The sequence below is a fragment of the Pygocentrus nattereri genome, chromosome 1 (assembly GCF_015220715.1).
Source record: "Pygocentrus nattereri isolate fPygNat1 chromosome 1, fPygNat1.pri, whole genome shotgun sequence".
Classification (NCBI taxonomy): domain Eukaryota; kingdom Metazoa; phylum Chordata; class Actinopteri; order Characiformes; family Serrasalmidae; genus Pygocentrus; species Pygocentrus nattereri.
The window spans coordinates 27,123,378-27,195,466 of NC_051211.1; the positions used below are offsets into that span (position 1 = coordinate 27,123,378).

The window sequence follows — 72,089 nt, forward strand, 5'->3', positions numbered from 1 at the left end:
TAATTACTGTAATTCCGCATAATGGCACTGATATTGTACTGTTGCAAACAACCAGTATTAGATTTCTTCATGTACATTGTGTCACAGCTGAGTGGTCATCTATCCAAAATGCCCAGTTAACTTGTGTGCAATTACAGGCTCTAGTTATGTATAAAACAAACCATGATCAGTTTCTAATGTTTAACCAGATACTAATTTTAGTGCATATTTTATGGGTTGACAAGCACAACAAGGTGAAAATCTGTGCATCAACAGATTGGCTACAATTTCTAACTGTACACCAGCAAGGTGTATCTATGAACAATGGGAAGAGATTAAGGAAGTTAAACAACTTATTTTCCACCATAACACAAAGTAAACGCAACGTTCACAACTGTATTTCACCAGACAAACTGTTCTGCTAGTCCCTTCATTTCTACTAATCCCCACTAAACAAAGCATATTCTCAAGCAAAAGACTTGAACTGTGGTTTCATTTGGCACTCCGTAGCACAAATACACAAGAATAAGTGTGAACATATATATATAAAGTATTTTGGGTAAAAGTATCAGGTAAACAAACAAGCAAAGTTTATTTATATAGCGCCTTTTACAACAGGTGTTTCACAAAGCAGCTTTACAGAACAATCAGTGTTACAGATAGAAAAAGAAAAGAGAAAATCCAGGTCCGAGCCCCCATGAGCAAGCCAGTGGCGACAGTGGCAAGGAAAAACTCCCTAAGGGCACCATTAATTAGTTTTCTATAGCAGATTAGATAAAAATGTAAACTTTCCAAATTTTTATGTGTCTCTTAGACCTCTTATTCATTGTACATTAAATACAATGGCAATTCTGTCTGGGAAATGAAGGTCTGGGGCAGTAAATGGTTAAAAAAAAAGCTCAAAGAAAGCTAAATATTCAGTTATCCACACACTGTGTGTTTGATGCCATTTCAGTTTCACAATACTAACAATAATTACAGACATGACGGTCACAGATCTGTCTTATATAGATTTATCTAGAAAGCCTTTTTCTCAGCATCTTCTCAAGGAAAAGACTTACGGTGTCATTTGCAAAGACACAACAATCCAGAAAGCTTTCTTCAATCACAATCACCTGACAAAAAGAAATGTAATAATACTTTCATAGCACATCTCAAACATGCTACACATTTTTGAGAAAAAGCATAGAATTACTTCAACGCACAATTTCCATATTCTCAGAATATTGCTTGAATGTACAACAAGCACTGGCTCATTAGATGAAAGTCATTTCCTGTTAGTTGCAAAATATGAATACCTTTTAAAACAGGGGTGCACTACTGCAGTCCTGCAGGGCCAGTGTCCAGCAAAGCTTGGATTGTATCCCTAGTCAAACACTTAATTCAATGAGTCTGCCCTCTGAAGCAGTAACTTGTGTTTTTGGCATTAGTAATTATTAGGTTTTGTTTAAGTTTAAGTTTGTACATCTTTAATTTTGTAGGTTATACTTTGTATCAGTCTCACTTGTTTTATTTTAGCTTAGTTGTCTTCTCTGGACATAAGCTGTATTTGTGCTAAGTGAACGCAGGCTTTATAGCATTGGTTGTGTTTGTGGGAATTTAGCTTTCTGACTGGTTGCTATTGTTTTGTGTCAGGGTGAAAGTGAAACTTGAAACATTTAAAAAGTCATTTCTAATGAAAAATGCTTTTACTTTTTTACTTTAAGTACATTTATGAGCATGAACTTTTACTTAAGTAAAGTCAAAAGTTTTCTTAATTTTTTTTCCACTCGCTTACTTTTACTAAAGTAAGGGTTCTTCTGCTACCTCTGAAAATTAAGCTGAAAATGCTTTATTGAAACACCTCATGGGTCTGTACAAAACCAAAAAGGGGCAATTGCACCGTCTTAGCTGTGGTTTAGAGTTTTACCCAAATTTTAAATTTTAAATTAAATTGCTGTGATTTAAACTAATCATGTGATGTCATTTATAAATCAAACATCTGATTCTTTTGAAGATTTATTTTTATTTAGCAGGTGAGTACTCTGAAAGTATTTACCAAAAATTGCAAAATGTAACTGTATTCTGAATATTGCAACATGTAACTTGGACTGAATACAGACTTTCTGTTTTCCGAATACATTTTAGCAACGCTTGTGTTCTGTACATCCCAACCCTGACTGTAGCTAAAACATTTAGAACTGGCGTTAGAGACACTTTTCTGGGTTACTGTCTCTGATACTCTCCATTATAAACTGTTGTGTAACATGAACATGCCTTTTATTGTAACTGTGAAATAAAACAAAATAAAAAAATATCAGGGAAACTGTATAGTCATTTTGGATGCTTGCTGGCTTGCCTGTTAGTAAAATGTGTTTTTATTTTTTGCTACATTTTTTAGACTTTTACTTAAATAAGGGATTAGTGTAGTTCTGCCATGTCGAATAAAAGTAAGCTAAAAATACTTCATTGAAACACCTCATGGGTCTTTACAAAACTTTACTTTAACTCAGGTTTTATCTGATGTTTCTCTTAAACCTACTAAAGACACTGTTTTACTGAGGTTTAAGGGAAGATCATTGTAATTAAATCGTATTTTCATTTCTGATATTTTAATATTCCATACCATCCATAGGTCCTTATATCTTCCATCATTTGTTGACTTCAGGGCATATTTCAATGTTAATTATGCTCATACTGGGTTATAGAAAACTAGAGCAAACACATGTCATCTCAGCAAACATTTATTCTTGAGGCATCAGGTACAAGTGCAGAAGGTCACGCAATAAACACCTATAAACCCCATGCCAAGAAATCGGCACTCAGTAGCAGTGATACTAGAGTCCTACTATCCAAAACCTGCTGTAGAACATAGATGTCTGTGTTGCAGCACCATCTACAGGTTGGGCATTGTTCTCTATAAAGCTGGTTGAAATCTGCTTAAATTTATATTCACTTAAGCTCAAACTACTATCATAATAATCCACAGATCCTTTATGCCGTAAAAATCAGCCATCACATCACCGGACCGCCTCTGGTAAAACTAATCCAGCTTGATTAGGGTTTTGTCTCCTATTATAACGTGACATGTCGACACAAAGAAATCTTGACACATCCAAAGCCAACGGGAGTGTGGATCTCAGGCAACCTTCACACCTGGCACTAATATTGGTCCTGGGTGGTCTGATCATAAGTAGACAGGTGTGAATGGGATGCAGCAATGATGGACCAATCATTAATCAGTTAATGACAATTAATCATTTGCATCTTCCCAGCAGAGTTTCTAAGTTTTGTTAGCAGTTCCTGCTCTCAACATGTCCAGATTTACCTTTTATGTCTCAATAATACCACGATATATCAAGTTCGCATTGTATAATGCATATCATTATGCAATATCAGTTAGCATTATGCAGTGTCAATTACTATGCAGTGTCAGTTAGCACTATGCAGTGCCAGTTATTATGCCATGTCAATTAATATTGCATGTTAGTGCGCTGACAGCATTATGTATTGTCAATTAGCATAATGCAATTTATATTACTATGCAGTCTCAATTAAAATTATGCAGTGTCAGTCAGCATTTCACTTGGTCACTTCACATTCTGCACTGGCAATTAGCATTATGCATCAATGTCATGTTTTATCAAGTTCTAACAGACAGCCACAGTGTAAGCTCTAAATATAACTTTCAAATTTTCAAAACATTTTCTTTCCACGTCACAGTCTTCATGAACACAGTGAGATTAGTTCATCCGTTATGCTTTACACAGAGCACTAACATCCTTCCTGTTACCAGAAAGTGGGAGGGGCTCGCTGAGTAGCGAGTATAGCTCTAAAATGGAACACACACTCACAAACACCTGCTGTACGATGGGCATCTGGAACCGAGCTGTTATCTGCCTGATCCTCCTGCTGACCACACCTGCTGTGATCAGACCGGTCATTACAGACCAGACGATACCAGACATTACAGATCAAAATTTCATTAATGACTGCGTAGGAGAACACAACCAAGGCAGGTCCAACGTTAACCCACCAGCCAGCAACATGCGATACATGGTAAGACTCAGTGACGGGGTGTTTGTTCTCTGAAAGCCTAACAATACACACGTCCATTCTTGTTAAATGTGTTTTTTTATCATTTTAGGCAAGATTATTTATAAACCATCTTTCATACATTGCTGTCATTTCAAGTGCTTTATAAATGAGAAAATGCAGAGTCATTTAAAAAGTAAAGGAGAATAGAATTTAAAAACTGGACTAAATCAATACATTTTAAAATAGAAAATCATGAACACAAAAATAAAAAATTAAACTAGAATAACTAAAAATTAAATTAGGATAAAGTGGCTGTCCAGGGTGTATCCTGCCTCCGCCTGATGACCGCTGGGATAGGTGTATGTGTGTGTAACAAAGTGTCATTACAGAGGAAAAGGCCTAAAAGCGCTAACAGTGTTTTAAACTGAGCTGAAAGCTGCTCCAGTTAGGAGACCATTTCAATAATCAATTCTGCTATAAATAAAGACGTGGATTAGTTTCTCCAGGTCTGGTTCAGTCAGAAATTCTCTGGTCTTCTTGATGTTTTTAAGGTGATAAAATGCTGATTCAGTAACTGCTTTGTCATGGCTGCTAAAACTAATATGAGTCCATTAATACACCAAAGTTACATTCAAGTAGATTTTAGGGCTCTTGAATATAGAAAGGCAGCAAATGTGTGCATAATTCCAAATAAAATAATAAAGGAATAAGCCAGTTTAGGCTATGCCTTACTGCAATTTTATCACAGGGAAGGGAGTTTAAGGCACTAAGAACACCCTCCCTGTGATAAAATCACAGTAACGCATAGCCTCAAGTGGCTTATATTCTGCCAAAAATCCAGTTCCGTTAGAATATAGTGTCCTTGCCAAGCAACCATGGATCATTAGAAGAGGTATGTTCAGTCACCCATCACTGTACATGGTGGTTATTTCATGTTTTTTTAAAACTTTTTGTCATATAACAATAAACATATAATAACACAGCACTATTTAATGCAAAACTTGGACTTTATAAGTACTTTTTGGTTAGCAAATTACTACATTGCCCTACGTGCATTATGTAAGAATTTAAATACTGCCTCCTCCATCCCAACAGTAAAAAATATAGCTAAAAATGTGTTATTTGGGAATCAGCCACATCCATACTTGACAAATGATGCACTATTTTGCTGTAGAGGCTAATCAAATTTCTGTTCTGTCCTAAAAAGTGTAGCAGTTAAGCACTAGCATCCATAAAATGAAAAAAAAAAAAAACTAACATCAGCTTGATTTAATCTCTGTCCACTATACTATGGGACTGACATGCTATCAGTAAATCAGGGCTATACCACTTAAGGCGGATCCAAAAGGTAAACCTCTAAAGTACTACAGATAAAATCTTGGATCTAACAATAAAAGTTTATCTTTACATTCTTGTGTTTTACATTAGCTCACAGTAACTGGCCCAAAACATGCATTCAGCTTGTAGCGGTTTAGCTAAAGTGTAACGATTTATGCTAAAAATAGTTAAATGTTTTAGTCAGATTCGCCAGACTGCTTGTGAAGTTTCTAGTCAGAATATATATATATAAATATATATATATATATATATATATATATATATATATATATATATATATATATATATATATACATTTCTTTTTATGACTAATTTTCCCAAAGATTTCCCCCACTAAATCTAACCAAAATCCATCCAATTTAGGAGCACTAGGAGCCCAGACTGCTTTTTGAGCGAGGCACAATACAAAAAGAAGTCTATGTGCCTTAAAGACACAGTAACAGTAACAAAAACAACCTGTTTCATTTTAAGGGACAAAAAGAGGTTGGAAAAGTCATAAGAAGATCGTTTGAAGTTGTTAAACCTTTTTGCCAGATTTTGTGCAATTGTGTGTGTGACTTTTTTGGTGTGTATTTTTGCAGTCATGGGATGAAGGGCTGGCAGTCACTGCGAGAGCCTGGGCAAGAAACTGCCTCTTTGTGCACAATATTTACCTGAGAGACAGTAGCAAGGTCCACCCAGTCTTCAAATCTGTTGGGGAGAATCTTTGGGCTGGGACGTGGTTTAGAGTGAAGGATGCAATCCATGCCTGGGTTAATGAATTACAACATTACACCTATGAAACGATGAGCTGCAGCAAAGTCTGTGGCCACTACACACAGGTAACTCCTCTGAAAACAGCAGTTTTGTCTTTAATTGATTATACAGTACAAGTGGTGCTGGTTTATTGCCCAACTTTAGCCTTCCCCAAGCTGCAGCCACAAATGTCTTCTTTCACTGTTTGCAGAACAGGCAGAGAATCAATGTATTTGTGCTACATAAACAAAAATTCAAGCTACCCATGATGCATTGTGGTTGGAATACGATCAGACTACAGTCAGATTACTCAGACCGCACTGTGAGGTGTACAAGTGTAAACAGAAAGAGTTTTGCTATCTGTATACAATTACATCAGTGGAAATGTATTGGATCTCATCTGTTTAAACCGGGGACGTATTTGAACAAAATATGGCATATACAGGATTAGCCAGTTAGCAATGCCAAAACAGCAGATGCCAGTGATTTATATCCCTAAAAACACTGGACTGCACAACAACTAAAAAGTACATCTGATGTGTGTAACCTAGGTTTTCAAATGAGAGTCAAGCTATTAAAAAAATCTACATGAGGTTCGAATATTTTTGCATGAAATTGTTCGTTTTCTTGTTTTACTTCACAAGCAGTTGATCAGCTAAGATATGTTTGATGTGTGAAGTTCATTTTAGTGCTAATGTAGCTTACAACTGATCCAAGCTTATACTCCACCAATTAGCATTATGTAAATCTCAAATAGACTAGCGTCTGTGGTGTCTGACAGGGTGTGGTGTACTGTTACTCATAAACATGGCCAAAAGTATGATGTCTCATAGATAAGAGCAGGACAAGTAAACAGCATATTTTTTTTCATGGCTGTTTCTTCCAGACTGTGCTTATACCTGTGGACTGTGTTTGCAGGTTGTTTGGGGGAACTCCTATAAAGTCGGCTGTGCTGTCCAGTTCTGTCCGAAAGGAATCAAAGAAACAACGTTCTCCCACAAGCCAGGATACATTTTTGTGTGTAACTATGCTACAGCGTAAGTAAGCAATGTATGCCTACAGACGTGTTGTCTTTGGTAGTGGAACTTTAGTGATTATCACTACGGGAGCTAGTTAGTTTACACCAAGACTAACAGTTATGATTAACCACCAAGCTAAAAGTTATGATTAGCCAAAGTTATGATTAGCCACCAAGGTAAAAGTTATGATTAGCCACCAGGCTAAAAGTTATGATTAACCACCAGGCTAAAAGTTATGCTGTATTCAGGTCCTCTTTAGAAGGGACATACCGAATGATTAACTAATTACTGTGTTAAGGTGTTAGTTGAAAGATACACTTACAGCGTGAAAAAGAAAGCACAGAGGTCAGGAGAATACATATGTGGCTTTTTCTTTGCTGTATTAAGAAAGAAAGCATAGATGGTTTCAGATTTGCTGCCAGGTTTCACTAAAAATGAAAGTATTTAAACTGAAAAACAGCATTTTAAAGGTTTGAAGTTTAAAGAAATAATTTGGATGAAAAAAATCTAATTAACACGATTTCCCAGACGCAGTCAGTCATCCATAACATGCTAGTCACGTGCTTCTCTAATTTACTATGGGAGATGCTAGGCTAACCTTGCTAATAAACGCTGGACTTGTTATATGGCACATGTTATAGCATCATTCCACACATAACCTCGCCACAGATGCTCTGTAAGCTAACTTGGCAGGGAAGTTAAGCTACTGAACTTGGAAAATCAAACCACTGTCCAATTACAATTTTGATGACCTTGTTGTCAACTGTATGTTTGAACTTGAGTGCACACATGAAGAAATGTGCCAGCTGGATGCTGGACCCACCAGCGACTTGCAAGACATATCTGTGACAGGAGTTGCGTTTACCTGTGGAAAGTGCCAAGTGATTCCAAATGAGGTGGAGTGAGGAGTGCGGGCAGTGGGAACTACTGATGCTAACACATTACATCAGCATTAAAGACGGTTAAATAAAGACATTTATTTTTTTCTTCTAACAAACTGTGTAAAGCAACGTTTATCAAGCATATTAGCTGCACACAGCATTAGCTAAGTAAGCACAAAACAGACAACAGAGAAAAAGTAATCAAAGCTTACCTCAGTATTTAGAATACCCAGTTTGTGATCCTTCTTTAAGCTGTCAGGTGAAAATTGATCACTGCATGCACAGAGTTTTACTGAGAGTTTTTAATTTAGAGAGTTTCTTATTCTAAGCTTTATTTCCATCTTAAATATTACATTATGTTAGCTGTTACATTATGGACATTCTGGCATCAGAACAGGCACCAGTATGTAACAATAATTCATGTCCCATGAGGCAGTGCTGTTAGCACTCAAGCAGTATTTTTCTGCATCAGAGAGAGGAAATCCCCATCAACAGTGATGCATATGTGGTTGTAGTCATTTAAAACAGGAAGCACAACTACATTAAACATGATTCTTCAGGTCAACCTTAATAACTTCTTCATGATAACCAGTAAGTTACCTAGTTTATTTAACCCAAATAAACACTTTTACAGAATGATTCTTTCAATCAAAGAACTTGTTTGAGTTGAATAAAACTAGTTCAATTGTTTGTTATTATGTGAAGTGATGTTTTTAGGTTGAACTCAAGAACCATTTTTTTTACAATACATTATATTATTAATGTCAATGTACACAGTTCCACAATAAGAAAGACAATGGACAAAAATCCAATCCATGGGCGAGACAATTAAATAGGATAGGCTAATGTGTGATGATTTAGGCATGCAGTTTTCACCATGCTAACTGGTGGAGTATAAGCCTTCAGTACTTCCTAACCTTGTAGTTCCAGTGCTAAAACTAAAGAAGCCAGTAAAGAAGAAACTTCAGATAATATACAGTTTAGCAGATGAACTACATTTGGGGTAAGGGGTTAAACTTGGGGAAATATATATATATATATATATACTGCAAAACTATCACTTTAACCTAACACCATCGTTCAGAATGTAAAAAGCTTATACTGTGAATCATGGTTGGTTAGCAGATTGGCCTAAAAGTTTTCTCTTCTGCAGCGGAAACTACAGAGGTCAGAAGCCATACATCACAGGAAGCCCTTGCAGCAATTGTAGTGGAGAAAAGTGTGAAAATAAACTCTGCCGTAAGTGTGAAAGAAATATAAAAGAAATGTAAACTCAAAGCAGCACGGATTTAGACTGTCTGAAATCTGTGTAATATGTTTCTGCAGGGAACTCAACTCGTGATGCACTGAAACGTGAGTGTTACTGTTTATAGATCATCTCCTACAATAATCTTGCGAGATGAAGGTCACTTTTCAGAAAAACACACTGATCGTCCACATAAAATCTGTTAATATGCTAAAACTTTTTCAAAGTACTGTGTATATATATATATATATATATATATATATATAAATATCTAATGTGTGTGTGTGTGTGTGTGTGTGTGTAGGTTATAACTGGACTCCAAGCTGGGACCCAGCTCTGTCAGAGTGTGGATCTTTTTGTAAGGCTGTTCTGATCACCCGGCCTGTTTCTCTGCTCATCATCTTTATCTCTGTTTACTGTATTCAGCATTACTACCCAAACCTCTTTGCCTACACTTCCTAAAAAAGGGAATATGACAACTTGGTGAATTTAGGACATGTGTCTGGAATAGCATTCATGTTAACCAATCACTGCTATTTGATACCCTTACTATGTACCTTCTACTTGTCCTTCTCCTGAGTAACTCAGAAACTCCCTCCAGAATAAATTCCAGTTTATTTTGTTAATTTCAGTTTCATTTGTTTATTTGTTGAAGACACATTTTCCACATTTTAGCTGCATTCCACTAAGTTGCGTAACAAGGCACCCCCTTAATCCGAGACACAGACAGTCTCAGGGAGAGCCTCGCAGAACCTGATGTAATAGCACCAAAGTTTGATCTCGTACCAGTCATTAAGACATAATAAATAAAAACATAAACAGTGCATAATTAACGTGCACAAATAGGTGTCTTTCTATTATCAATGATTTCTGTTCTTATGCAGAGTAAGCAGATAACTCAAATAACATTTAAACCAGTTACGCTTACTGAGAATTCACTTCACTAAACAGATTTTAATTAACTGTTCGGTTTGGTTAATGCATTAGGTTTAAGAATGGAATCATGAGTAAAGTGAACTTTATCATCGTCTTGGTGAGACTCGGTCAGAGCCAGTTAAGCCTGCCAATTTTCTCTTCATCCTGTTATTTATTATACCAAAATATTACTACAAAATGCAAGGGCACATCATATTTATACAGATATACAATATAAATAAATATAATATAAAGCTCCATATTAAGATGTTGCACACACCACTGAAGTCATGAGAGAAAAGACTCACAGAGTAAAAATAGTTGTCTCTGGTTGAGATCTACCACATAGATAAATCCAAAGCTAATGTTGTTGTTTATTGTAGCCAGTGGAAATGGGTAGAAAATGTCATTTGCTCATTCAGGGTGCAGAGTGTCTTCTTCATGTGTTCTCAGGAACATTTTTTGAAAACAAATAGCTTCAAAATTAAAATACGTTCGCAAAGATTCCCATGCGTTTTTCTTACAGATGGGCTGGGCCTATATGCAAGTGCATACTCTGCGTGCACGGACTCCACGCCACTGATTTCACCATTTTATCCCAACAAGCATTCTATGTGAAAACATAGCAAGTTAACTATGTAGCATGTTCCTTTGCCAGGTAGCTAACTAGCAGTACATTCACTAGCTCAGACTACACAGCTTCAAGACTTTAAGTAAATCATGGATTTTTTTTATGAACTGAAATGCAGAGCTCCACAAAACTGCTCCAGACAACAGCAGGCCAGATTCTTAAAATGCAGTGGTAAAAGCTCAACACCACACAAAATGTGTGGCATGGTAAATAAGATGTATGCATTAAGTCAGCACTGTCAGTGTCTTTTAACATTGCAGTATTTTCACCATTGTCCTAAAATTACTAAAAGGAGGCAATACATAATTAAGACATATGCCAACTGAATGACCTACGCCAAGACTTGTAAACAGTGCGAATGCACATACTGTTCTGTGTCATGAACACAAGAGTTTTGAAAGATGAGTTTACTGTCAGCAGATGTGTTGAAACTGGTTTAAAAGCTGTATTGCAGTAGCTGGGATACAACAGGATGCACAATGCAAACCCGTACAAGCACTTCTGCTTTTTAAAAAGGTTTCCGTTTGTTCTTTGGTTCCCTCAAGGCTTTTTATAGAAAATGACATAGCTGCAGTTCTTAGAAACAAAAACGTTACACAGCCAACACTGCATACAGTGCATGTTACTTGCAACTGTAATGTAACAAAGTAAGCGATGTCTAAAATACATTTTTTGTTGTTAATTTCTTCACTGTGATTGTTCTTGTTTTACTGCTCTTGTCCTTTTTCAATGTCTTTGCACTTTTTCATTGCCTTTGTTCTGTTTCACTGCTGTTGTCTTTTTACTGCTCTTGTCATGTTTTCTATGGTGACATACTCCAGACTTTTGAAATTCAAATTATTCAAATTATACTTAATCAAATGCAAATTTGAAAAATGTATTAAATTCCATAAAGTTTCACTTCCAATATAAGTGTGCACTATTAAAGACATAATTCAAGTGCAAATGCAAGATATGTATTTGTGTTTTTATTTTTAATGACTGCAGAAAGTCAATGTGAAAAAACAAAGTGCTTTTGACATTAAATTTTCATAGTTTTAAAAAACAAAATAATTGCCTACTTGTTTTTGCATTTTCTCATCATGGAGCTTCAGCTCTGCAAAAATAAAAATGCAACTGCAATCTTGTTTGTAATGGCATTTTAACTGTCAGTGAGACTTCTTCTCAATCAAATGCTGCGGGCAGGACGTTGGGAGAGACTTTTTAATGGGAAGCATGTTGAGAGAAAGTGAGGAGTCTAAACTGTAATGGTTCTGGTACAACTAGAGGCTTATATAATACAGTACAGAGTTGGCAGCACTAATCACTGAGTGACTTTTCGATGCTAACCAGGCCGAGGATAATTCTGTCTGAAGGTATTTTTGTGTGGAAGTGATTGTTGACTGATTAGGAGAGCTGGTGGCTGCCAATAAGACATTGAAAATGAAATGTCAAAAGCACTTTGCTTTTCCACATTAACTTTTTCTATCCATTATACACAGAAATGCAAAAACAAATGCATTGAATTTGAATTTTGCACACGCATTGGAAATAAAATTGTAAATACTAAGGGTCGACTGATTATTATATTAAGAAGAGTCTGTTTCAAAGGTAAAATGTCACAGTTTAACAACACAGTTGGCGAAAAGAGAAGTCAAGTCATTTTGCAGGAGTTTGAACATGTTCAGAATTTGTGAAGGGGAACTTCAAAGGGCCAACTATGCAGACAAGCCACCAGAAAGCACTAAACTATTTGTAAAGTCATAAGAGATTGTTTTATATTTAATAAATAAGTTATATAGACTTTCTTATCATTTTCATCTCTCTGTTTTCTCCTTAGTACAGGCAGCTGCAGATCACTACTTCCAAAAATCCTGCTGCTCTGCTGAGACTATACAGGCAGTTTCCATCAAATCATGCCGCACAGAAAACATCTGATACACTGAACATGTTCAATATTGCTTATTATTGCATAAAATATGTTTATTGGTTGAGCAACAACAAGAAATACACATATTAATATTGATATTCCCTCATTTTGGTTACTTTTTACAAACTAGTGATCATTTTTACTGCATGAATGCTCAGATGCTTACTGTAATTTTTGTACTGTAATACATTTACAGTTCTATGAATTTGGTAGTTGGAGGTTTTATCCAGTTTTTAATCAATATCTGGTCGATATACTGAAAAGGATGCAGACAATCCTCATGTGTGCCCTTTCAACACTGTCATTAACTCATACTACATATCTGTTTTATATAGAATTAGGTCAATAAAATGTATTTGTTTTTGGGGTTTTTTTCTCAAATTTTTTTTTTTGCCATTGTCTGTGGTCATAAAGTGTTCTTTTGTTGCTGATGCTTTTTGTGATCTATTCTTAACTCTCCTTTCATAACCTAAAACATAAACCAAGATTTGCAATCAGCAGCACTAGAGGCACTTCTGAGGCTTTTTTTGAGACAAATGTTGAATTTTTAAATCTCAAACCATCATTTTCACTAAACTTTCTCCTCATTTGTCACTAGATAGTTTAGGCTTTCTGCTTCTTCTCCTAGCCTCCCTGGCTAACCTGATCCTAAGCTTGGACGGTGAACTGGATCCACTCATGCTGCCTGATCTGCTGCAAACTAGGCCTCCTGGATGGTTTGCGCTGTAGGAACCATTCAATCAGAGTGAGGAGATGGATGGCAGAGAGATGCCTAACCACTAAATTTAAGGACTACCAGTGAAAGGGTTGAATGTAACTACAAGATGTAAATTATACTATTTTAAACTTATACAGTTATGTTCATCCATCATTGCCATAGCGTAAACTCTTCCACTTTTACCTTGCATATTCCCTTTTAACTATAGATTATGTTTTCAATTTCTCTTCCTCTGTACTTAGTCACTAGATATGCCTCATTTACCTGGACTCTCTCATTTATCTTGCCCTGGGATAGGCCATTGATGAAGTCCAGACTTCCTTGAACAATGCCTAGTTCATCAGCAAAGGGAAAGCATCCATAAACCATCCTGAAGAGCAGGACACCAAGCAACCAAACGGTTGCAGGATTGGTATGATACTTATTATGTACATGATATGAACAAAATCAGGAGGGCAGTAACACTTTGGGTAACACTTTACAATACTGTTTCTTAGTTAATAAGTAACTAATCAGGAACTAAGCAGGAATGAATGAGTAGCTCTGCTTAAGTAACTACCGAGAACTACCAGTTAACTACTCAGTAGATAATAGTGAACTAATGATTAGGGTAGTTCACTATTAACTAAACAATTACTACTGAGTCTCATAGAGAATTTCTTAGTAACTATGGTTTCTTAGAACAACTACTCAGAAATTACCAATAATTCTACTTTAATTGCTTAATAACCGAGTCTGACAAGGTTCCTGCTAAACTATTAAATGATGTAATGTATTCCAACACTTCCAACTCAACAGTAGTGAAATACACTACACAGTGTACAGTCTCTACAATATAACTCTTATGCACTTCCTTTCTATTCACAGAAAATGTATGCTCAGAGAAGGCTCACGCCATGCTGTACTGACTGGTGCCCCTCAAGTGTTTCCTTTCATAACAAACACTAAAAAGCTGATCTTCATATTTGGCATTGTGAACCAATTTGCACATCAGCTACAAGTGGGACAACTACTAAAATACTACAATATTCTATAGACCAGCCTGCTTACCTCTTATGTTTAGAAAAGAAAACACCATGACAAATTGAAAAGGTTAGGACATTTCTGTTTGGGATTACTTTGTTTTTGGTGACGGTGAGAGGACGCAGCGTGGTCTGTCCACCACTATTTTTATTACTACTTTTATTAAGTGTCTATTTTAGTCGTTTAGTATTTTTTTTAAGCGTTTATCTTTAGTCAGTTTTATCTTTGTTCAAAGTGCTTGTACTTTTCTCCGGAGCGGCTTTTTGATCCGAGTTGGACAACTTTGTTTACCATGATGATCAACTATACTGCTGTCCAGCTGTTAAAACTCAATACTCACTCCACTCCATCATGTATATCGACGATCAAACAACTTGGACTTCTTCGCCGACCTCGTTATATTCACAGAAGCTGTGGGAGGAAGTTTAAACTTCTTCAGTCAAGTTCCGTCTCTGTGGTCAACTCTGTGTGCCGTCGCCCGTCCTACACGTCATCAGAACACTACTGCTCTGCGAACTAGTAGCGTTGGAGTTTCCATGGCTACGGCTGTTATTGAGCAAACTGGAAAACGCGGAGTGGATTTCAGCGTCCTCCGACCACTACAGAGGCCATTTCTCCATCTACCATTAAAGTGGAACTGTTCAACGTACAATCACTTACAAATAAATCGTGTCTGATTCAGGATCGCATCTCTGATAGAGGCTTAGACTTGATGTGTCTTACAGAAACATGGCATCGACCAGAGGTGTTCTCTGTTTTAAACGAGGCTTGTCCTTCTGGCTATTCATATCTACAGAAAGCCCGTAGCACAGGTCGCGGTGGTGGCCTGACTGTCATCTACCGCAGTGATTTGAAGCTGTCGCCGCTGCCCCTGCCTCATCTGTCCTCCTGTGAAGTGTAATTCTTCGTCACCTGTGACGTTTTCTCTCATCTATCGACCGCCTAAACTGAATTCATCTTTCATACCTGAGATGTCAAACCTTCTTTCTATTTTCTGTCCAACATCAGCAAATATCATATTAGGCGATACGAACATCCATGTAAATGTCACGGTTGGCTCCTCCCACTACTCCACGTGCTCCTTTGTTTTGGTCTTCCATGTGCGTTTTGTTTTGGTTTAAGTCCTGCCCCTTGTTTTGTAACTCCGCCCCTGATTGTTTTCACCTGAACCTCGTTATCCCTGTGTATTTAAGCCCTGTGTTCGCCTCTTGTGTTTGCTGGTCTTTGTTTCATGTAGCAGTCTTCGTTGGAAGCTCTGTGTTGTTTGAATCTGTAGGGTGTTTGTTTCTCTTCACAAGAGAATCTGCACCCAGATCTATCTGTGTTGGTTATATAAACCTGGACAGTCTTGACCATGACCCTGGCTTTGCCCTTAATAAATCTCGCTTCTCTCAGCGTATGCGTCCCGATGCAGGACACCTCGCAAGCTGCACTGCCTGGCTGCCTCCACAGCCAGGAGCATTATATTTCGGGCCGTCTTTTCATCAGTATAACCTCCTTAGTTGTCAAAGTTGTGTTCAAGTCAACACAAGGGTCAGGGCGCTCCAGGACCAGGATGTATTGGTCTGGCTCATCAAACCACTAAATGAGCTTGATGATGTTCCTGCAGACAGGTGGCTGGAACACCATCTGCATCAAAGCCACTTCCGCAAGCACAGCCCTGAACTTAACAGGCAGATAGTTTGAAAGTGAGGGGCTGTTAGGGACCATAATGTGTTACTATAAGTATATATATATATATATATATATATATATATATATATATATATATTATAAGATTTCAGCTATCAGTTGGCTGTTTTGATACAAATGTAATGGCCACCTACAACCCCAATTCCAATGAAGTTGGGATGTTGTATAGAACATAAATAAAAACAGAATACGATGATTTGCAAATCCTTTTCAACCTATATTCAATTGAATACACTACAAAGACAAATATTCACTCGTTTTGAATTTGATGCCTGCAACACGTTCCAAAGAAGTTGGGACAGGGGCGTGTTTACCACTGTGTTACATCACCTTTCCTTTTAACAACACTCAATAAGCGTTTGGGAACTGAGGACACTAATTGTTGAAGCTTTGTAGGTGGAATTCTTTCCCATTCTTTCTTGATGTACAACTTCAGTTGTTCAACAGTCCAGGGTCTCCATTGTCGTATTTTGCGCTTCATAATGTGCCACACATTTTCAATGGGAGACAGGTCTGGACTGCAGGCAGGCCAGTCTAGTACCCGCACTCTTTTACTACGAAGCCATACTGTTGTAACGTGCAGAATGTGGCTTGGCATTGTTTTGCTGAAATAAGCAGGACATCCCTGAAAAAGACGTCGCTTGGATGGCAGCATATGTTGCTTCAAAACCTGTATGTACCTTTCAGCATTAATGGTGCCTTCACAGATGTGCAAGTTACCCATGCCATGGGCACTAACACTCCCCCACACCATCAGAGATGCTGGCTTTTGAACTTTGCGCTGAAAACAATCCGGACAGTCCTTTACATCTTTGGCCCGGAGCACACGACGTCCATGATTTCCAAAAACAATTTGAAATGTGGACTCGTCAGACCACAGGACACTTTTCCACTTTGCATCAGTCCATCTCAGATGAGCTCGGGCCCAGAGACGCCAGCGGCATTTCTGGGTGTTGTTGATATATGGCTTTCGCTTTGCATAGCAGAGTTTTAAGGTGGAGCGACGAACTGTGTTCACTGACAGTGGTTTTCTGAAGTGTTCCTGAAGTGTTCTGAAGTGTGGAGCATCTGTGTACAGAATGATCAATTGAATATTCAATATTTTGGTCACTTTACCTAAAACTTGACTGACCACTGGACCTGACAGTTGATTCACCATTAAAGTGAACAAACATCTACGAGAAAAATGTACTGTTGAAAACTTTGTTTTATTCTGAACCTGTATACTACTTTGTAAAAAATATAGATTTTTCTCCATTTTCTCTGTTTAGCAGTTTTCTTTTATCATGTTTTTATATTTTTTTCTACAGCCAGTGTCCATAACTTTCCTTATGGTGACACCCTGTAAAATTTAACAATTGCACTTAATTAATTTGGGTTCATCTTCAACACATACTATTTCTTGTATAATCCTTAGTTACTTAGGTAAAGTTAGTTGAGATCAATTCATTTGTGTAAGTCCTACAGAGTGAAGAGTATTTTGCATGGTGGACAAAGTACACAAATCATGTACTTGAGTTAAAGTGTAGATACCCAAGGCAAAATATTACTCCAGTAAAAGTAAATGTCATGTACTGCTTCACACAAGGGGCAGGAGTCAAGCGCAAGTTTAATTCCAGGTGCAAAGTAGGTAATAACAAGCAGAGGGTCAGAAATCCAGAAAAGTATATTCAATATGGTTGACATTTTTAATCTTTATCATTAATTTATTTTATATATACTTCATGCCATTTCCTGAGATCTTGTTGATGTATTTCTTCCATGTTGAATTCTAATGAGACACATTTACACTGTAAATATGGTACATTAGTTCAACCTAACAATATTACTTCTTGTGGTAACAAGTAAATTAAATAGTTTTACTCAACCTAAATAAACACTTTGAATGAATGATTCTTTCAAAGTATTTTTTGAGTTGAATAAAACTATCTCATATTTACCGTTGAAGTAATATTTTTAGGTTGAACTGATGAGCTATTTTGTAAGCAGCAGAGAGTGGGGAGTGGGTGAAATCATTAATTAATCCTTCACATCTTTTGAAAATTGCTAGTGCTTCTCATCTAAGTATATAGTACATCATGGAAAAAAAACTTTTTCCAGCCAAAATCTAATTTGTGATGAAAAAGTGACCTTGGACAAAGCATTAGTCAATAAACCTAAACTCAAACAGGATTGTACGGAGTCACATGTGAGTGCAAAATGCTGCTCCATCGTCTTCTGCTGCATGAACTAAACAAGACCTGCAGTTTCACTCTCTTCCTCCAGATTCACCACTAACTCTGCTAACTAGTCGTGAGCTCCTTTGCAGCTTCATCTATGTGACCTGACCAGAAATGACAACATTCTGAGCTCAGCAGGTTGTAACATCACACTCATCCACTGTGACATCATAACTGACTGCTTGCAAAGTTCACACTGAGGCACTTTCAAAGTTATAAAATACTCCACACACACATTTCACTTCTCTAGTAAATTATATAATGTACTCTGGCCACTCGCTCCAAGTTTCATGCATGGCGTGCAAAGCTTTGCTGCGCATGCCACCTTCTCCCCTCTGTTAAGAGGACATTTGTTATTGCTATTGTTTATGTTCTCATTTCTGGTTTAAGATGTGTTTGTGTGTTGATTGTGCTTTATTGTGTTGGGCTGTGGATTTAGATCGTGTGTCTAGAGAGAGGCTGTGTAGCTAGAAGTGATCTTCCCTACTATTCTGGCATTTTTTCAGTGGCTTCTTTCTGCTTTGTTCAATAAAAGAGCATTTCCTTGAGCAGAAATAATGGTGTCCTTTGGTTCTTCGTCACCTCCGATGCCACGGTATTAATACACCATGGTTTCTCAGTTGTTACAGCTGCTATAAAGATTCTCTCTGTTCTCTGTCATGCAAAACTACAGCAACACAGGGATTCTTATTGGTCTGATGTCACAAGACAGATAAAACATGACATAAATAAAACCAACAAGCCCAAATAGAGAACTGCATGATTCAGAAAGTTCAGCGGATGTTATCACAGTTATTGTATGTCATCCCAATCAGAATTTTGTTTACATGTTTTGGTTCAATGTTAAAAATGTCCTTGTGAATGCTAAGCAAACCAGAAAAGGGGATCATTTGCTGCTTTGGTCCAGACAAAGGGAACCGAACTACAAGTATAAACTTACCCACAGAAGCTCACAGAGAAGATCTGAAACATTTTTCATCCAGAAATAAATCGGCTTAGCATGATATTTAGTGCAGATGTCACGTATCCCTTGGACTCCATCCCCCAGACTCCTGTGTGTCTCCTGTCACCTCTGACCTGCCTGCACGCTCCAATCACCGGTCTCACTCTCTGGAATACTAATAAGATTCACCTGTGTTTAGCTAATAGCTTTAGTTTCTAAGCAAAGGCGTCGCGCAGCTTCAGTTTCGTTTCACGACATACTGAGCGTTTCCATAGTTCCAATCCTGTTTGCCTGTGTTACGTTTTCTCCCTTTTTGCTATTTCCCTCTGGATTATCTGCCCGTGTGATCTGTGCGCTCTGACCTGGTGAACTGTTTTCTGGACTTTGATTTCATGTCTCATCCTTTGGATTGTTTTGGTTTGGACCCCCGCCTGTTTTTGACTTCCAGCTCGGATTATCTCTTTTTTTATTAAAGCTTCCATTGTTCTATTTACCGCATGCGTCTGATTTCATCTGCGACGCTACAGAAGACATATGTGTCAAATTACTAAAAATAACAGAAAAAAACTTCTGCAAACCATGTTTACGTTAATCAAAGCAGGGAAATCGTTTAGTCACTCGACATGAAAGCTGCAGGTTTTAACGACACAAGCCACACCACCAGATGAGCTAGTGCTAAAGCTAACAATGGAGATCGCCAGATTAATGTTAGATGCAGAGGAGGTCTCGTCATTTTCGCACAAGGTGTTTCAAAACACTTTAATTAAACAGTAGAAAGAATTTGTGTAGATTTTCATTCACATTGATCTTTCCATAAAAAGACGATGCTGAAGTTGGCTTCTTCTTCGCCAGCTTCTTCCAGTTCACCTGTAAACGGCACAAAAGGAATATCTCACTTGGAGACTTAAATATTCAACTGATTCGTATAACTGCGCAAAAATGAGAGAGCGATTTCGTGTTGGGCAAGTTTGCTGAAGATTTGGATTCAAACAACCAGATCGTCTGTACTGTAAAAATATATTAGCTTGCGCAAAATAAAATAAAAAAATTATACAGAATTTGTTTTAACTCAACTTTGTTAAATTAATAAATGATTAGTTATACTTATGTAACGGTGTACAATAGTTGTATTAATGTTATGTTATGAAATTCCTGCTAAATGGGTTTTGGCACCACCTGCTGGTTGGTCAGCGTATTACAGTTTCTGTATATATAGGTGATTCGGTGCAGTCTCGGCAGTAGAATGGTTGCATGCTGCCGTGGTGAGTTCAGCCTTGTATGTTCAGCTCAGCAAAACTGCAAAAGCTATGTAAAGCGTTGTAGTGCTCGACTTTTGTCCCTATTGTGGTGAAATACATGTCACAGAGACCAGTATACTTAGTTGGGCTCTTCCAAGATGCTTTATTTAAAGAGTTATAAATTCGAAGCTAAACCTGAACTGAACTGTGCTAACAATAGCCTGTTTCCTTAGTTGTACGCTGACCGAGGTATGAACAGAAACTTATACTGTGGTTGCCATACTCATTACAGGTATGTTCTATTCGTTTTATGTATTTTCATGGTATGAATGAGCACAGCAATGCTAGCTGGTTTAACTAGCTTATTTTTAGTTCACCATGTGGGTTGGGTGCCATATTTTGTGTTCGCCGCCAGATGGCACTATTTCATATTTTACCTTTTTGTTGCTCTAATTTAAAAAGGGATGATGTAGCTGTAAAATATAGTTCATATTGATACTGTGACAATTGACCCTGATGTGAATGTAAAATGTAGACTTGTATAAATCTTTTAAAAAACTGAATATAATATGGAAACACAAGCACTTCTACCACTATACGATCGTAGCAATTTGTAAAGGTAATTGTATTATTTTCATGAATTATATGTCTTGTCATTGGTTCATTGTGGAGATGTATCTAGACTACTGTAGTCTCAGGCAGTAGAATGGTTGCATGCTGCCGTGTTGTACGCTGACCGAGGTATGAACAGAAACTTATACTGTGGTTGCCATACTCATTACAGGCTAATAAAAACTGCATCATCCCAATCCGGTGTCCATCACTGACCAGGGCAGACGAACACCCAATAGGAACCCGTCTTTGATGATCTTCATGCTGAACCGGGACCTGTTCTGCTGCCCTCTGTCTGTGTGGAGCCAGGTGCACAGTGTAGATGGACTGACACATTCACTGTTTTCGTAGGGACTGATTTAGCATTTGAATTTTTTAATTTTTTTTCCCATTTTTTTTCTTTCCCCTCACTTATTTTAAATCTGTATTTTTACTTGGTGTTCTGATGAGTTTCACTCGTGAGCATTCACACACTCCCTTAAGCACAAGGGTGGGAAGGGGTAGAGGTGTTTTGGGGACCCCTATGTTGTTGCAGTTTGGCAGTCCTGTTCCAGGGGGTGCCACACATGCTGTGGGGGATGATCTCATTCCAGTTGGGGTTCCTTTAGACAGTGAGAGTAGGAATCCCTCTCAGCACCTACTCACTGCTGCCGCACCTAATCCTCAGGTACATAGCACATCAACCCCAAGCACTGCCTTCCAGTCCAGTGATGTGCTTAGTCAAATGAGTGATGTAATTAAGCGTATAGGTCAGGAATTGGCAGACAGCATCATTACTCACCTTAGCCCACCACATGCTGTTGCTGCTGGTACATTTGCTGCACATGGCACTCCAAATGTAACTCATACACAAAGTCTTGATAGGTCGCAAGTCCAGCTTGTGTCCCACAGGAAATTAAAGGATCCGCCTAACTTCAGGGGTGATGGCTCAGATTCTGTGACAGTGCGTGAGTGGGAAGACCTTATGAGGAACTACATTAGGAAAGGGGACATTACGACAGAGCAACAAGCACAAGAGATACTCATACACCTTAGAGGGAGAGCGAAGGACATTGTCAAGTTTGGGACAAGAAACTGCGGCATTGATATGATAAAGAATCCAGAGGCCATTTATGGTCTTTTACGCAAGCACTTTGATTCTGTCCCATGCTCACCTCTCCCATTGGCAGACTTTTACTCCACATTGCCCAAGGCTGATGAGGATGCATATGATTACTGGCTCAGGCTCAATCAGGCTGTAGACCTTGCTGTTGATCGGCTGAAAGAACAGGGCAAGTCATTTGAGTGCCCGAGCACAGAAGTGACATGCATGTTCATTAGAAACTGTCCCTCCAAAGAGCTTGCTTTGACTTTCAGATCAAAGACAATTGACAAGTGGTCTGCCGAAGAGGTTCAAGATGTGTTAGATAAATACCATTCTGAGATGTGTTTGAAATTGAATGCTTCTGTTGCAGCCCCTAATGAAAGATTAGCTGTGAACAGTGGAAGTGGAACTGTCTCGAGCCACAACATCACTAATGGAGACCCAGGATCACCAGCCACCTAAACCAAGTGAATCCACTGCTCTCGAACGTGTCATTGGCATGTTGGAGAGAATTCTGTCGGAGAAGTCAAATTCAGTGCAGTCCAAAATAAGCAACAAGAATATATCAAAACTGCCTAGAATTGTTGGCTTAAACAGCATGCCATGCACAGTCTGCGGTGAAGCTACACATTCTGGCTTTTCTCATTGCCGAGAACATAAGCTATGCTTTCAGTGTTATTCACCTGCTCACGCCAGGAACAGCTGTCCAGAGAGAAGAAAGTCTACTCCTTCCCATGTGTCGGAAAACTAGTAGATCTGCATCCAGGGGAGGACGGTGCAGATCCTGATTTTGACCCTCCCAATGATGCTTCAGATGATTTTCAGTCAGTTTACAGGTCTTTTACTTCTGTTACACCCTTGGATAAAACAGTCATATTTCAAAGTTTGCACAGGATTCAGAAATCAGACAGCTTGTTCTATACAACAGTCACTGCAACAGGAGGTTGTTAAGAGCCATGATCGACAGTGGCTCCATGGCATGCACATTGAGTGAATCTGCTGAGTCACATCTTCTAAAGCAAAATCCTGATATGGCGAGACATTTTGCTGATGACATCATCATAATTGGATGTGGTGGACAAAGTGTTGCTCCAAAAGCTCTGTACAATGTGGATTTGACTGTATATGATTGCAGGATGCTCATCCCAGTGCTTGTAGTCCCTGGTCAAACTGATGACATGATACTGGGCAGCAATGCCATTAAGGCACTCATTCAGTTTATGCGGAAGTCAGATAGCTACTGGCGGATAATGTCAGAACCCAGTGGTGCTGGAGATGACAATGTTCATCAATTCCTTTCTCTCATTTCTAATGCTGAAAGGTGGAGAGGTGAGACTGTACCTGACAAAATTGGGACATTAAGTTTAAAGCAGTGCATCTCATTGCAGCCACAATGTGAACATCTCGTTTGGGGCAAACTGCCGGAGTCGACAACCATATCAGTGGGCAGCACTGTGATTGTTGAACCAACCCAATCGAGGTGTAGGCCAAAGAATGTTTTGGTTGGCAGGGTCATCACACCCATGTGGGGAGACCGATGGCTACCCATGAAAATTATCAACCCTACTAGTAAAGTTGTGATGCTGAAGAGAAATACAAAACTTGCGGATGTATTTCCTTGTATTGCTGTGGAGGATCTGTCTAAGCCTGTTAGCATTCAGGCTCACTCTCAGTCTCTTCGTGACTCTCCTTTAGCAAGGTCTAGTGAAGAGGTAAAAATGGTCTTGGAGACGCTTGGGCTGCAGGAGTTGGACCTGGATGCCTGTGAAGTGTTTGACCTATGGAAAGATCGACTTCTGCGACTCGTTGAAAGGTATGAGTCAATCTTTTCACGGCACAAGATGGACTGTGGGGAAGCCACTGACTTTGTGCATAAGATACATCTCGTAGATGACAAGCCATTTCGCCTTCCCTATCGCAGAGTGCCGCCAAGCCAGTATGAGACATTAAGAACAGCTCTCAATGAGATGGAAGAGAAGGGCATCATTAGAAAATCTCACAGTGAGTACGCGTCACCTTTAGTCCTTGTTTGGAAGAAAAACGGTGATCTGCGCATTTGTACTGACTTCAGGTGGCTTAACGCAAGGACAGTAAAAGACGCACATCCGCTGCCTCACCAGGCAGATGCCCTTGCTGCTCTTGGAGGCAATGTTTTCTTTTCCACTATGGACTTGACCTCTGGTTTTTATAATGTGCCACTATATGAAAAGCACAAGAAGTACACAGCTTTCTCCTCACCCTTTGGCCTCCATGAATACAATCGGATGCCTCAGGGCCTGTCGAACAGCCCAGCGACATTCATGAGAATGATGTTAGCTATTTTTGGAGATAAGAATTTTACCAGTGTTCTATGCTATTTGGATGACCTGATGGTTTTTGCACCTACGGAACACCTGGCTTTGGAGCGTTTGGAGATGGTCTTCTCTCGCCTCAAGAACCACAACCTCAAGTTGGCACCAAAAAAGTGCAACTTTCTGAAGAAATCTGTAAGATTTCTTGGCCATGTCATTTGTGAGTCAGGCGTTCAGACAGATCCTGGGAAGGTGGAAGCCATTGGTCGTGTACAGAAATCTGATCTGATGGAAAGTGACAGTGTTACACCATCAAAGAAGAAAATTAGGTCCTTCTTGGGCATGGTCCTTTACTACCAACATTTCATTGAAGATTGCTCAGCCAAGGCCAAACCCCTTTTCAAACTGACTTCAGACCAGAAAATTCAGGGCATAGCCCATAGAGGGAAGAAACTTCGCATGAGGAAGACTGTTGCTCCTGCAAAGCTTTCACCGGATGACTGGACTTCAGAGTGTCAAATTGCTTTTGACACCCTGAAGCATGATCTCATGCACAGTGTCACCTTAGCCCACCCCGATTTCAACGAGCCTTTCATTCTGGCTGTTGATGCATCCTTTGATGGGATTGGTGCGGTTCTTTCTCAGGTTCCGCCTGGTGAAACAGTTGCAAGACCTGTGGCTTTTGCCAGCAAAACGTTGTCCAGGTCCCAATTGAACTACCCAGCTCACAAGCTAGAATTTTTAGCTTTGAAGTGGGCTATTTGTGAAAAATTCAGCCACTGGTTAAAAGGGAAGCATTTCATTGCATGGTCTGACAACAACCCTTTAACTTATGTTCTAACAAAGCCCAAGTTAGACGCATGTGAACAAAGATGGGTGGCCAACTCGCAGCTTATGATTTTGACTTGAAGTATGTTCCAGGGACCAAAAATACTGTTGCTGATGCTTTAAGCCGTGAGCCATTTGTCCAGTCCTGCATATGCCATCGTCTCTGGAAAGAGCCCTACACATCTCTTTTGGAGGAGGTCAATGGAGTTGGCAGAGGTACTGTACGAGATGCTTTCCGCCTCACTACCAACTGCTTAGTTGTTGAGAGCCAAGCTACAACGGAGGGTGATCCAGCCTTGGTGCAAGATCCCCTCCACCCTTCTGGTGGCTCTATTAGTGCTGAAGAGGTATCAGCGGTTCTGGACGCTCATTGCAATGGTGGTGTTTCCCAACTGTCCTGTATTAGTCCTGCGTCACTCCAGCTACCCCAGGAAGATCCGTCCATAGTCATCCCACACAGTCAATTGTTGAGCTTGCAAGAGCAAGATGCTACAGTCAGCAGAGTGCTATATTATGTGCAGAGACGCAGGAAACCTACTGCACGTGAGAGAGGGACAGAATCTGCTTGTGTACTTAGACTTCTTAGGCACTGGAAGAAACTGAAGATCAGGAATGGCATACTGTACAGAGTAAAGAGGCATCATCGTCTAAACAGAAAGGTCTTCCAATTTGTCATCCCAGGGTCCCTGAAAAAGCAAGTTCTCCATGGTGTGCATGATGCAGCTGGTCATCAGGGTTGTGCAAGAACACTCTCTCTCGTCAGTGAAAGGTTCTTCTGGACAGGCATGAATACAGATGTCATGTATTATGTGAAGCACTGTAAAAGATGCATATTGGGAAAGACCCCTGAACCAGATGCTCGTGCCCCTCTGGAAAACATTCATACCTCAGAACCAATGGAACTGGTATGCATCGACTTTTGGACTGCAGAGTTGAGTGACAAAAAAACCATCGATGTTCTTGTCGTCACTGATCATTTTTCGAAAATGTCACATGCTTTCCCTTGTAGAAACCAGTCAGCCAAGCAAGTTGCTCGTCGCTTGTGGAATGACTTTTTCTGTGTTTATGGATTCCCCAAAAGGATCCATTCAGATCAAGGAGCCAATTTTGAGAGCAGGCTCATTAAGGATCTGCTTGAGATGGCAGGTGTGCATAAATCCCACACGACTCGATACCACCCCATGGGCAATGGGATCACTGAGCGCTTCAACAGGACTCTTGGAAGCATGATAAGAGCGCTTCCTGCCAAATGCAAGTCCAAATGACCCCAGATGCTGCAAACATTGACGTTCTGTTATAATTGCACGGTCCATGAGACGACAGGGTTTGCTCCTTTTTTTATGATGTTTGGGCGAGTTCTTCGTCTCCCTATCGATGTCATGTTCCAACATGTTCTTGAAAATGATCGTGTTGTGAGCCACCATGAGTTTGTTCAGCATCTGAGGAGGGATTTGTCAGAAGCTGCGCAAATCGCTCGGAAGCATGCTCTCGGTGAACAGGATCGCCATGCCAAACTTTACAACCGCAAAATTAAGGGCTCACCTTTGGCTGTGGGTGACCGAGTGTTGTTGGCTAATCGGGGCGAAAAAGGGAAGAAGAAGATCTCTGACAAGTAGGATTCGACTCCGTTTGATGTTGTGTCAGTAAGGTCCAAAATCAATGTCTACCGAATCAAAGACATCTATACGGGCAGAGAGAAAGTTGTGCATAGGAACTTGTTGCTGCCTGTTGACTTTTTGATCCCAGATGAGCAGAATGGGAGCCAATTTTCCTCTGTTGTTTCACAGTCAGATGACGGTGTTTCAGACACTGTTCTAGTGCGCAGTAAAGAAGACTCTCATGCCCGCACCATGGTTTGGCTCATGCAGTCACCTGAAAATGACCAACTGGACAATGACAACACTCCAGATGGTTGTGTTGATGGCTCATTTGATGACTTGGGACACGACTTGCTGCCAGGGGAAGTGTCGACTGATAGTCATAAAGACTCTGCAAATCAGAACGGTACACAGTCAGACAATGGCACATCTCAGGGCCCAGTTCACAGCACACATTTAGGTGTTACGCACTCTGTCGCATGTAGTGAGCCTATGGGCACTGTCAGAGATAGATCAGGTGGAGTGGTTTGCACACAGCCTCAGAGCAGCCGAGCAATTTCAGTTTCCTCTAGATTTGGGAGAACCATCAGACCAACACAAAGGCTTATCTGTGAAATGTCAGACCAGAGAATTGTGGATAATGCTTCACCAGTTATGGGCTCTGTTCTTGGTTTTTTTAGACGTGCCCTAGTCATCTAGCTCTTTTGCTTGGGTTAGTTTCTGTACTTTGTTTATGGACTGGAACCTTATGGCCTTGTAAATTTAATTTTTGTTTATTCTTTTTCCCGGTATGGCCTGGTGAGCAAAGTAGTGCGAGTCTGTGTGAGGTGTAAATGGCATCTCTTTTTGTCTGTGATGAGTGTGGGACCTGGTACCATCCCATGCTCACACACTTCTTAGAGAAGATAATTTATTGTTGACGTTTCCGCACCAGTGCTCTAGACACGTTTTTTTTCTTTTCCATTTCATGTCTTATTTCTTCCTTGTACTACATACTGCCTTCCCATTTTAGCAGAATTTCAGGGGGGTGTATGTAACGGTGTACAATAGTTGTATTAATGTTATGTTATGAAATTCCTGCTAAATGGGTTTTGGCACCACCTGCTGGTTGGTCAGCGTATTACAGTTTCTGTATATATAGGTGATTCGGTGCAGTCTCGGCAGTAGAATGGTTGCATGCTGCCGTGGTGAGTACAGCCTTGTATGTTCAGCTCAGCAAAACTGCAAAAGCTATGTAAAGCGTTGTAGTGCTCGACTTTTGTCCCTATTGTGGTGAAATACATGTCACAGAGACCAGTATACTTAGTTGGGCTCTTCCAAGATGCTTTATTTAAAGAGTTATAAATTCGAAGCTAAACCTGAACTGAACTGTGCTAACAATAGCCTGTTTCCTTAGTTGTACGCTGACCGAGGTATGAACAGAAACTTATACTGTGGTTGCCATACTCATTACAGGTATGTTCTATTCGTTTTATGTATTTTTATGGTATGAATGAGCACAGCAATGCTAGCTGGTTTAACTAGCTTATTTTTAGTTCACCATGTGGGTTGGGTGCCATATTTTGTGTTCGCCGCCAGATGGCACTATTTCATATTTTACCTTTTTGTTGCTCTAATTTAAAAAGGGATGATGTAGCTGTAAAATATAGTTCATATTGATACTGTGACAATTGACCCTGATGTGAATGTAAAATGTAGACTTGTATAAATCTTTTAAAAAACTGAATATAATATGGAAACACAAGCACTTCTACCACTATACGATCATAGCAATTTGTAAAGGTAATTGTATTATTTTCATGAATTATATGTCTTGTCATTGGTTTATTGTGGAGATGTATCTAGACTACTGTAGTCTCAGGCAGTAGAATGGTTGCATGCTGCCGTGTTGTACGCTGACCGAGGTATGAACAGAAACTTATACTGTGGTTGCCATACTCATTACAGGCTAATAAAAACTGCATCATCCCAATCCGGTGTCCATCACTGACCAGGGCAGACGAACACCCAATAGGAAGGGTCACACTTACTCACATTTTTGTTAGCACTAAATGAAATATTTAGTAGAGCTACCATGAGAACATTTGCTGTACTAAGAACAACTAGTATTGCGAGTTAGAAAGTACTTCTTAAACGAAAAAAATGTAGTTTATCTATCCATTACATTCTCGCTCACTAAGCAGAGCCTTCTGAAGTTAACTGACATATTCATTAGAACTCAGTACTAAGGAATATATGTTGTGTCATTAAATTTAAAGAACACAGCAAGTGTCCAGCTCTACAGTAAAAATATGAATGTGTAAAGAAAAAGAAGAGGAAGTACCACACAGGTGAAAACAGCTGAGCGATCAACAATCTGGCACAGTTCTAAAGAAAATAAGGCTATATGTTAAGCTACTATGTACTGCATCATGTCTTGTAAATTAAACAATTCTTAAAGCTCACCTGTGTTCAATGTTATGCGGAAATGACTTGATTATACCAGAAAGCATCTTGAAGCCATTGCTTCAACTTTCTAAACAACATATACAGAACCTGCAACTCAGACAAAATTAGTGGAATAACAATTACACAAGTAAAGAAACAGCTACAAATTACAAACTAAACTGGTGTGTGCAGTACACATGTGATCAGGTCATTAATACATAGGTGCACTTTGTAGTTCTGCAGGGGCAGATTGTAGTTTATCTGTTTCTCTGCATAATTTGTTAACACTCATTTTGTTCATCAGTGATTAGGACCCCAACCGGGACCACCACAGAGCAGGTATTACTATTTTGTTCTCAGCACTGCAATGACACTGGCATGGTAGTATGTGTGGTACTAGTACTGCTGTATCAGCAACACTACTGCAGTGAGGATACCAAAAAAAAAAAAAAAACCCACCAAAAGTTTCCTGTGGGCTGCATAATGTGATGAAGGACTAGAGGATGACCAACTCAAAGTGTGCAGCAACAGATAAGCTATCGTCTCTGACTTTACAAGGAAGGAGTGTCTAATAGGGTGGAGAGTGAGTGGACACAGTGTTTCAAAACTCTAGCAGCCCTGCTGTGTATGTCACCCTAGAAGGGGACCTAGAAGTAGAGGAAAAAGAAACACTGAAGCAAAAAAAGTTTAATTACCTAGCAACAAAGCATGGGTACAATCCTTATGGGCACCTCCCCACCTTAGGGTATTTTCCAGTTTCAAAGACAGAAGCCCACCATCTCACAACATCATCTCCATCCTTAAAAGTGGCCAGAGTTTGGTCCACATTGTACTGAAGAAGGTTAGTTACCAATTCTGAACGAAGTAGAGGGCCATAGTTCTCTTATTTTGTTATTTTTTTCTGCTAATTCATCTTACATCTCAGAGGTGGCACAGAAATACACATAAAACTTCAGCTTCACAGATGATGCAATATGTTTGTTTTAAATGATAAGAAACAGAAAGATGATCTGTGCTACAGGTGGGAGAAAAAACTGACAAAAACATGCTGGAGCAAGAAATGTAAATAAGAGCTTTTTCCATATCTGAGAAATACTGGTGGTAGATGTAGGAGGATCAGTCACTCCCTCAGATTTCTGTTTTTATTTTTTATAAGCTCATGTGAGTGACGCTTCAAACCCGGTCTGCGTTTGAAGCCATCAACCTGCTAGCCAGCAAACTAACATCCCCACACTTCACAGAACCCGTTTAATTTCTCCTTTTCTGTCACTCCAACAACAGTCACTCGGCATATCTTGCTCAGATTTGAGTCTTTATCCGTCATGCATGCGTTAGCCGGAATTGAGCAGAGCTATAAACTTAGACGTTAACTAACTTAGCACAGACAGGTTAGTTAGCTAACAACTCTACACATCACTTCATTAGAAATGGCATATGAATCTGACACTATTCCACATTCAAAATCAGATTTTTACATTTTTTTAAGTATTATTAAGTATTTAATTATTTTTCATGAGAGCAAACATTCTTCTAAAAGAGGTGGCATGCTAGTCTAGCTAACCCACCAGATAATGGTGAGCTAACTGAATGTTAGCAAGTGATGCTCATTTTCAATTCAGTACAGTATATCACTGTTGTCAGAAGAAAACCTTGTATCCCCCTTTTCAGTTTTTGACGTCATTTTAAAATACCTGTTGCCCTTTACATTGTGTGTTAAGTTCATGATGAAAGTGTTACCGGCCTCAGGCCTAGGGGAAACCTGGGGCACAGTACAAACATCTGTTTCCCTTAGAAGAGAGACGGACACAGAATAGCATGTGCAAACTGGCGTTCTTTATTTATACAAACATCATAAAATAGCCATCTTTAATATCAACTATTATCAAAAAGTGCATAACCTTAATACAAGGCATTTAAACAAGATTAACATTGAAATACAAAACAATAAATCTCAAAGTAATCACCAATGAAGTTAACCAAATATACAAAAAATAATAAAGTAAAGTAAAATAAACAACTAAAGTAAACTTCAATAAATGCACTAATATAATAAATAATCAGAAAACAAATCCTATTCATAGTAAGGCATAATAATAATAATAATAATAAGCAAAGAAACACAACCTTTATTAAATAAACCAACATAACTAATGAAATCAATTGGACAAACCCAAAACTCAAGAATAACCACAATCAAGAAAAGAAATAAATAACTCTTACAAATACACTTACACAAAATAGCCCATAATTATGAGAAAGGAAATATATAAGAAAAGCAAAAAAACTTAAGCACTAACTCAAAAAACAACTATAAACCCCTTAATCCCACATACAAACCAATAATAAACTTCATTGAGCATTTAATAAGTACTGCCCATCTCAAAGGCACAAAAGTGCAACAAAAAAGTTCTATTAACAACATTTAAGTTAACACAGGCAGTCGTGGGCTGGAGGTTAGGGATCTGGCCCTGTGACCGGAAGGTTGCCGGTTCGATCCCCAGCGCCGACAGTCCATGACTGAGGTGTCCTTGAGCAAGACACCTAACCCCCAATTGCTCCCCGGGCGCCGTGGATAGGGCTGCCCACCGCTCCGGGCAAGTGTGCTCACTGCCCCCTAGTGTGTGTGTGTGTTCACTAGTGTGTATGTGGTGTTTCACTTGCATGGATGGGTTAAATGCGGAGATGGAATTTCCCCGGTTGTGGGATCAAAACAGTATCTCTTAATCACAGCTAATTATTCTTTTACCTTGAGCTTAACATACACAACCAATAGCCTTCAGTCATTGAGAACTTGTCTGAGCCAGTTAATGGCGTGTTGCACTTACACGTGTTTCAAACTACGTGAGAATCGTACATTACATATAACCCAAGACACATACAATACATTTTAAAACCATGCAGACAAAAGGCGATAGTGGAATAAAACCATATTTTCCATGCCTTAGAAGAGAGAGAGGGACACAGAAGTTACTGGTGTTCTGAAGACTGGTTCCTCACTGCCAGTTTTATAGCCTGGACCGATCTCTCATTAAGGCGTGCCCCCTGCTGGTCTAGTGCCATTATTTAGTACTTAGAGCTGATTTGTTTTGAACCCACATGAAGTTTATTTAAGAAAACCCAAATCAAACAAGAGGAATAAAAATAAAGCAAGTTTCAAACAGAAAAATACCCAAATGTTTCTAAAACCAATTAAGACTAGTCAAAAAAAAATAGAGGGGGTGTTTATTGTTTTATTTAAAACTTCCAACCCCTTACACTCTCCCCTACTTTAAAAGATGACTCCTGGCATCTTTCCTATGACCCATCCTAAATACCCCAATTTACTGATAACGGGTATCGGTACATATTAGGTCCTGCAAGGTAGGTTCCTGCCTGATACCTAGGATCACTAACTACTGCCAAAGCCCCTGGCTGCCACCGTTGGTATACTGGCTGACCTGGGTGCAAATAAGTAAAGAGCTCTTTTGGTTTGGTTATTCGTGATGACAAAACAAGATCTCAAAACAGTTTCAACAATCTCTTCTTGGTTCTTACCACCTGACTCTTGCTGCTCTACTTCAATATGAGCAACTTCCTCACCCTGCGGTAAGTCTTCAATATCCTCTCCCAACTCCCACCCTGCCCGTACCTCTTGACCAGTATCTCTTGCCTGTTGGGTTTTTCCCGACAGGTGGGGTCTTTCTGTAGAGTAGGTCAACTGTAACCCAGGGTGGGCTGGCTGTGGCTCAGGTTGGATTGAGTTCATCCTTGACTCCAGCACTCGTTGAGGGAGCGATCGGAAGTTGTAGGTGACCTCTTCCTCTGACTTATCACTGTCGTCAGGTTCACTGGATGGTAACTGTTTCCTTACTGACTTGTTCTTTCTTTTTGCAGGTTCCTGTGGCTGAGATTGTTCCAAAAGTAAGTTGTTCACCAGTAACAACAAATTTCTATGCAGCACTCAGATTTTCTTGTCACCTTGTTCGGCTTGGACTTTGTAGACAGGACTCACAGCATCCCCCACTCTACTGACCACGCAATGGATACTTTCTTCCCAGTAGCTGCGGAACTTGCCTGGTCCTCCTCTCTTGGATAGGTTCCGTACCAGAACTCTGTCACCTGGCTGAAGGGCTATTCCTCTCACTCCTTTATCATAGTATTTTTTCCCTTTTGCAGAAGATTTCTTACTGTGATGTGATGCAATCCTGTAGGCTTCTTGCATCCTTGTAGCCCATCTTTGTGCAAATTCCCATCTGCTGGTGCTGTCATCAGACCTCAGGTTGAACAACAGATCTACTGGGAGTCGTGGGGATCTGCCGTACAGCAAGAAAAATAGAGCATTCCCTGTAGATTCATGTCTGGTGCAATTGTATGCATCCAGAGTCTGAGAGCTGGCCCCCTTGAATTTTAAACTCTCTCCAAGTAGGAAAGCTGCAACATCACTGATTTTAACAACTTGAGTAGTGGCCTGTACCTGTACACTTCCCATCCCCCCCAATGTCTCTATTAACATTATCTGTAGAAATAGTTTTTACTTGTGAAGGAACCGAATTGTGCATTCTGTTGGTTGTTACGGAGTTCGGTCCCTGAGACAAAGGGCTAGACTGTGTACTTGAGTCTCTACTTCCCATTAGTTCATCGATGTCATCCTGCAGGGATAGCAGGAAAGCCATTCCTTCATCTTCTAAGAGTTTTTCACCTTTCAAATAATCTATGATGTAATAAAAGAGTTGTGGTTCAGAGCATTTACACAGTTCAGGATTTTCTTCAAAGAAAGTTTGTAGAGCTGAGTTGAATTAAGCAGTGGAAGTCTCTTATGTATCTCCCACGAAAGCATTTGCCGTGGTTCTGAGGGTGCCATTCTCTCTGGATCCAGCTGCCCACACAGCGATCCTGGACGAGCCCCCAATTGTTACCGGCCTCAGGCCTAAGGGAAACCTGTGGCACAGTACAAACGTCCGTTTCCCTTAGAAGAGAGAGATGGACACAGAAGTTAGCGTGTGCAAACTGGTGTTCTGAAGAGTGGTTCCTCGCTGCCAGTTTTATAGCCTGGACCGATCTCTCATTAAGGCGTGCCCCCTGCTGGTCTAGTGCCATTATTTAGTACTTAGAGCTGATTTGATTTGAACCCAGAAACAGAAACATATCCAAATGTTTCTAAAACCAATTAAGACTAGTCAAAAAAAAATAGAGGGGGTGTTTATTATTTTATTTAAAATTTCCAACCCCTTACAAATGGACCAAAAGAAATGACACAAAGAATGACATGACATGACATGGAATAAAGTCTGGTTCCATTGACTTACATTAAAAGTAAAGTAGGTTTTTTCCTTCTCCTGTAAAGTTGTCATTTTGGAGATACAAGGTTTTCTTTCGACACCAGCAATATGAAGAGTTCATCACTAACAAATCACAGTATTGGGCTTGAGTAAATGTCTGACTGAAATAAATTATGGTACATCAAATAAATTAGGAATTTACTTGCTAAATGTGTTTCCAGAAATTGCTCTAAGCACACACTGTGTGATGAAGTGCTTGGACCTCAGTATGGGTGGAATCTTCCTCAGTATGGGTGGAATCTTCCTGAGTACAAGTACAAGTGGAATTTGCACTACTAAGTTATTTTGGACGAAACATCAGTTGCCGACCCTAGCCTGTATCTTGTTTTATTGTTTTACAGTTTTTGACATAATTTGAAAATGCTTGTTGCCCTTTACATTGTGTATACATTTTTATAAAGAATAAACCAAAAGAATTGGCCCAAAATAGTCCGGTTCCATTGACTTATATTAAAAGTAAAGTAGGTTTTTTCTTTTCCTGTAAAGTTATCAATTTGGAGATACAAGGTGTTCTTCGGAAAGAAGAAATACAAATGTAGGGACATGCAAATACATTTAGTCCAGCTACAGAGAATGCACAATCTAAACAAAATGGAGTCTGCTAATGGCTGTTTTTTTTTTGTTTTTTTTTTTACTTTTGGAGCAAAAAATACTTCTATGTGTAGTTTTGTACACTGGGTTTGACATACTCTACATGTTTATAGAGAATAAGTTGGCCATTACTGGGTTAGGTTCCTGGGACAGCAACCTGCCCAGACAATAGAACTCATATAAAAACATTACATCTTATCTTACTTGAAATTGTTAGTTGATGCAGTGTGTGTACTATGAGACAGTCATGAACTCAGTACAAGTTGAAAAATCAGTTAACTTAAATCACTGTGAGAATTGAAATAATTTTGAAAATAAAATATGAAATCTTGCGTTCATTTCATGAAGACTGTGGGTGTTAATGCAACTCTGAAAGCATTTAATCAGCTCTACAGTCACAGTTGGTTTGGAGTTAATGTATTTAAAATGTATCTTAAATACCCTTTTCCTGGGGAAATGTATATATTAGTACTTTTTCAAGTAAAATAAAATTAAAAGCCTGGACTCGACAGGATGTCTGCATGTTAATACAACATAAAGTATAATAAAAATGTCTCATAACTACTGAAGATGTAGTCTTGACGTACCCCGGTGATGTGATGGTACCACGCCAGTGACTCTCTTTTTTCTCCTGAGAGTGTACAAGTATGGTAGGTTTCTCTGTTCACATATGAGAGTGCACATCTCTGACCGAAGTGTCTGTGATGTCACACTGCATAAACTCCTATAGGTTTCAGGTTATATTATTTTATGTAATTCATACAATAATTGTCCAAATGAGTGGTAGGCTTTGCCTTTGACTTCTAACTTGATACATTTGTGAACATGATGATGATCAGTCATAATGCAGTCTATAGGCTATAATAGAACATTTATGCTCAATGACCTTAAATAACCTTAAAGCACTGAACTTGGCACCACTTGAAATTATTCCATAGACGTGAGAACGAGAATAAGACTATGCAGGATCAGCTGAGAATTACAGTCATTGGACAAGAAAGTGCTGGGAAGCCTCCGGGAATCTGCATCAGAATAGAAGAAATGCTTCAAAGACATCTGGGACACTATATTTACTCTGAGTGATGAGTGTGTTCTTTCTCTGGCTTTCAGTTTCATTCTTACTTATGTTTTCTATGAAATTAAGCTCTTTCAATAATCATCTGCCAAGTACAAGTGGTTCATTTATACCAGGAGTGTTAGATGATTATCAGAAAATTTATGAAATGTGTCATTATTTATTTCTTCATTAATTTAGGACACAAAACTGGACTTTGCATTGCTGTGCTCAGAGATTGTGATATATATGTGGCAGGATTGTGGTAAAGAACTACCTAGCAGCTTATTGATGTATTTGTAATATAATCAGTTCTCAGTGCAGAAGCAAAGCTGAAGAAGCATTTCAGTTCAGTAGGATTTTAAGTTATTTTTCTCATATAATTTGTGAAGTTAGTGATATTATGTCTCATTTAATTTTCAAATCAAATCTATTCCACCTTGTGTTTGATTAGGAAAGAGTGCTTTAGATTTGTTATTTAAACAAAACAACAGATATTGATCAATAAGTAGATTTTAATAGGCAGGGACTACAAGATAGGCAGACAGGCAAATCCATCAACCAGTCATCAACAAACAAATGAAGGTAAAGGTCAAAAACCATAAAAAAACAAAGATGACACTTAAAATTACACGAAAGGCGCTTAAAACAAAACCATAACATAACATGCAGCAATTTGGGGTATAATGAGGAGACAGAGTTGGTGTAATGACAATAGTGGATGCTGTCAGGACATGACGAATTCAGCATAAACTCTCATGACATTGATGCTCACCTGTGTAGCAGTGCACCTAATGCTGTGTTCAGGATAGAGAGGAAGACATTATCATGTGGAAAAAGTAATCTAGCCGACATGGAACCAAAGAAATACCACTTGGTGGCCATTTAGAATCATCTTTTAAGTCTGAAAATAGCAAAAGGTGTTCCTGTAGATGGACACTCGATTAGAGAATTCTGACCATATTCCACCCACAGTAAAAAGCATGCCAATCATTCTGAGATGTACTGTAATATGAAAAATGATCAGTCTTTTTTATTAAAACATTCAACCTGCCTGTTAAACTGTGAATGGTGATTTAAAGCTACCATTGACATCAAGGTTTTCACAAAACATCTTACACAAGAGTGAAGCAAACTGAGGACCCCAATCAGTGTCCTCTGATACACCACAGAACAAGAACACATGGTGGAATAATGCCTCATCTCTGTTTATAATTTCTTAATAGGAATCAGTCTCAGTCTTAGAAGTTTTAGAAAAGTGGTTGACCATAATGGTGGTGTTCCCTTGAGAACTGAAGAGGTCAGCGAATGAGTCTATGTTCAAATGTGACCAGGGATGCTATGGAATAGGTAAGGGCTGCGGAAGACCAACTGGAAGCTGCCGCGAGGATTGTGCTCGAGTGCACACATTACAACCTGTTATGAAATCAAACACATCCTGACACTAAAATACCTGTTGTTTGCATTCCAGGGTGTCCAGAACTAATAGTAGCATTAACCCAGAGAAGGAGAAGATTCATTGTCTCTGTTCCCCTGGCTCTCCACCTGATCAGTGTCACTGTAGCTGTGGAATCATTTAATGTGATATTAAAGTGTGATTAATATGACAGAATATGTAACAATGCGTCAGCCTTGCTTTAGTATTTTTTTTTAACCTGGATGGTAAGAAACTATAAAGTTAAAGCGAGTGAAAAACAAAACCCAATATACACTATATCCAAATTATTGAATTCAGCTGTTCCAATTACTTCCATGGTCACAGGTGTATAAAGCCGAGCCCCTAGGCCTGCAGACTGCTTAACAGACATTAGTAAAAGAATGGGTCGCTCTCAGGAGCTCAGTGAATTCCAGCGTGGTACCGTGATCGGACGCCACCTGTGCAACAAGTCCAGTCGTGAAATGTACTCATTACTAAATATTCCACAGTCAACTGTCAGTAAGACAAAGTGGAAACGAATGGGAACGACAGCAACAACTCATCCACAAAGTGGTCGGCCACGTAAAATGATAGAGCTGGGTCAGCGGATGCTGAGGGGCATAGTGCGCAGAGGTCACCAACTTTCTGCATAGTCAATCACTACAGACCTCCAAACTGCATGTGGCCTTCAGATCAGCTCAAGAACAGTGTAGAGAGCTCCATGGAATGGGTTTCCATGGCTGAGCAGCTGCACCAAAGCCTTACATCACAAAGAGCAATGCAACGCGTGGAATGCAGTGGTGTAAAGCGCTGTGAAGAGTGTGTAAAGAGTGTTCTCTGGAGTGATGAATCACATTTCTCTGTCTGGCAATCCGATGGATGAGTCTGGGTTTGGCAACTTGTGGGAAAGTTTGCTGAGGTGCAAGAAAAGTGACTATAGCTGTGCTAAAATAAGTAAGCATTTTCACTTATATTATATTTTTTAGCCTGTACTAAGACATCAGCACATACTGAGACATGCTGGTAAAATGATGGTAAAATGGACATAAAATTATATGCCTCCCAAGGTGGTTTCATTTTGATTTTATACTTAGCTACTCCCCCATCCCTGCTTCCAAAGGCCTTAAGATATATGATCATGGGCAAGACCAGGACTTGTTTTCTATAGGGGTAGGAACAACTCCACTCAAGTTGCTTTAAATGCTTAGGAGTCCATCAGTTCAAAGACATTTCCTGTTCAGTCACAGCAGTATATCTACAGTTAAGGAGGGAGGAATCTTTACTCTACACTTCTATTAAAGTGTCCCTCCCAATGTGGACATTGACTCACTACACCTTCAGACAAAACCTCAGATGGTAAAATTTCACATGCAGTCGGCACCCCTGATGCAGCTTTAAAAGAGCCCAAAAATAACTCAGAAAGGTCGATCTGATCTGCAAGTTTTCATGACTGTGCTCAATTCACGGCACACACGGGTAAGATTTTAACCACAAGGAGAAACTTCAGGTTAATCTACAACCTCAAGTAAAGGAACAACTTTTCCACAAGCTAAATCATTCCTTATGATAAGGCGAATCCCTGTCATTGGAAGCTGGAAATAAATTCCAACTCTCGCAAGACCTGTCATCAAACTAGACTGAAGATGAGTGTAGTGGAATTCTACACATGTCTATCTCAATCCCTTGGATTGACACATCAGACCCACATGCAGTTGCATCAGAAAATGGTAAAACAGATTCTACAATAAAAGACTGGGCAGCTTCTGTATCCCTTAGTATTTTAACAAGAATCTGATCTTTTCCCTCACCAGTGAGCAAGACCAAACCCTGCATAATAAAACTGAATCTGGTGTACTCTAGTGGGTCAACAGGACATTTGACTTTGAAGCACCAATAAAACAAACAGTTTTAGGTGCTTTCACAGCGGACGTCTACTGTGAGTGGGCAGGCTTTGCTTCTAACATGGGGCATGTAGCAATTAAACAAACTGTTAACAGATGTTCTGCCAAATTCGGCACCCCTGCCGTAGCCCACTTACTTGTTTGTACTGCCAGTGTTGGGCCGAATTGCGCACCCCTGCCACGAGATAAACCACCTTACGGGAGAGCGTGCGAAAGCAGAGGTAATCCACTTTTACTTTACATACATTGATTTGAAGAACTTGCAAACCATCGCTTTCATTTTGATCAAAAGAACAGAGACACCCCAGATGTTCTTCTGAAGTACAGTGACTTGTATGTAGTAATATAAAAGTATAGTGTAGCCCACAAACACCGCTGCCTACTTATTCTACAGCATAGCAGTCTGCACTGACCTTGTAGGCAGAAAAACTTGTATATTGCCATTTGTCAACAAAATATACACATGGATTTCATCGATGGATGCATACCGTTTTCAAATACACACTGCTAAAACCATTTCATTTAACTGTAGACTCAAAAAAAGAGAAAATGACAGGGAAATGCTTTGTAGCAGAACACCAGCCAGAAAATGCCAGTTTTTGCTAAATTGGTGATGCATCCCTTAAAATATATTGCATAAAACACAAGCTGGCCCAAAGTGTATATTACTAACACATTTTAGTTCTGTTCATAAAAAGGTTACAAGTGTATGTATTGCGATGTAGCATGTGAAATGTATCATAGTTGTGTGTGTCAACAGAAAGAAAGTTATAGGAGGGTGCCTTTTAAGGCAGTCCACCTGCCAGGAAATGCAGCCCCTCTAAAATCAGGCTACACTATTATTATGTCTGTGATACTGAAACAGGTGTCACATATTGGTCCCAAATATGTATTACCAAAAATGTTTCATAGTAGTATCAACAAACCTGCTGGGAAATGCACTGCTTCTCAAATCTGGCTAAATTATTATTACATCCAGGATGCGTATACAGGTAATGCATATTGGTTCCAAAGATGTTGAAGGGAGTAAGAATATGTTGTATAACTGGATGAGAGGTGATCTTTTGGGAATCTTCAAGGCCTTGGTCCTGAGACTCTTGTTGATAAGATTACACCATATCTTTGTTTACTGAATCCCACCAATGACTCTGTTCAGTTTTGTTTAAGTCTAAGTCTACATTATAATAGTTTTGTTTTGTAATGATGGATCAGTAATTATGTGTACATTGTCTCATTTACATATAAAAAACCCTAACTGCCTCGATGAAGTGTTAGAAGGGGAAGACGCCTGCGTGGCTCTCACCCCACCACTTTGCCTTAGTTAAGACTTTGTGCGTGTGGTTAAGTAAACATAACAATCTGAGATTATTTTTCCCTATTTTTATACTTTCTTTATTGTATGCTTCCTTGGTATGTTTGTTATCCTGGGAAAAAAAAACTTTTTCTTATTAAATTTTATAATCTATTCTATTTTTGAAATTCAGTATGTGGTTTAGTTTTGGGGGCATATAGCATCACATAAATTAGGAATTTGTGTTTTTCATACATTTGTAACTTTATATTAACTATGCAGTGGTAAATTACCAACAAAGTTAAAGTTACAGGGAGATGCACTTTGTGGCACACCACCTTTCACGAGATGCACCCTTTCTAATATTTGGCCATTAAATGATCTATATTTGTGGGAAATGACCACTCACTTGACAAAGTATTCTTACATTTAAAGGCCAAATAAAAGAAAGGAGAAAAGGTGGTGTGCCACAAACAGTCCAGACCATTGGTCACTGCCATGTCTGTTCAAAATTCAAATTAGATCACAGGAGTTAATCTACAGCCTTTCAACATCTGTAGAACCAATATACATGACCTGTATAAGCATCCTGGGTGTAATAATAATTTATGGAGATATGAGAAGCAGTGCATTTCCTAGCAGGTTTGATACAACCATGGAACATTTTTGGTAATACATATTTTAGACCGACATGTGAAACCTGTATAAGTATCATGGACGTAATTATAATGTAGCCAGATTTAAAAGGGGGTGCATTTTCTGGCAGGTGAACGGCCTTAAACGGCACCCCAGTTAACTTTTTTCTTTTTACACAGTTGTGATGTTTTTAATCACACATATTTTACACCAATATGTGATACCTGTATAAGTTTCATGGATGCAACAACCACGTAGCCAGAGTTTAGAGGGGGTGCTTTTCCTGGCAGGTGGACTGCCTACCCCCCCATTACTTTATTTCTGTTTACACAACTGTTACATATTTTTAATCACACATAATTGTAACCAACATGTGAAACCTATACAAGTATCATAGATGCAACAACCTGTCGTGGCCAAGAGCTTTTTCTCCTTGCCCAAAGCCCCAACATATGAGGTTTAAATACTAAGACTATTCTGTGCTATTTTTTGTTCTAATTATTGTCTAATCACTTTCATAAATAAACAAAAATAAAAGTATATTCAACCAAAAATAAAAGAAAGTTAAAGAAAAGACATCAGCCGCTGAGTTCTTGTGGAAGGGAGGAAAAGGCCCTCTTCATTTATTGAGCTTCTGCTGGGAAGATGTTTCCCAGACAACCACAGATGCAAAGATCATCACAAAGCATCCTTTTTTATATCCTGTTTCCCATCTCTTACTATATGACTATGAATCACTTTTGGTTCCTGTTATTAAATTTGACACTTTCCTTGGAAACCTTTAACTCCAACCCTCCCTGCTGGGATCCTATCTTTCTAAACTTTCCCAGCCTGGCAGTACCAGGCCAAGGCCATCATTTTGACACTTACTTTAGTAGTTTGTCTCAAGTCCCGTTTTTTTGCCGGTTCTTATCAGCTCACTTCGCTCTTCAAGGGTAAGCTTGCCTTCGTTTTTTCCTATGTAAGCAAGTTTCCTGGCCTCTCCAAGCTCCAGGTGCATTACTGTGTCCAAAACTCCCTTACACAAACAATCAAGGCCTGTTCCTGGGTGAGAGGATTCATGAACTTCATTTATATGACTATAACTTTATTCCAATCATTTTAAAGTTACCATTTTCAGGAAACTCTTATTAAAACTCCACAGTTTCATCCGATTTATAGTGGGTTGCATAGTGAGTTTTTCACGTGTCACTACCATTAGAGTGTAAAATCTAAAGAACCTGATCCAGACTGGTGAGAAACGTGACACGATAAGTCGGTGAAATCCATGTGTATATTTTGTTGACAAATAGCAACGTACAAGTTTTTCTGTCTAAAAGGTCAGTGCAGACTGCTATGCTGTAGAATAAGTAGGCAGCGGTGTTTGTGGGCTACACTATACTTTTATATTACTACATACAAGTCACTGTACTTCAGAAGAACATCTGGGGTGTCTCTGTTCTTTTGATCAAAATGAAAGTGATGGTTTGCAAGTTCTTCAAATCGATGTATATAAAGTAAAAGTAGATTACCTCACACGCTCCCGTGAGGGGGTTCATCTTGTGGCAGGGGTGCGGAATTCGGCCCAACACCAGCAGTACAAACAAGTAAGTGGGCTATGAGACACAGTACAAGCCGAACTGGAATTTCTGCTGGAATGCTGTTAATTTCTAGACTGAAGTTGCCTTGGTGGGCTAGAATCTGGTCGAGGGGGCGAAGAAAAACACAAGCTTCATCAGCAAATACTGCTGCTTGTGAAAGAGATAGCTTAACACATTTTCGGGCAAACTTTAAACTCTTCTAAAAGAATCGATCACTTCAACTGTCAAAACTGTGCATTTTACTAGCAACACACCATTTATCAAACACAACGGTTATTTTCCAGCTCCACGAAGATCTGATTGGCAGTTTTCACATGGCTTCAAAATTTTTGCTGGTGTGCTTCAAGCACCAGTTCATATGCTTCAACCTCAGCATAATCAAAGTTGACGAAGCAACGTAAACCTCCTGGGGTTTACCCACCAGTTTGCCCTGGAAAAGTACAGCCCAGACCTCTTTCGGCCGCTGGAGAGGGCTGTGAAGTATGGATCAGCTTCAGTGGCACAGTCACGGGATGCCACCTGCAAAAGGCAATTTAGTTTGTGGCAGATTCTGCATTTCGAAGCTCCTCCCCAGTCTATTTAAATAAGCACCATTTTACACGTTTATATTAATAATAAAGTATATACAGCGTGATTCAAAAAGATTCGTGCGATTTCAAAATGATTTCACTTGTAAATCTTCACAGAACAACGCAGTAAACTGTAAATGGTTTAAATGAGCATAAAGTTTTGTATGTTATTATGTGCAATGCTCAACATGACCTCAATATGACCTCCTCCAGCTGTACTGCCAACTCACTGCCATTTCGGAGACCACCCTGATAATCCGTTAATAATCCGACTAATAGCTCAATCGGAATAGAATAGGTCCGTGTAAACACCTCAATCGGAATAGACTAATCCCACTGAGGCCAATCGGAATACAATGACTGTGTTTACATGCAAAGATTTTTGCCAATCAGATTGAAAACAACCGGATTACCGACTCAGACTGAGGTGTTTATTCTCACTCTGCTCACCAGTCTGATGAAAACCTTCGTTTGCGTGCCCACTACAAGTAATCCGATGCAGAATGCCGCGCATGCGCGGAGCACCGCTGAGAGTGACCGTTACCATGACAGCGAACATCACGCGAGGCCCAGTCGGCGCGAGATGAGTTTCCAGTTGGCGCGCTCGTGTTTTTAATGGCTTTAAACTGATGTCAGGCTCCGAGAAACGTCCTTCACATGCACTTATAAAGGAAGACATCGTGCTCTGAGAAACAGAAGCTGGCCGTCCGTCCCACCGCCGTCTTTTAAAGCTCAGACTATGAACCTCGTCTCCTCTGCAGACCAGTTTCTGCTCCGCCATGTTGACCGGTATAAACCTTTCGCTGTGACGCGCATGCGCAGAGCGTTCTTACACCTTCCGATTGGGAATGTAATCGGATTCAGGCGTTTACACGGCTATTATTCTTCTATTTAACGGATTATTTATTATTATTATAAGGCATTTGCAGAAATGTTGCAAATTTCCACAGATACACCACAAAATCATGTGGAAAGACTTCCTAGAAAAGTGGAGGCTGTTGTAGCTGCAATGGACGTCAACTCTGCCATGATTTTGGAATGGGATGTCAAGCTTCCATGATGGGCAAGTGTCCACATAGTTTTGACCACGTACTTTAAAGGAAGCTTATCTGTTCTGACAGAAGGACAAGTAAAAACACTCCAGAAATGCTGTGGTTGTGAATTAGACTTGTATTAGGAAATTAAACAGGTTAACAAATTCTATAATACATCAATGAAAAAACAAAATCCTCCACTTCAGCTTCAGGTTCATCTTTAATACTAATAAAAAAACTGACCTCCTGCCAAAATGTGATGGCATGTTTTCATGTATATATAAACATTTTATGGAAAATAGAACAGGTCACTAAAACCACACACACACAAACACACACACACACTCTCTCTCTCTCTCTCTCTCTCTGCTGGGTTCATCAGAAAATACACATCTCCACAAGATATTTCTCCAGCTTCTTTGCAGAGAAAATTCCAATGTCTGTCAATCCTGCAGCCAAAAAAAATTAGCTTCTACTCTTCTTCTTCTTCCCGTCTGCAGGGGGCGCTGCAGGCTTTGGTGGAGGAGCTCCGAGCTTCTTATTTTTAGCCTTCTTTACTTTCTCTTTAATGGCTTGGATGTCCAGTTTATCCTCCGTAGAAGCTGCATGAAATATAAATATATTAATGATAATTCTTCATATCCAGGATCCATATTCTAAATTCTAATGTTTCTTTTCAGTCATACCTGATTTTTACATTGCAATTCACCAACCTGTCTTTATCTCACAAAACTAAACAGGCTGTTTTTGTTACTAAGCCTTTAAGACTGCTACAGTCACATGTAAAAGTTTGGGCACTCCTAATAAAATTTCAGTTTGTTAATGTTCTAACTGAACGTTTTATCGAATTTGTTAAACAGTAAGTATAAAAAGTTGTGTACTAAAATGTGTTAAAATAAGTTAAGCCAAACTAGGAAATGAATCAAACCAAAACTTTTACATACAACTGTGTAGGTAAGTGAGCTCTGTTCTGGCTGGCTGCTCTGTATTGTGCCTAATTCAAAAAGCAGCCTGGGCTCAAAAACTTCTTAGAACATTTTTTTGAATTTACCTTTTTTGGTTTTCTTCTCAGCAGGTTTCTCTTTAGGGGGAATAAAAGCTTTCTTCCTCTCTTCTTGTTTCCTGCTCAGAGCTTCAGCCTGCTTCACCTTCAAAAAACAACAGAATTTTCATAGGGACTGAAGTGGGAACATTTTAAATGACCAAAAATGTATACCAGAAAATAATAATCTTCTTTAAAATAATTAAAATAATTTTAATATTAAAATTTTAAATAATAATCAGTTCAAGGTAAAGCTATGGTGCAGCTGTATAGCTTACAATTATACAAATGTATATATTTTTTGTGATCTATAACACATGGACTATATTCATGTGAATTATTTGGCTAATGACCGATTGATTGGCTTAAATTTGGCCTGTAAATGCGAAGAACTAACAATAAAATGTTTGGCAACATTATGATAAACTGAAGTTTCATTCTCCAAAGTTTAATTAGAACCACAGAAAAAAAATATGTCACTTTATTTAAGCCCACATCTTTGAGTTACAGCAGGTTATAATAGTTTTAATAATCAAGTAGGTTTGAAGTAATTGTTAAATATTTTTAATGAATAGAAACTGATACGGCTTAGCATATTCCAACAGCAACCATGTTGAGCTTTAGTGATGTGAGCTGTTGCTTCGACCCCTGCATAATTTTTTCCCTTTGTTTAGTAGTTAAATGTAATGGTGGTTGTCCCTCCATGGAAAGCTATGTCAGACTGTATATGTTCTATGTGACTACTTTGTCCTTCATTTTAATAAAATACTCCCAGACTTTGTTCTTTTCTTTTGCTGTTTGCTCAGATAGGTACGAATGTAAGTGAATTACTATCCTCTTTCGGTTAAGTCTTTAACTCACTGTAGGTTATATGTCACCTTGAAAATGTAAATGAAAGATCAACAATGAATATATATTCAAATATTACATTTAAAAAACTGTCAACATTACTTAATAATTGATTCAGACCTACTAAAAATACTAATGCATATTAATAACTCAGATCTTTGGTACAGAAACACAGATGTTAGTATAATGAATATTTTTATATAAATGTAGATATTTATATAGATATATATTTATATAAATATTAAACAATTTCTATGAATAAATATTACATACATATAATATTTATATAAAAATACTTTCGCAAAATATCAGTCTCAAAAATGACTTTTAGATCCACATGACAGAACTACTGATGGAGGAGTGTATACATTCCTGTACAATAGTCAGGGGTGTCTTAACCATCTCCCACCTTGATTTCCTTCATTTTTCTCCTTCTTTTCTCGCTCTCTCGCAGAAAGAATTCTCCACTGGCCAGCTCACGGTCAACCTGAACCATGAAACCAACACCAGAAACCATGATTAATTACAATAACAAACAAATACAGAAATAAACAAAGTAGGAGCAAAAGGATTAGGTCTGGACTGAACAGAACAATAAGGATCATATAACAATAAGTGCAATGTCTTCCACATAATGCTATGAACTATGAACTTGCGCATTCAGGCTTCAGAATGAAATAAATAACTGATCCTGAAAGATATAAACAAATGTGTCTGGTTAGATCGGCTATGTCACCCACAAGTGAAAGAAACACTCCCTTTTCTCTGACGTAGCAATGATTCTGCACTGGGTGTGATATCAATATTCAAGTAACCAAATAAACCAATCAAATTTAACACCTATTTATAGAAGTCATATCGCCCTCTACAGGTCCTGTAGTGTATTACAATTGGTAAAAATGGCTGTGTGGATCATATGAACATCATTGACTGCTGTCATACATTGTATCTACAATAATCAAGATGGTGTCTATGTTGAACTGACCTGGCTCTCAGGCTGCGGTGGAGGGAATGGTGTGTATTCCTTCTTAACTTTCTTCTTTTTGGGCTTTTGTCGTTTGGATAGGCTTTTGTGTCTAAAGTTAGGCAGGAATCTGTCCCAGCTCTGAGTGCGTAGGTCAGGATTGTTAGCCAACTCTCGCTTAATCATCAGCGTCTATGAGAAGAACACGCACAGTTTGGTGAAAAATGTAATTTACACAATTCACACATTACTCCAAATGTAACTTATACTGTTTCTGACGCTGTCAGAAGCCACATAACCAAGTCTATTTTAAACACTTAACAACTTGACACAGTTCAAAATGAGTGTGTGATGATTGACAGGCAGACAACAGTCCAGTGCTAAAACTTAAGAGGAGGGGTTGCTATAATACTGCACAGGCAACACTGTCCCACATACACACACACAGCTTATGTACCTTGATGTTGTAGATGGGATGAATGTTCTTCATGGTATCCAGCACCACTTTCCTGACCTACAGAGAAACAGACAGAGAGAGAGGGAGGGGGAGAGAGAGTGTGATGGATATGTATGCATACAGTGTGTGTGAACAAGAATGCGTGTGTGTGTATACCTCCTTCAGGCCACTATAAGGTCCCAGTGCTGATACAGTGTTTCCCTGAACCAGCACATAGCAATTAGTGAGCAGCTCCAGAGCCTACAGATAAGAACATAACCAAGAAATGAAAAATACAAACGATAAACATCATTACAGCAAGGCAGCTGTCTCACAGTATAATAATCCTCATCATTAAGAGCGGGTGACATGGCCTTCAAATAATATCACAATATTTTCAGACATTTCTGTAAAAAGAGATTTTATTTTTATATTGTTGCAATAGACCCCTAATGTTCAATATTACACAGCACTGGATTCCATTTACCTTCACTGTAAATCCATTAGGTCCACTATTAACCACAGCATTGATATAAAGCCCTTAGGTCCAATACTACACAGCAGCGATGTTTGCTCACATTCCGCAAAGAGCCCTCACTTCCAATTTTGCACAGCTCTACAAACCTTTAGTGTAGGGCCCTTAGGTCCAATATAATAGACACTACTGATTTCTGCTCACCTTTAGTGTAGATCCCTTAGGTCCAATCAGTCTTTGTCTGCGTTTCACAAAGCGTTCTCTGTTCCGCACCAGCGTACCAATCTTTATTATATCACATGCCATATCATCCTGCAGAATCCTAACAGCCTGAAATATACAGTCCCTTTAGTAATAAACATATTCAATTTAAAGTTCTGTATAGTAATACAAAAGAATATGGAGGATTTTCTTCAAAGAAATTCATTCAATAATCCCAAAAAACACAAACTGCAAGCTCTATTGGACACCGTTCTTTCAGAGAGAATCAGTGGTTTATAACACTGTGAGCTTTTGCACGTTTGATATTTAAGCTGATTGCCCTCAACATTGACTCCAAAATCTACCATTTATTACAGTTACCATTGTTATTGTCTTTGTGTCTTGAACAATGACACAAAATGCAATATTAAATATTAGATAATAAAATCTTAAATTATATTAATTGCATAATTGTAAATAATAAAAATGTAAGATATTGTAATAACTAAAAAACAAACAAGAGGATTTTTTTTTATTTTAATGGCACAGCTGACACCCCTCGTCCTTACCTGTTCAAATGGAACACTTCTTGCCAGCAGTTTGATGAGGTCTCTGGCTCTGATGATAGCATAAGGGTCAAAGGTCTTCTTTGTGGTGCTCACAGTGATGCTGCCTTCAATCAGATCCAGAGTAGCATTGATAAACTACAGGGCATGAACAGAAATAGAGTCATATACTAATGTGGTTTCTGACACTGTATGAAATATTGTTACTTATGAACATGGACTGAAATACATACAATATTCAGTGCTTCAAAATACAGTATCTCACAAAAGTAAGTACACCCCTCACATTTTTGCAAATATTTTATATGTTCATGGGACAACACTACAGAAATGAAACTTGGATATAACGAAGTAGCCAGGGTGCAGCTTGTATAGCAGTATAGATTTACTGTACTCTAAAAATAACTCAACACACAGTCATTAATGTCTAAACAGCTGGCAACACAAGCGAGTACAACTCACAGTGAACATGTTCAAATTGTACCCAATTGCATCGTTGTCCCTCCCTGGTGTCATGTGACTTATTAGAGTTACACAGTTACATGGCAAAGAACTCACTGAGGATGTGAGAAATAGAATTGTTGCTTTTCACAAAGACGGCCTAGGCTATAAGAAGACTGCTAACACCATGAAACTGAGCTATAGCACCGTGGCCAAGGTCCTTCAGCGGTTTTCCAGGACAGGTTCCACTCAGAACAGGCCTCACCAGGGTCAACCAAAGAAGTTGAGTCCACATGTTCAGTATCATATCCAGAGATTGGCTTCAAAAAATAGATGCATGAGTGCTGCCAGCATTGCTGCAGAGGTTGAAGAAGTGGAAGATCAGCCTGTCAGTGCTCAGACCATATGCTGCACAATGCATCAATTTGGTCTGAGTGGCTGTCGTCCTTGAAGGAAGCTTCTTCTAAAGCTGATGCACAAGAAAGCCTGCAAACAGTTTGCTGAAGACAAGCAGTTCAAGAACATGGATTACTGGAACCATGTCCTGTGGTCTGACAATATCAAGATAAACTTGTTTAGCTCAGATGGTGTCCAGCATGTGTGGTGGTGCCCTGGTGAAGAATACCAAGATAACTTGGACATGACTGTGAGGTGTACTCACTTGTGTTTCCAGGACAGTAAATCTATACTGCTATACAAGCTGTACACTGACTACTTTAAGTTATATGCAAGTTTCATTTCTATAGTGTCATCCCATGAAAAGATTTCTGCAAATATTTTATTATATATGAGGGGTGTCCTCACTTCTGTGAGATACTGTAGCTTCTACTGCTATTATATCTGTGCTCATGTACTTCAGTCCATGCTGATAGGTAACAGTACGTCATACAGAGTCAGAAACTACATAATCAAGCATATTTGAAATTACTTAACAACTTGGTTTGAGGCATGTGTGTGATGCAGTTAGAATTCCAGTACTTGATGGATTATAAGCTTCCGTTACTTGTCAACAACATCAGCCTCATAGCTCCAGTGCTCAAACTAAAGAGGCAAACTCCAGAAACCAAACATGTCAACTAAATTTGTCCTGTGGTGATTTAAACTCACTATTTCCCCGAGAGCTTTCTGCACCAGCGGCCAGCATTCCTTCAGGTAGGCTTCGCGATATTTGGGGAACAGGGTGGCAAAACTGCTCTCCTCCAGCAGCCCCCGGGGGTTATCCTCCTTCATAAACTGGGGCTCCTTCCAACCATCTGGAACCGTCAGCAGCTCAGACTCATCTATAAAAGAAAAAAAAATGTATACACTAATGTTTAAAGGCAACCACCAACACTGGTTAAAACAGCAGAAGAAAACACAATAACTTTATTTATTTATTCATCATCAGGTAAAAACAGTATATCTATGCTTTTGTGCTTTTTCTTCCTTTTTAAACATTTATTAAAAAGATATTTTAATTTTTTTTCGTACACTGATTTACTTAAACATTCACTATAAAGCACTTAGAGTTGCATTATTAAATATGAAATGTTATATGCTACATAAGGCAACAACAATATAATGATTATTATTACCACTCTTATTACTATTATTATTATCCACAAGCAGCTAATAATAATAATAACAGTGCTATAACGTTGCAAAAGATACAGGCTCTTAAAAAGAAAGGTGCCACAGAGTTCTTATTCAGTTTACTGTAGAGTTAAGAGCTTTTAACCATTTAAGTGCTTTTAAATTGATAATTGTTGTTATTATAATTATTATTGTAAAAAGTAAACCTAATTTAGATGAGATGAGGTACAGAAAGAGGTTGAAGTTGGCTTCTTGTTCTTATTTCCGTTCCACCTTAAATGGTCCACCAATAACTGCTGCACCATTTAAGGTGGAACGGAAAATTCCAACAAGAAGTTGGTGCAGAGAATTCAAAGTAAAGGCATCAACACAGCGTATGGCTTCATCTTTCACCCTCTTTGCGGCTTCAGATGGAACAGAAATGGTAGTTCAGGTGAAATTAAGTCTAGTTTTGATTAAGTTTGGAGTGTCTCTCTCAGAACCGCTCGGTTTCCGCAGCTCGAAGGCAAAGCCCCCCTCTCTATCAGCCAGTACGACTCTAACGTATAAACGTGCTTCGTTCCTTTACCTGTCTTCTGTTTCTCTTTGCTCTGTTTGTTGTTTTTCTCTTTCTCTTTTTCTCTCACGCTTTTCTCTCCGAGCGCCGCCATTGTCGCAGTTCTTCTTCTTTGTGTTTCAGACGCACCGTGGCTCGGTAGCGACCTCGTATGACAGCGGCTGAAAGTGCACAAGGCTTCCTGGGCAGAGCACTGCAGTCGTGCGTCATTGTGTAGTTCGCGTTATGCCCTTGTTAGGAACTCCGGGTCGAGCTGCATTTCTTTAGGGCCAGAATAAACTTTTACATGAAAATGTTCAGAACCTGATTGGATTTGTCCTGTGTGCATTTGTTTTTGTGCAGAATATCACTGGTTCCTCCAAACTCGCAGTTGTTAAAGAGCCTTGATACTAATATTGCTACAAGCAAGTTAAAGCTAATGTGCATCAATTTGACATCACAACACTAAGGCAGTTCTTATCAAAATGTTCTAATGTTACCATAGTGCATATTTACAACTACACCAGTAGATAACTAGGTAGGACATTGTGATAGGCTATAACTCCTGATCAAAAATACTACCCGGGTTAAAACTACGAGGCTGAATTTAGTTTTCCCTTTCCACCTTAACTGGGCCAGCTATTGAGATTAGCAGTCACAAACATTAGCAAACGGGACAAAACGATAGCGACTTGTTGGTTCTGTGAAATAACAAAAAGTGGTCTAACGGTGTAAGCGTTGGTCTTATCGTCGAAAGATGGCAAGCTCGATCCCTGGTGATGCTTGAGTATGTCTAATTAATAGGTGGAAGTGGATACACCTAAATTGGGGAGAAAACTAGAACAAATATCAGAAAAGAGGTAAAACGCTGTCACAGATGCACTTTAAGAGGAGCCTGGCCACTTCCTCTCATTATATGAAAAGCATGTTAGCTTTGTAATGGTCCTTAATAATGAACCTAAACAGTTAAAAGTTAAAGCACATTTTAATTATTAAATTTAATTGTCCAAGATGTAGAAAGATGTAGTTCTGTCAAAAGCCAACTTTTATAATAATAATAATAAGTCCAACTAATGTTCTGTCATCCGCAAACCCTGGCTGGTATTACTGCTACTAAGAGCTGACTGACTGGTATTACTGCTACTTGGAACTGAACGGTTGGCATTACTGCTTCTGAGAGCTGAATAGCTGGTATTACTGCTACTGAGAGCTGACTGGCTGGTATTACTGCTACTAAGAGCTGACTGGCTGGTATTACTGCTGCTAAGAGCTGACTGGCTGGTATTACTGCTACTAAGAGCTGACTGGCTGGTATTACTGCTACTGAGAGCTGACTAGCTGGTATTACTGCTACTGCTACTAAGAGCTGACTGGCTGGTATTACTGCTACTAAGAGCTGACTGGCTGGTATTACTGCTACTAAGAGCTGACTGGCTGGTATTACTGCTACTAAGAGCTGACTGGCTGGTATTACTGCTACTGAGAGCTGACTAGCTGTTATTACTGCTACTGCTACTAAGAGATGACTGGCTGGTATTACTGCTACTAAATGCTGACTGGCTGGTATTACTGCTTCTGAGAGCTGACTGGCTGGTATTACTGCTTCTGAGAGCTGACTGGCTGGTATTACTGCTACTAAATGCTGACTGGCTGGTATTACTGCTACTAAGAGCTGACTGGCTGGTATTACTGCTTCTAAGAGCTGACTGGCTGGTATTACTGCTGCTAAGAGCTGACTGGCTGGTATTACTGCTATTAAGAGCTGACTGCCTGGAATTACTGCTACTGAGAGCTGACTGGCTGGTATTACTGCTTCTGAGAGCTGACTGGCTGGTATTACTGCTACTAAATGCTGACTGGCTGGTATTACTGCTACTAAGAGCTGACTGGCTGGTATTACTGCTTCTAAGAGCTGACTGGCTGGTATTACTGCTGCTAAGAGCTGACTGGCTGGTATTACTGCTATTAAGAGCTGACTGGCTGGAATTACTGCTACTGAGAGCTGACTGGCTGGTATTACTGCTAATGAGAGCTGACTGGCTGGTTTTACTGCTACTGAGAGCTGATTGGTTGGTGAGCTGATCAGCTCTTTAGCTAAGTGAAGCATTTCGGGCTCATTGATTGTTATGAAATCCTATAAGTGAAAAAACGCTCAGAAATATAACAGGAGTGTTAAAATGTTTTATGCTGCTCTGTATTAAGGAAATGTATTCTGAAAAATGTTTAAGCACTTCCAACTTTCTTCAGATCTTCATGGAATGGGTTTCCATGGCCGAGCAGCTGCATCCAAGTCTTGCATCACCAAGTGCAATACAAAGTGTTGAATGAAGTGGTGTAAAGCATCGCTACTGGACTCTAAAGCCATGGAGACGTGTTCTCTTGAGTGACAAATCATGCTTCTCCGTCTGGCAATCCAATGAATGACTCTGGATTTGGTGGTTGCCAGGAGAACTGTACTTGTCTGACTGCATTGTGCCAAGTGTAAAGTTTGGTGGAGGGGGATTATGGTGTGGGGTTGTTTTTCAGGAGTTGGGCTCGGCCCCTTAGTTCCAGTGAAAGGAACTCTTAATGCTTCAGCACCAAGAGATTTTGGACAATTTCATGCTCCCAACTTTGTGGGAACAGTTTGGGGACGGCCCCTTCCTGTTCTAACATGACTGCGCACCAGTGCACAAAGCAAAGTCCGTAAACATATGGATGAGCGAGTTTGGTGTGGAAGAACCTGACTGGCCTGCACAGAGTCCTGACCTCAACCTGATAGAACACCTTTGGGATTGATAGTGCGGAGACTGTGAGCCAGGCCTTCTCGCCCAAAATCAGTGTCCAACCTCACAAATGCGCTTCTGGAAGAACGGTCAAAAATTCCCATAAACACACTCCTAACCCTTGTGGAAAGCCTTCCCAGAAGAGCTCAAGCTGTTACAGCTGCAAAGGGTGGGCCGACATTATATTAAATCTTATGGATTAAGCATTGGAGCTCATTCAATTTCATATGCATGTGAAGGCAGATGAGCAAATACTTTTGGATATATTGTGTGTGTGTGTGTGTGTGTGTGTGTGTGTGTGTGTGTGTGTGTGTGTGTGTGTGTGTGTGCTCAAAAAAATAAAGGGAACACTTAAACAACACAATATAACTCCAAGTAAATCAAACTTCTGTGAAATCAAACTGTCCACTTAGGAATCAACACTGATTGACAATCAATTTCTCATGCTGTTGTGCAAATGGAATAGACAACAGGTGGAAATTATTGGCAATTAGCAAGACACACTCAATAAAGGAGAGGTTCTGCAGGTGGGGACCACAGACCACTTCTCAGTACCTTTCTGCTTTCTGGCTGATGTTTTGGTCACTTTTGAATGTTGGTGGTGCTTTCACACTCGTGGTAGCATGAGACGGACTCTACAACCCACACAAGTGGCTCAGGTAGTGCAGCTCATCCAGGATGGCACATCAATGTGAGCTGTGGCAAGAAGGTTTGCTGTGTCTGTCAGCGTAGTGTCCATAGACTGGAGGCGCTACCAGGAGACAGGCCAGTACACCAGGAGACGTGGAGGAGGCCGTAGGAGGGCAACAACCCAGCCGCAGGACCGCTACCTCCGCCTTTGTGCAAGGAGGAACAGGAGGAGCACTGCCAGAGCCCTGCAAAATGACCTCCAGCAGGCCACAAATGTGCATGAGTCTGCACCATCGGTTAGAAACCGACTCCATGAGGATGGTATGAGGGCCCGTCGTCCACAGATGGGGGTTGTGCTCACAGCCCAACACCGTGCATGACGCTTGGCATTTGCCAGAGAACACCAGGATTGGCAAATTCGCCACTGGCGCCCTGTGCTCTTCACAGATGAAAGCAGGTTCATACTGAGCACATGTGACAGACGTGACAGAGTCTGGAGACGCCGTGGAGAGCGATCTGCCGCCTGCAACATCCTTCAGCATGAGCAGTTTGGCAGTGGGTCAGTAATGGTGTGAGGTGGCATTTCTTTGGAGGGCTGCATAGCCCTCCATGTGCTCGCCAGAGGTAGCCTGACTGCCATTAGGTACTGAGATGAGATCCTCAGACCCCTTGTGAGACCATATGCTGGTGCGGTTGGCCCTGGGTTCCTCCTAATGCAGGACAATGCTAGACCTCATGTGGCTGGAGTGTGTCAGCAGTTCCTGCAAGATGAAGGCATTGGAACTATGGCCCACCCGTTCCCCAGACCTGAATCCGATTGAGCACGTCTGGGACATCATGTCTCGCTCCATCCACCAACGCCACGTTGCACCACAGACTGTCCAGGAGTTGGCGGATGCTTTAGTCCAGGTCTGGGAGGAGATCCCTTAGGAGACCATCCGCCACGTCATCAGGAGCATGCCCAGGCGTTGTAGGGAGGTCATACAGGCACGTGGAGGCCACACACAATACTGAGCCTCATTTTGACTTGTTTTAAGCACATCACATCAAAGTTGGATCAGCCTGTAGTGTGTTCTTCCACTTTAATTTTGTGTGTGACTCCATATATATATATACAAAAGGAACTCATAAAACTAGGACACTGTCTGTACATTAGTGGGCAGAGGCCTTTAGAGAGTTGATTGGCAGGCCTTCAGGAGTCTAGTTCAACTCAACCTGGTTTGAGGCAAGCATGTGAAAATTTAGGCATGTAGCATACACCAAATTTGTGGATATAAACTTAGGGTACTTGTTAGTTACATTGGCCGTGTGTAATCAAGCCCTCAACTCCTAAAAGCTGAGGTTACAGCAGAACACACAAATTGCAGGAAGAAGCAAGGTCAGCTGTAACAGGATAAGGGGTCAGAGTCAAGAACAAGCCGAGCCCAAGTCCTGACTGAGAGCAGGGAGTAGCCGAGACGGATACCAAACTGAGACTTTATTGTAATAGAGTCAGAGTCAAGAGAAAGACCAGGAGTGGTGAGACAGGGACAGGAGTGGTGAGACTGGATTAAGATAAAATTAAAATGAAAATAGTACATTTGCAGTTCACTGAACATTTATTATCATTCATTATACTTGACATATATTTTGGACCTGTAATATTAGATTTTGTAATATATTTTACAAAACATGGTATTAATTATACATCACCTAAAATATTATTAATCATTAATACATTGATACATCTTAGTCCAACTTTGCACTGGAACTTTTGGAAGTAAATGATGTTGAGGTTATTCTCTGTCATTTTCTCTCTAATACTTATTTACAATCACCACCTAACATCAGCTGAATATAAACTAAACAACATACATCCATTTTATTATTGAATAAAAAAACAATAATAATGCTATTCTGATCTGCCCTCAGAGGATGTTTTTTATTTTTGAACCAATGAAAATCAACAAACAAATAATAGCTATTAAGGAAAGATCCATTATCCTCAACTGGAAACAAACAGATTTTATTTTAAAAAGAAGAGTTTCAAGAGGGTTCGAAGAAAGAAGAGTTAAATTCTGTTTGAGGGTTTTGTTGATATTGGATTGTTGATAAATGGAGTTTCTGATTGGCTCTGCCACTCAGTTTTGCTCTGTGTTCATCTTTATTATATGCATCACTTCGCATACAGAAAACAGAGTGAATATCCAAAAGGTTGTTTTCTCGTGGTTTTCTTTGTGTAGCTGTAATGTTGCATTGCTACCAATCAACACTCAGTAGCTGTAATATTAGACAACTAGTCGGCATTTAGTAGCAGCAATCTAAGTAAGCCAATTATCCACTAGTAGCAGCAAGCCAGCCAGTCAGCACTCAGTAGAAGAAATGGTAACCAGTCAACCAGAGCTTAGTAGGAGTATTACCTATGTGACAAACTTTGCTTTGAACAGAAGGCTATGGATTGTCACAGTTAACAAAGGGAAAGAGGACATTTGTTTAAGAAGTCATATATGAAAAGGAAAATTTCCCCAGATGACTGAACACCCATATAAAACAATGAACTCCTTTTATTGCTGCAGTTTCCTTTAATAGAAACTACATTTGTTGACTCAATCAGTGACATCACCAGGCTGGTTATAAACATCATGGGAATCTGCTTTAGCTAGTTTGCTAAAGGACAGAACATGTGCTCTTAATTACACACACACACACACAAACACGCACACACACACACACACACACATACACACAGTGAACAGTCGCAGGACTGACCATCTGTAACTGGAATCACGAGCACTAATCCTGGCCCTGCCCACACAGGAAAGGGTGGAGAAAAATGTTAGTGTTGGAACAGAGGGAATTTGCCGAACCCAAAGTTACATCTCTCTGGGACTTTGTTGATCACTGAAAATTCCGTGATGAAGATGGTGGTGTATAGGAGTGTGCTGCTGGTATGCGTGTTGGTAGGAGCCGTGGCCAGCGCAGAGGAGGAGATTAGCCTAGCTGGTTTGATCCGCAGAATAACTGCCGGAGTTCTGGGGCGAGGCCTGCTGGGAGACCACCAAAGCGACTCCAGTGACAAAGGGCCCAGAGTTCTGACTAAAGATGGTATCATTAGAGGACTGACTACAGATAAAGCACATGTGTTCTATGGCATTCCGTTTGCTGACCCTCCTGTAGCGTCTAACCGCTGGAGACCACCCCAGCAGGTCACACCATGGACAGGAGAGTATGATGCTACATTCCCTCGCGCAGCCTGCATGCAGCGCTGCATCGGACCAATCACCGAGGAATGTCCGAAAACGGTGAGAGAGGGAAAGAGACAGACAGAATGAAAGATGTTACTAAACACTTTACAGATTATTTAAACATGTACATATTACATATATCTCATTATCCTTGTTGTCTTTTGTTTTTTCTTATTTTAGCTGCAAAGTTGGAATTTTATAGTACTTTAAACTTTAAGGAGTTATAAGAGTTTAAGGAGTTATCCCCTTAAATACTAACTTTACGTCCTTAAACTCCAAGTCCATGAACTCTAGCCCGGTAACTTTAACCCCTTAAACTCTACGTCTTTGTGCTGTAACTGTAACCACTTAAAGGGTAAGTTGTTAAACTCTACTTGTAACACAATAAACTCTAACTTTAATCTTTGAATTTTATCTTTACCTACTTACAGATTTTAAACTGTTACTCTAACCTCTTATACTATTTTACTTCAAGTACTTCCACTCTTAGGATCTGTGTGTGGATCCACAGTACACATTAATCAATAATAACTGTATAACTACTCTGTAACTACTGTGCAACTTTATTATTATTATTATTATTATTATAGCTAATATACAACATCTGAACATCTACAGTAGCTAAAGATGTACCATTATTAGTCCTGTAAATAAAGCAGCATGAAGTGAACTAAGGAAATGTTTAAGGTCTCTTCTAGATGACAGAGTGTCCAGCATTCATGCATGTTGTGTATATGTGTGTGTTGTAGGTGAGTGAGGACTGTCTGTACCTGGACGTTTTCGTTCCTCTGAGTGTGAACTTTAGCGCCACCGTGCTGAAACTGCCAGTAATGGTGTGGATCCACGGCGGAGACTTCATCGCGGGCTCTGCCTCCAAACCGCTGTATGACTCTCGGTTCATCAGCAACTTCACACACACTGTGGTGGTCACCGTGGCCTACAGACTGGGTATCACAAATACACACAAACGTGCACACTCATGCTCTCACACATACACACACAGACATGCACACTCACAGGTCTGCGAAAAACCAGTTTAGACCAGCAGGAATTTCATGAACTCCCAGTTGACTGGGCCTCTTGCTGACTTTATTGAACTGCTTATTTTGATAGTTATCCATTTTACACCCATGACTTATGGGTAACTACAATATAATATACATTAATCATTAGCCTCCGATCAGTCACCAAGTAAGAAACAGCAAATTCCTTTACATTGAATTTTTCATTCATTGAAGGTAACCTTTGTACCAAGGGCACCACATTTTTTATATTGGAAGCTTACTATTTATTCATAGTTTACTATTTATTCATAGTTTATTCATATTCATATTCATAGTTCATAGTACTTTATACCCCTTCGTATTTATAACCTGTACATTCTTGTTTATAACCTGTATAACCCCCTTCATGTCTATACCCCCGCATATTTTTAACCTGTACATACTATACTTACTGTACATTGTAACATACATATTTATATTTCTGCTAAGCACTTCTGGATGGATGCAAACTGTATTTTGTTGCTTTGTACCTGCGACATACGCAATGACAATAAAGTTGAATTCTATTCTATTCTATTCTATTCTATTCTATTCTATTCTATTCTATTACTAGTATGCTAATTAGCATGGTGCTAATGCCTAAATCATCACACACTCTTCTCAATTTGTGTTGCGCTGTTAAGTATCTGAAATGGTTTCTGATATCGTATGACACACTGCTATCTATGAGTATGGACTGAAGTCTCTCTCTCTCTCTCTCTCTCTCTCTCTCTCTCTCTTTCTCTCTGTAGGAGCGTTTGGTTTTCTGGTATCAGGGAAGGATCCTAAATCAGCTGCAGTGGGCAATTATGGAATTCTGGACCAGCAGGCTGCTCTTCTGTGGGTCCAGCAGAACATTGCAATGCTTGGGGGGGATCCCGGCAAGGCAAGGACACACACACACACACACACACACACACACACACACACACACACACACACACACACACACACACAGACACCACAAATACACAAACAGAACAGAAGAAGCAGCAAACTTAATGAAAGCAACTCACTACATCTGTAATTGCTATCTCTCTTCTAACAGCAGTGCCACAGTTGCCTATAAGTAAGGATGTGCTTTTTGACTAATTTTGATATTTTAGTATGGTTAATAGTCAAATATATAATGAATAAATATTCAGTTATCTGTAAAGAAGAAAAAGAATCCAAAATGAATGCAAATTTGTAGGCTTGCATTTCAGATAACGGTCCTGGGTTTATAACGCAAACATTTTAAAACATATAAAAATAGGTAGATTTTGGTGTTGAATGAGTAACAGGGGCTGCCTCTTTAGATGCGCTGATGCTAACATTACAGCTAACTGGCTCATTTGATGCTGATAAGGACAAACTCTTTTCTCCTCCATGGAAATATATTTTCACTGTTTCTAGTCCTATCTAACATCAGCTACATAAGCCTAGTTAGTGAAAAAGGCATGTGTTTCATAAAAGCAAAGTAATATACTACACAGATCTACTCAGAAATACAAACAAAAAGTCACATTTTGCAGTTATTTCAAAATACAAAATTGCTGAATTGGCCTGTATATTTTCTGTATATATATTGTCCTGTGAAAAGAAATGAGTAATTTTTGTGAAACAGTGATTTTACGAATGTACAAGCACTTTATGAATACAGTATAACAGCAGAACACTTTACTGAGTCATAAAACTGTGATGATGAAAATATAATTGAAGTACTAAGCCTATGGCTTGGTGCCAGCACAGCTTCATGATATGCATGATAGCGACCACTAGTCAGACCAAGTTTGCAGTCTGTTTTGGGTAAAACAGAGATGCCTGTAAAAACAGCATTTCTGTCTTTTACCCTAATATAGAAAATTCACAAATCAAATATAACAAATTGCCATGTGAAATATAACAGTAAGAGGGTGACACAGTATGTGGTGCAACCTGTAATGCGCAGCATCTCCAATTTATTGATAACCTACACACGCACAAACAACAGCGGCACTCTGACTATATTCCAGCCCATATTATGAGGCTGAGGGATACAATGCTTTGCTTCAGAATACTGCGTAACATGACAAATAACATATCAAACTTTTATCCTCTGTGTGTGTGTGTGTGTGTGTGTGTGTGTTTCTTTCAGGTGACAATATTTGGTGAAAGTGCTGGTGCTCAGTCTGTTAGTTTGCACCTCATGATGCAGAGCAGTAAACCACTGTTCAGTCAGGCAGTCCTACAGAGCCTTCCATTCTCTATTCCACTAAAGACACGGTAACACACACACACACACGCACACACAAATATATACACACTTTGTAAACCATTGCTAATAAATCCTGTTAATGTAGTGTGCTCCATATATTATTATTATTATTGTTATTACACAGATGCTAAAGATACATTTGTATTCCTCCTTTACAAGCTGTACAAGTTTAATAAACTGCTGGTAAAAATCCCACTGAACCTAAGGAAACACTGTAGCTCACAAATCACTTTACGCCACAATACCTACATTAAAGTGAGTTTCTCACAGTTTACATTCCAATCCCTTCAGTGTGCAAAAGTTTCTCATTAGGATTTTCACCAGTGTTCTGTAAAGCTTGGCCAGCAGTAGCTACAAAAGAATACATTTATAGGTGAGCCCGAGGAAGAGAACTGCTGTCATTATATTCATTTTATTATTATGAAATATTCCAATAATATTATAATTGTAATGACTGTTTGGAAAATTGCACTGTGTGTCTTCAGGCATGAGTCTCTGAAGCTGGGGAAGAATTTCGCTAAGCTGACCAACTGCTCACTACAGGACTATCAGTGTCTGCAGTCTCTGAGCTCTCAGACTGTTCTTGATGCTCAGATTAAATCCAGTGAGCGTCTATTTGGTTAAATATCACAGAAAATAACCTCAACATATTTCCCTAAAAAAAAAAAAAAAGCTACTGACTTTAAACTTATATAATAGAAGTCAGGGGGCATGAGCTTCTTTTGTTTATAACTGTGGTTTGTTTGTTTGTTTTTCTGACCTGGGTTTTCTGAGGTTCTAAGCTGGTAAATCCATTCCGATTTTTGGAGGTGTTTGAGAGCTGGGGGCCATATATAGATGGACTGCTGATCCAGGAACAGGCTGTCAGTGCCTTCCAGAAAGGACACTGGCAGAAGGACAAACCTGTACTGCTGGGTAAAATACATACATTTAATATTTATTTATTTATGTTTCTATTTATTTCTTGGTAACACACAAACACTCCACTGATATTTTTTTATTTCCAGAATGAAAAGTAGATATAATTAAGATTCAAAATAAAGTTATCATAAAATTGATTTTCAGAATAAAGTTAAAATAAAATTAAAATACCCAGAATTTGGTGAAAAAGTGGTGATCAGTTCTCAAGGAATATAAGTTGACAAACACTGTAAATGATATTATGATTTTACTATTATTTAGCATTTAATAACTTCTTGTTGTTCCCAAAATGCTTTAGTAAAATGGAACATTAGGGAAGGTTCATTCCCTAGGTAGCTTTATTTAGGTCAGTCTAAAAGTCATAGTCATCACAGGCAGGAGGCAAAATGCACAGCAGACATATACATGATAACTAAACCAGAAATCAAGGAACTGGGAAACAGGAAAACATAAATGCAGTAATAAACTCCAAGACTTCTCGAAGAGAAAGATCAGACCATGGGCTGCATATGGTAGAGATATTGGACCATATTCATAAAACACGCTGCCATACTTACTATGATGTTCTTTAACATTTGCTGGCAGTGACACGGTCCCACAAAAATAATGCTTAAACCACTCTGATGGTAGTCTTTCCCAGTTAAATTGATGTGGATTAAATAATATTTTCATATTTACTTCAACAACATTTTTAAAAAAAACTTTGCTTCTTGATTAAAAGGTAAATGGTAAATCTGCAATTATCTTCTGTATCTTTCTCCATTGTTTAATTTCGGCTGCATCTTTATCAAACAATTTATTATTTCTTAGCACTTCTTCCCTTAAAATTCACAACTGTGTTTTCTTTGTTCTCATTTCTTTCTCTCTTGGTGCGAATATTTAATGTTGATGACCTCATTTGTATAATGACTTTACTGAAATTTTATTTATTCACCGAGGACACACTGAAATTATGGTGTAAAAATATACCAGTGCACTAATCACTGTTACAGTCACTTTATATATAGCTTGTTATGTTGCACAGTAAAACATTGTTATTGAATAAAACCAGAAAAGATTCCTTTCTTTTGAAGATATAAAGAATAAAGAGTAGTAATTAGTGATGCCTGAATTGATCTCTTTTTCTGCGTGTGTGTGTGTGTGTAGGTACCACCTCTGAGGAGGGTGTTATATTTGTTTATGGTGTTTTCTCGAAGCCTGTGTCAGCAGTGGAGTGTGCGATATACACTACAGCCATCTTCAAACAACATACACTCAAAATTCTGCGCAAATACCTCCCCCTATACAGAAACACAGACCACCGGGACATGCTTGCACAGGTAAGCATCAATGTGTGTGTGTGTGTGTGGTTGTGTGTGTGTGTGTGTGTATGGGTGTGTATTTGTGTGTTTTCACTGTACAGTGAAATTCTATGAATTAAAGGACAAATGTAGAATCACATTCATTATAAAGTTGTTCAGAGTGGTTTGATGTGAGATGCTCCATTGTAGAGAAACAGAATTGTTTACAGTGGTGGTGATGGGAACCTCATGTCTGAAGAGTTTAAGACCTCTTAAAGCTCCCTCACAGAACATTATTGCTAGAAATTATATAAATGTGCTGCCTGGTGGCTGAGAAATTGTTTTTCTGTCATTTTGACATAAGATCTTAGTCTAAAATGTATTTTTTTCCATTTTCCATTCCTGGTGGAGAGGTAGGGTGTTGTAGGACTAAATAGTCCCCAAAGAACATTGTTGTTGTTTTTTTTTTCAGATTTATTTCTAGAATCTAGATTATAGGTATAGATCACACACCATTTGATCATTTTCAACAGTACATATAAAATGCAGAAGTCGTGTAGGATCACTGGTGGTTTCGGACAATGAATAAATTGGTGTTCACACTTTGCAACAGTTATCCTTATCACCATCTGAATGACTGTGCCTAAAGAAACAATTGCTGGAATTCCCGTTTGAGTTTCACCATACTTGTGATTATATTTGTTTCTCAGCTGCCACAGGGGGGCACTGTGGCTGCATGTGTTAATCAGGCAGAAAAATATGAAGGTGTTTAACAGTCTAAGGACGTTAGAGGAGCTCCAGCACCGAGACACACTCTTGTGTGAGATTACTGTGTGTGTGTGTGTGTGTGTGTGTAGGTGATGGCCTTGAGTGTGTTTGTGGAGTGTGTGTGGCTACCAGGAGTACTGGTAGTAACTATTTTACACACATTTCACACACAAGTTTGCTTCTTTAGTTTTAGCACTGGAGCTACGAATCTAATGTAGCAATCAAGTAATGTAGCAGCAAGCTTATACTCCACCAGTTAGCAAACCTAAATAATCACACACTTACTTCTAAGTGTTTTGAGTTATTAAGCAGGGCTCAGTTTGACGGGGGGTGTGAGGGGATGCCAACCCCCAATCAAAAACAAAAAACATCTCCCTTGTAAAATGGCCATTCCCTTTTTCCATCACCTTTCAAAGAGTATAAGATCAACTAGAATCCCAGAGAACATAAATCAGTGTTTTCTTTCTTAGTAAGTTAATGTTGAGTAGGCACACAGTATATAGTACAAAGTATGTCCTGTGAACAACTTTCCAATGCCTGATAATTGTCTGATGTGTTTCTCTAAATTCTCCTCTTTTAATGCAAAAGTGCATATCTTGGTTTGCACATATATCAGCAGTGTCTCAAATAATCACAAGGCTGATGTTGGTTCAGAGGATGACTGAATTTTGGAACCAATAAAAATCTACAAACAAATAATAACCAGTTAAGCCATTACAGAAAGGATCTTATAGATCAGCAGTGAACAGATTGTACGTAAACATGTACAGTAGTGGTTTTCAACATGTGGGCTGCAGCCCCCCAGTGGTGGTACTGTTACGGCCATAAATTTCTTTTAATTGCAAACATTATACATATTTACCTAAACATAGTTTAAAATAGGTGGAATACTGTTAATTATTTGCAAAAAATATTTTGTGCAAGTCAATGTAAAATCTTTTACTTTTCTACCATATGGAATTCATGGATTAGTAGTTAAAAGCGTCTTTCGAAAGAAAAGATCCTGAGACTGGACCATCTACAAGTGCAAAACCCATCATATCTCAGAATAAGAAAACCAATAATGCCAAGCATAAACCAAAATAAAGAAAATGCAGCAGTGAGTAACACACGCTACCTGTGCACGAGGACTGAAAGTGAGCAGTTACAACTTGTAACTTGTACGTGAAAAAATGATCAGATCTGTAAAATCTTCTTGTGGACCATGGAAGATTTTGTGGTCTTTTGTGTGGGCCCAGTGGAGAGGTATAGGCAGGGAGTTGTATGTATGTAGAGAAAATATAGAGAGTTTTATTCTCTTTGAAAGTTCTGTTGATATTCAATATTGATAGAAGAAAAGTTTAGTTTCCAGCTCCCTCACAGGGAGACATTCAAACTTGGCTGGTCTTTAGAACAACAGTCCACCTTACTTCAAGACTGAGTCCAATTGATGTTGAGACACAACCGAGAGCATTAATTTATGGTCTTGAGCCTGGACTTCAGACTGAGGCTGGACTCAAATGCTGCAACACCAATAACAATCGAGCAAAAGCTAACCCAGGAAGCATAACTGAGTTGGCAAGCCAGCTCATCTGTCTGCCTATTGTTCATTCGTCCATTTAACTGGTCACTCCAGCATTCCCTGGATATCCAGCAGTAAAAGGAATAAAAACCTTACCTTTTCTACTTACAAGCCACACAAAAGCTGGATAATGTTATTAGTGAGCTGAGGACACAGCAGGGAGAGTCTACAGCATCACACGTATATGAAGATCCAGATTCATTCATTTCTACTCGTTTCATTCACACCATTGTGTTTAGTTCTTCTTTAGTTATGTAGCAGGCTGGTAGTGTTGGACTGAAGGCTGTCAATCACACATTCAGAATATCAGGACAATGCACACACAGTTCTCATATAGGTCTTCTGATATGTGATTTTTAAGCCATGTTTTTTATATTTCTATCTTGTTTTTTTCTGTCAAACTTTTCTGGATGTTTCATATGACGCTGAAGTTTAGTATCATACACACATTGTAATATTTTAGTGTTTCTGGGACTTTAAGAAGTCCATATTTTAACTCCATTTAAATGCGAGATTTACTCTTCTCTCACAATATCACCAATTGTTATATAGGAACTGTAATCCTATTGTAACTGTAAGTATATTACTTCAGCTGTATAAACATTTCCAATGAAACTGACAGTAACAAAAAAACCTGTCAAAAAATGTGTTTTTGTATAAAGTACCAAAATTCATGACTCTGATAACTAATTCTGAGATTTTTCTGCAGATTGTGACAGATTACATCTTCCTGTGTCCCTCCCGGAGGGCTGCTCGTGCTGCATCACTGTCCAGTGGCTCTGTATGGACATATGTTTTTGATCACGTTGCAAGTGACCATCATGTTTGGTCTGGTTTGACCTTCTGTTACGATCACGTGTGTCATGGTGCGGAGCTTCCCTTTTTGTTTGGCTCAGCCACAGTGGCTAACTTCACCATGACCCCAGCGGAGCGGCTGCTGTCCAATCGAATGCTGTGTTACTGGGGTTCATTCGCCCATGCCTCCTCACGCACCCCACTGACTGAGTTCTGCAGGCAGCAGCGCCCCCCATCGTGGCCACGGTACAGGGCCTCCAGCGGCTGGCTAATGATGAACTTGACCATCCACTCACACGCACAGCCTGGATCACGTAGTGACATCTGTGATTTCTGGGACAGACTAGGGATTTACTGAGCATTTGCATGGAATAAACTGGAATATGGAGGGTGGGGTTGAGCATAAGTTGGTTAAAATGATCTTATGTAGCTACAGTAGCTGCAGTGAGTGATACACTTAATTAGCTAGCTAATCATCAAGACATATGTTAGCCTTCACCATGCACATACCAAACCAAGTAGATAGCTATTGACTTAGTTAGCCTACACTACATGTCAGACTCCAGTCCTTGTGGGCTAAAACACTGCAGACATCAGCGCACTGTCTCAGAGGGTGAGATGAAGGGAAACTCCACAGCGCTAATCTCTGCGGCAGTTTGGCCCAGAAGATCCCCCAGTTTGACATGCCTAGCCTACACCATGCAGCAACTAGCTAGATATTGACTAAGTACCAGGTCGGAACTTAGTTAAACTGTCCAGCTCCAATAGTCACTTCATAGCCATAAAGTTATAGATGAAATTAACATAATAAGCAACATAATAAAGTGAATTCAACTCACCATCATGGTTTAAATGACTGGGTAAAAGATGTCTGATTAACATTTGATTGGTCCTTATTTTTCCTCTGAAATGTGATTAGTCCTAAATTTTCCTAACAAACATTATTGGTCATGTCATTATTTTTCCTGTGAGGTATAATTGGTCCTTATTTTTCCTTCTGAAATGTGATTGGTCCTTATTTTTCATGTGAAATATGATTGTGAAAGATCCTTATTTCTTTGACCAAAACACAGTCATGTGCAGAAGTTTGAACACCTCCCCTCAAATGACAATTTATTGATTTTTTAGGTGAAAATAAGTTAACACATCCCCTACAGAGCACTCCCACAATTTTCACTGAATTGCACAATTTCTATTTATTGCTCATTTTAAAGTGGAAAAAAGCAGAAAATACAAAATATGCCATAACATTTGCACTGGCCACGTTTTTTTTTTGTTCCAGTATGTTAAATTCAGCAAGTTGTAAGGATAAGTTACAGTGCATTAAAGTGTGCAGAAGTGTGCTCTCTGTAGATGATGTAATTTGACCTGGGGCAAATATTTGCAAGGATTTGATCTGTCTTTATTTTTCTTCTGAAATATTATTCACCTTTACTTTTCATTTGAAACCTGAATTCGGCTGTGTTTTATAACAAACTAAAAATGTGTGACCACTTTTGTCTCACACTGTCCTCTACAGAGTAAATGTTATTTCTCTGCTCATCTGCGCAAACACACTGCAGTCTGTCATACTTTTATTCTGCAGCACAGTAGAAAATAGTGGGGCAGGGTTGGTTGTAAGTGATTTTTTAATGAAGTGCGGTGGGTGATTTAATCACATCAGAGTGAGGCTCAGAGGCCCCGGACACATGCCCTATTTTCACTGTCACACACACACACACACACACACACACACAGAAGAGTCTCAAGACAGCAAACCTCAATAACACACTTAAAAGTTTGCTAAATCAAAACAGTGCCAGCTTCACTTCTGCTGGTTTTAGGCTTTTGTTTGAGAGAACTATTCTTTCAGGCTGAATAAGTTCATTTAAAATACCCTTTACTATAAATCTATGTGATGCCTACATAAGTTCGAACTGACATAAATCTATATAAATATTTATAAATGCTTATTCTAACAGGTATCATTTACCATAAGGATTGCATTTGCCAACACTAACATAACCTCTGTATCAGGTGATGTTGAGTTTTTTCTGATATTAGGTTGTCAGATCAGTGCATATCACAGTGCCATAATGCTGATAATGTGCAATTGCTAGCGATGTCAGGCTGGTCAAACAAAAATGAAAATTTTTTGAGTGCTTCAGGGACAGTGAGTTTTATTTTACCACTTATAATATATATTTAAGCTATGCCACATGCTCAGCATTATGGCACTGTGATATGCACTTATCTACAAAGTCAGTTGTTATAAAATACTTTGTAATTTCACCTAAAAAAAAGTACCATGACACAGCCTGAAAATATCAGTCAGACTGGGTAAAAGTATCAGTGCCAGACTGGGCAATCAGGAGAGTCAGGAGGATGGTGAGCTGGTAGCTTTTAGGCTGGTTACTGTGAGCTCATATATGAAATCACATAAAAGCGCAAGAACATTCAGATTAGCTTTAAATGTTACATCCAAACATATATATTTGCAGTAATTTAAGGGTTAATCTAGTGTCCCCTCCCTCCCCCACCTCAAGTAGAACTACCCCACATACTAATTTTTTGTTCCACCTTAAATGTTGTAGCAGTTACATTCTTACTTGTGTGTGTGTGTGTGTGTGTGTGTGTGTGTGTGTGTGTGTGTGTGTGTGCATACTTTTGGATGGGCTGGTCTGTATCATGTAACTCCTGGTCTAGAAACCGTTGCTACTCCAACTCTGATGTCACCTGACATAGTGTAGCCTTATGAACACGGCCCTAGAGTAAAATGTTACCAACATGTTTTCTTGATGTAACAACAGTGTGAGATGCTAATTAACGTGTTAAGAATACATGTTTTAAAAAGTCTCTCTCTTCTCCTTCTTACAGTTTTTTTTCCACTGTGCATTCAAAAACAAATCTGTGCAAATCAGGAACCAACGGTTCTACTTTATTTTTCCAGTTGCTTGAGATAATCATAAAACTCATAAGAACTGGTGAAGAAATTATGATTTAATTGTCTTTTTGGTCTTTTAATGTCACTGCAGTTTGGATAATTAGCTAATGTATTGCAGGAACTGTTCTGCACTAACAAAAATGTGAAGAATCAAGCAAATTTTTTTCTCTTGAAAGAGTGAACAGACACAATATCCACTCTCCTTACTAATTATCACTTGCTGTGGTCACATGAAATAATCTGTGCTAATACAATGACAAAAATATCTACAACTACACAGAATCAATTGTGGAATTAAAGGAAGCTTTTTTTTTGGGAGTCGAAATATTAGTACATCACTCAGTGGCTAATGACACTGATAATAATGTTAGCATGAGCTGTCTAAGTAGCTTATGTCATCTTAACAAACTCAAAATACTCAAATACAAAGTGATAATTCCAAAAAAATATATATGGTTTACATTCTTCACCAGAAAGAGTAAATAATTCATTAAATTATCACTGGCTTCAGCTGCAAGTGTTAGCATAGACAGAAGAGAACATCTGTAAGTTCCACTACCTGTTAGTACAAATCTTGCTCAGTAACCAAAGATCAAAAAGCCAAAACTGGAACAGTCGCGAGTGGCAAAACCACAGTTCCACTTTCTGCAATGGAAAAACAGTAAGAAACGAAACCTGACGGACACAATTATATGTATTTTTTCTCCAGCATGGTGTTTATTGCATATTAATTCTGTTGTCTTCATTCTGGACATGTATTTTATTAAAATGAATTCTAGATATGAATAAGAAATAAATTTCAGATATTAATTTTATTCAAAGTTTAAAACTTCTTTCTGGATATTAACTTTCTTTGAACTTCATTCTTGATATAGATTTTCAGAACTTTATTCTGGACATTCATTTTATTACTTTATTTATTTCTGATAATAATTTTATTAGAAAAACATTTTTAATGTTCACTGCTTTGATCGTTTTAGAATCTACTGCTCTGATCCTCCATGATCAGCCATGAGTGATCTCAGGCTAACGGATATTTCTCCTGACTGGCAGATACAGCAGCGTTTATGTCGGAGCTGAGCTGAAATTATGCCTTCTCTCTGCAAAGGCTGTTTGATTTCTCTCTGTTCTTTTCACCTCACAGTCAACCAATCAAATTTTGGAGACATGGAGAGCATGAAAAGGAATACATTTTTCACTCTCCCGTCAAGGCAGACATATTCAAATTACTGTTATTCAAAACAATCTAGCACGAATGTAGTTTATCAGCATTCAAAACTTATTTTTGATTGTAGAAGGCAGCTTGTACGGCATCAATGGGACATTTGGTCTCCACAACAGAATGTGCAGAGTCTGTGCAACACTACAGAAATTTGTTGTCTACAGAAAGATGCACATTACAGCTCATTACAATGGAGATAATGTCAATAGAGATTGAGAACAAAACTGGACCCAGAATTGAGCCCTGTGAAATACCTTTAGTAATCAATAGACATTTAGATCTAAAGTCTTCACAGCCTGTTTATATTTTCTCAAGCCTGAAATGTTTCAAGTTAAGCTGAAATCTGGCTTTCTTTCTGCTTTCTTCTTGCCTCACAGCCAGCCTGTCCACTCACATTTCAGACAGAGCAAAAGAATGAGGGAGAATCCCCCCAAAGCATGTAGAGATATAAGCTGCAGTTTGAATCTTACATGACTTCAATATCAAATGAGTCTGTACAAAAATAATCCATGATCTCAGCTGAAGGTTTTGCAGGCATCTTTGTGCACTAGGGACGTACAACAAAGCTCTAGTTTTGGCATGTAGTGGCTTTGGAAGTTTGAGTGCTTTAAGGTTTTTTGCTCTACTCCTGCAACCCAATTCTGTGTATGCTAATTAATTTTCATAAATCTCTGACCTCACAACATTTATGTTATTTTATTTACTTTTGGACATGATTCAGTGCGTGCTGAAATCAAATTTCACAATGACATCTTCAACAAATGTCACAATAATTTTCTATTGTTTTTAAAAAATCTTACTGAATACACATGAGACTATTTTGAAGAAATAGATAGATAGATAGATAGATAGATAGATAGATAGATAGATAGATAGATAGATAGATAGATAGATAGATAGATAGCT

The 72,089-nt window shown here is 39.1% G+C and overlaps 3 protein-coding genes and 3 long non-coding RNA genes across 7 annotated transcripts; 5 read left to right on the forward strand and 1 right to left on the reverse strand.

The window, feature by feature from the left end:
- The first annotated feature begins 3,756 nt into the window (after window positions 1-3,756).
- glipr1a (GLI pathogenesis-related 1a) lies at window positions 3,757-9,841 on the forward strand. Its single transcript, XM_017688511.2, has 6 exons — window positions 3,757-4,017; window positions 5,916-6,155; window positions 6,988-7,106; window positions 9,123-9,208; window positions 9,296-9,322; window positions 9,520-9,841. Exons 1-6 carry the CDS (start codon window positions 3,796-3,798, stop codon window positions 9,675-9,677), a joined length of 852 nt encoding a protein of 283 aa, XP_017544000.1. The 5' UTR covers window positions 3,757-3,795; the 3' UTR covers window positions 9,678-9,841.
- Window positions 9,842-12,851: 3,010 nt separating this feature from the next.
- LOC108415473 lies at window positions 12,852-15,510 on the forward strand. Of its 2 annotated transcripts, none has more exons than XR_001857017.2 (3): window positions 12,852-13,496; window positions 13,686-13,800; window positions 14,256-15,510. It is a non-coding gene; the product is annotated as an uncharacterized LOC108415473 (long non-coding RNA). The 2 variants fall into 2 exon arrangements; XR_005130894.1 differs by having other exon boundaries at window positions 12,852-13,483.
- A 4,991-nt stretch (window positions 15,511-20,501) lies between these two features.
- On the forward strand, window positions 20,502-21,464 carry LOC119263465. Its single transcript, XR_005130289.1, has 3 exons — window positions 20,502-20,527; window positions 20,737-20,795; window positions 21,288-21,464. It is a non-coding gene; the product is annotated as an uncharacterized LOC119263465 (long non-coding RNA).
- Window positions 21,465-28,077: 6,613 nt separating this feature from the next.
- LOC119264248 lies at window positions 28,078-28,895 on the forward strand. Its single transcript, XR_005130909.1, has 3 exons — window positions 28,078-28,103; window positions 28,313-28,371; window positions 28,864-28,895. It is a non-coding gene; the product is annotated as an uncharacterized LOC119264248 (long non-coding RNA).
- Window positions 28,896-44,852: 15,957 nt separating this feature from the next.
- Window positions 44,853-51,990, reverse strand: krr1 (KRR1 small subunit processome component homolog). Its single transcript, XM_017710625.2, has 10 exons — window positions 51,849-51,990; window positions 50,816-50,988; window positions 49,271-49,405; window positions 48,705-48,830; window positions 48,203-48,286; window positions 48,047-48,103; window positions 47,611-47,781; window positions 47,035-47,112; window positions 45,786-45,882; window positions 44,853-45,336 (listed from the first exon to the last, which is right to left on the reverse strand). Exons 1-10 carry the CDS (start codon window positions 51,928-51,930, stop codon window positions 45,200-45,202), a joined length of 1,140 nt encoding a protein of 379 aa, XP_017566114.1. The 5' UTR covers window positions 51,931-51,990; the 3' UTR covers window positions 44,853-45,199.
- Window positions 51,991-58,011: 6,021 nt separating this feature from the next.
- Window positions 58,012-69,873, forward strand: LOC108435072 (cAMP-regulated D2 protein). The gene is made up of 8 exons (XM_017710627.2): window positions 58,012-58,491; window positions 59,184-59,382; window positions 60,230-60,363; window positions 61,594-61,721; window positions 62,199-62,317; window positions 62,488-62,628; window positions 63,781-63,953; window positions 66,953-69,873. The coding sequence occupies exons 1-8, from the start codon at window positions 58,105-58,107 to the stop codon at window positions 67,394-67,396; spliced, it is 1,725 nt and encodes a 574-aa protein (XP_017566116.2). The 5' UTR covers window positions 58,012-58,104; the 3' UTR covers window positions 67,397-69,873.
- The last annotated feature ends 2,216 nt before the right edge of the window (window positions 69,874-72,089 follow it).

Bases quoted from the DNA above. Each gene is read 5' to 3' on its own strand.
- glipr1a (XM_017688511.2), top strand. From the start codon at position 3,796: ATGGAACACACACTCACAAACACCTGCTGTACGATGGGCATCTGGAAC. The intron at 7,107-9,122 runs GTAAGTAAGCAA...TCTCTTCTGCAG, and splicing joins GTGTGTAACTATGCTACAGC to CGGAAACTACAGAGGTCAGA. The intron at 9,209-9,295 runs GTAAGTGTGAAA...ATGTTTCTGCAG, and splicing joins GTGTGAAAATAAACTCTGCC to GGAACTCAACTCGTGATGCA.
- krr1 (XM_017710625.2), bottom strand. From the start codon at position 51,930: ATGGCGGCGCTCGGAGAGAAAAGCGTGAGAGAAAAAGAGAAAGAGAAA. The intron at 47,113-47,610 runs GTCAGTTCAACA...TTCATGGTTCAG, and splicing joins CACCGCAGCCTGAGAGCCAG to GTTGACCGTGAGCTGGCCAG. The intron at 45,337-45,785 runs GTAAATTCAAAA...TATTTCATGCAG, and splicing joins TGAGAAGAAAACCAAAAAAG to CTTCTACGGAGGATAAACTG.
- LOC108435072 (XM_017710627.2), top strand. From the start codon at position 58,105: ATGAAGATGGTGGTGTATAGGAGTGTGCTGCTGGTATGCGTGTTGGTA. The intron at 59,383-60,229 runs GTATCACAAATA...TTCTCTCTGTAG, and splicing joins CACCGTGGCCTACAGACTGG to GAGCGTTTGGTTTTCTGGTA. The intron at 63,954-66,952 runs GTAAGCATCAAT...ATTTTTCTGCAG, and splicing joins ACCGGGACATGCTTGCACAG to ATTGTGACAGATTACATCTT.